Source organism: Ciconia boyciana, chromosome 11 (assembly GCF_034638445.1).
Source record: "Ciconia boyciana chromosome 11, ASM3463844v1, whole genome shotgun sequence".
In the NCBI taxonomy this organism is placed as follows: domain Eukaryota; kingdom Metazoa; phylum Chordata; class Aves; order Ciconiiformes; family Ciconiidae; genus Ciconia; species Ciconia boyciana.
The window spans coordinates 22340552-22398596 of record NC_132944.1 but is presented as its reverse complement, the minus strand read 5'-3'; the positions used below and the strand labels follow the sequence as shown (position 1 = coordinate 22398596).

Below are 58045 nucleotides of genomic sequence, written 5' to 3'. Positions count from 1 at the left end.
CTCACACGGGGACAGGGATGACCTCACATGAGGGGACGCAGCCCTCACACGAGGGGACGCACCCCTCACACGGGGATGGGGTGACCTCACACAAGGGGACGCACCCCTCACATGGGGACGGGGTGTCCCTCACACGAGGGGACGCAGCCCTCACACGGGGGACCCCTCACACGAGGGACGCAGCCTGTCCTCACATGGGGACGCACGGGGAGAGGCGAGCCCCTCACACGGGGACAGGGGTGTCACATGAGGGACGCAGCCCTCACGGGGCCCTCAGCCTCACACGAGGGGACGCACCCCTCACACGGGGACAGGGGTGACCTCACACGAGGGGACGAGCCCTCACACGGGGATGGGGTGACCTCACATGAGGGGACGCACCCCTCACATGGGGATGGGGTGTCCCTCACACAAGGGGACGCAGCCCTCACACGGGGACGGGGTGTCCCTCACACGAGGGGACGCAGCCCTCACACGGGGACAGGGATGACCTCACATGAGGGGACGCAGCCCTCACACGAGGGGACGCACCCCTCACACGGGGATGGGGTGTCCCTCACACGAGGGGACGCAGCCCTCACACGAGGGGACGCAGCCCTCACACGGGGACAGGGGTGTCCCTCACACGAGGGGACGCACCCCTCACACGGGGATGGGGTGTCCCTCACACGAGGGGACGCAGCCCTCACACGAGGGGACGCACCCCTCACACGGGGACAGGGGTGACCTCACACAAGGGGACGCACCCCTCACATGGGGACAGGGGTGACCTCACATGAGGGGACGCAGCCCTCACATGGGGACGGGGTGTCCCTCACACAAGGGGACGCAGCCCTTACACGAGGGGACGCACCCCTCACACGGGGACAGGGGTGACCTCACACGAGGGGACGCACCCCTCACATGGGGACGGGGTGTCCCTCACACGAGGGGACGCAGCCCTCACACGAGGGGACGCAGCCCTCACACGGGGACGGGGTGTCCCTCACACGAGGGGACGCAGCCCTCACACGGGGACAGGGATGACCTCACATGAGGGGACGCAGCCCTCACACGAGGGGACGCACCCCTCACACGGGGATGGGGTGACCTCACACAAGGGGACGCACCCCTCACACGGGGATGGGGTGTCCCTCACACGAGGGGACGCAGCCCTCACACGGGGACGGGGTGTCCCTCACACGAGGGGACGCAGCCCTCACACGGGGACAGGGGTGTCCCTCACACGAGGGGACGCAGCCCTCACACGGGGACAGGGGTGACCTCACATGAGGGGACGCAGCCCTCACATGGGGATGGGGTGTCCCTCACACAAGGGGACGCAGCCCTTACACGAGGGGACGCACCCCTCACACGGGGACAGGGGTGTCCCTCACACGAGGGGACGCAGCCCTCACACGGGGACAGGGATGACCTCACATGAGGGGACGCAGCCCTCACACGAGGGGACGCACCCCTCACACGGGGATGGGGTGTCCCTCACACGAGGGGACACAGCCCTCACACGGGGACAGGGGTGACCTCACATGAGGGGACGCACCCCTCACATGGGGACGGGGTGTCCCTCACACAAGGGGATGCAGCCCTCACACAAGGGGACGCACCCCTCACACGGGGATGGGGTGTCCCTCACACGAGGGGACGCAGCCCTCACACGAGGGGACGCACCCCTCACACGGGGACAGGGGTGACCTCACACAAGGGGACGCACCCCTCACACGGGGATGGGGTGTCCCTCACACGAGGGGACGCAGCCCTCACACGAGGGGACGCACCCCTCACACGGGGACAGGGGTGACCTCACACAAGGGGACGCACCCCTCACACGGGGATGGGGTGTCCCTCACACGAGGGGACGCAGCCCTCACACGAGGGGACGCACCCCTCACACGGGGACAGGGGTGACCTCACACAAGGGGACGCACCCCTCACATGGGGACAGGGTGTCCCTCACACGAGGGGACGCAGCCCTCACACGGGGACAGGGGTGACCTCACATGAGGGGACGCAGCCCTCACATGGGGATGGGGTGTCCCTCACACAAGGGGACGCAGCCCTCACATGGGGACGGGGTGTCCCTCACACGAGGGGACGCAGCCCTCACACGAGGGGACGCACCCCTCACATGGGGACGGGGTGTCCCTCACACGAGGGGACGCAGCCCTCACACGGGGACAGGGGTGACCTCACATGAGGGGACGCAGCCCTCACACGAGGGGACGCACCCCTCACACGGGGATGGGGTGTCCCTCACACGAGGGGACACAGCCCTCACACGGGGACAGGGGTGTCCCTCACACGAGGGGACGCACCCTCACACGGGGACGGCCAAGCTGCTCGCACCAGCGGAGCCGTCCCTCGCGCGGGGCCATGTCCCCCACATGCCGCCCGTTACCCCTCTCACGGCGGCCGCCCCTCCGCGCTGCCCGCAGAGCCCGCCGGCGGCCCCCAGCGCCCGGGGAGGCGGCCCGACCGCGGCAGGGCGGAAGAGCGAGGCGGCCGGCGGCTGCCCGCCCTCCCTCAAGATGGCGGCGGCGGCGGCGGCGGCGGCGGAGGGGCGGGGCGGGGCGGGGCGGCGGGAGCCATGTTGGGGCTGCGGGAGGAGCCGCCGCCGCCGCCGCCACTCCCGGCCGCAGCAGCGGCGGCAGCGGCGCGGCGCGGGGGGCGGCCATCGCCGCCGCTAGGCGGGGGCGGCGCCGAGCCCAGCCGCCGTGCGCCCGGGCCGGGCGGCGGCCGCCGAGGCACCATGGCGGCGGAGGAGCCGGTGGCCGCCCCGAGCGCCCGCCCCCGCCGCTGCTGCTGCTGCCACCGCCGGGGGCCGCCTCCGCTGCTGCTGCTGCCGCTGCTGCTGCTGCTCCCTTTGTTCCCCCCGGGGCTGGGGGTCGCCGCGCCGCCGCCGCCGCCGCCGGGCTGGGGGCCGCCGGCCCGCGGGGGCTGCCCCGCCGCCGCGCCGTGCTGGGCGGCGGCGGCGTCCCCGGGGCCGCCCGCGCCGCCGCGCCGCCGGTCCCCGTCGCGCTGCCCGCCCCGCGCCGCTCCGCCGCGCCCGCTCCCCGTCCCGGCTCCGTCCCCGGGGCGGCGGGGTCGGCGCGCGGCCCCCAACCGGCACCCGCTGTTCCCCCAGTACAACTACCAGGCGGAGGTGGCGGAGAACCAGCCGGCGGGGACGGCGGTGGTGGCGGTGGCGGCCCAGGACCCCGACGGGGGCGAGGCGGGGCGGCTGGTGTACTCCATGGACGCCCTGATGAACAGCCGCTCGCGGGAGCTCTTCAGCATCGACCCGCGGGCCGGGCTCATCACCACCACGCAGGCCCTCGACCGCGAGAGCATGGAGCTCCACTACTTCCGCGTGACGGCCGCCGACCACGGGGCGCCCCGGCTCTCCGCCACCACCATGGTGGCCATCGCCGTGGCCGACCGCAACGACCACGACCCCGTCTTCGAGCAGGGCGAGTACCGGGAGACCATCCGGGAGAACGTGGAGGAGGGATACCCCATCCTGCAGCTGCGGGCCACCGACGTTGACTCCCCGCCCAACGCCAACATCCGCTACCGCTTCGTCAACGAGCGGGCCGCCCATGCCGTCTTTGAGATCGACCCCCGCTCTGGCCTTATCACCACCAGCGGGCCGGTGGACAGGGAGAAGATGGAGAGGTACTCCTTGGTAGTGGAGGCCAACGACCAGGGGAGGGAGCCGGGGCCCCGCTCCGCCACGGTCAAGGTCTACATCACGGTCCTTGACGAGAACGACAACACCCCTCAGTTCAGCGAGAAGCGCTACATCGTCCAGGTGAGGGAGGACATACGGCCCCACACTGAGATCCTGCGCGTCACCGCCACGGACCTTGACAAGGACAACAATGCGCTGGTCCACTACAACATCATCAGTGGGAACAGCCGGGGCCAGTTCTCCATCGACAGCGTCACTGGGGAGATACAGGTGGTGGCCCCGCTGGATTTTGAGGTGGAGCGGGAGTATGCCCTGAGGATCCGGGCTCAGGACGCGGGGCGCCCTCCCCTCTCTAACAACACCGGCATGGCCAGCATCCAGGTGGTGGACATCAACGACCACGCCCCCATCTTTGTCAGCACCCCTTTCCAAATCTCCGTCCTGGAGAACGCTCCCCTCGGCCACTCTGTCATCCACATCCAGGCCGTGGATGCGGACTACGGCGAGAACTCGCGCCTGGAGTATAAACTGACGGGGGTCTCGGCCGACACACCCTTCGTGGTGAACAGTGCCACGGGGTGGATCACGGTCAGTGGGCCCTTGGACCGGGAGTCAGTCGAGCACTATTTTTTTGGGGTAGAGGCTCGGGACCATGGCTCTCCGTCTTTATCCGCCTCCGCCAGCGTCACCATTACTGTCATGGACGTCAACGACAACCGTCCCGAGTTCACCCAGAAGGAGTACTTCATCCGCCTGAATGAGGATGCGGCCGTGGGGACCAGTGTCCTCAGCGTCACGGCAATTGACCGGGATGTGAACAGTGCCATCACCTACCAGATCACGGGAGGCAACACGCGGAACCGCTTTTCCATCAGCACGCAAGGTGGGATGGGGCTCATCACTCTGTCTCTGCCGCTGGACTACAAGCAGGAGAGGCGCTACGTGCTCACCGTGACGGCCTCCGACCGCACCCTGCGTGACAACTGCCATGTTCACATCAACATCACCGATGCCAACACCCACCGGCCCGTGTTCCAGAGTGCCCACTACTCTGTGAGTATCAATGAGGACCGGCCCGTGGGCAGCACCGTGGTGGTGATCAGCGCCACAGACGATGACGTGGGGGAAAATGCCCGCATCACATACTACCTAGAAGACAACGTCCCTCAGTTTCGCATTGATCCAGACTCCGGGGCCATCACTCTCCAGGCAGAACTGGACTATGAGGACCAGGTCACCTACACGTTGGCTATCACTGCCAAGGACAACGGGATCCCCCAGAAAGCGGACACCACCTACGTTGAAATCATGGTGAATGACGTTAATGACAACGCCCCGCAGTTCGTCAGCCCTCATTACCAGGGCATGATCTCTGAGGACGCACCTCCCTTCACCAGCGTGCTCCAGATCTCTGCCACTGACCGGGATGCCCACACCAACGGGCGGGTGCAGTACACCTTCCAGAACGGGGAGGATGGGGATGGAGACTTCACTATAGAGCCCACCTCGGGGATCATTCGCACTGTCCGCAGGCTGGACCGTGAGAATGTTCCCATCTATGAGCTGACTGCCTATGCTGTGGACAGGGGCATCCCTCCTCAGCGAACTCCTGTCCACATCCAGGTTACCATTCAGGATGTGAACGACAACGCCCCTGTCTTTCCCGCTGAAGAGTTTGAGGTCTTGGTGAAGGAGAACAGCATCGTAGGCTCTGTCGTGGCCCAAATCACAGCCGTCGACCCGGATGAGGGACCCAATGCCCAGATCATGTACCAAATTGTGGAAGGCAACATCCCCGAGATATTCCAGATGGACATCTTTTCCGGGGAGCTCACAGCCTTGATAGACCTGGATTATGAGACAAAACCCGAGTACGTGATAGTAGTGCAGGCCACCTCTGCTCCTCTGGTCAGCAGAGCCACGGTCCACATCAAACTCATTGACCAGAATGACAACAGCCCTGTTCTCAAGAACTTCCAGATCCTGTTCAATAACTACGTGTCCAATAAGTCCAACACCTTCCCCTCGGGGGTCATAGGGAAGGTCCCAGCTTATGACCCAGATGTGTCTGACCGCCTCTTCTACACCTTTGAGCGGGGAAATGAACTGCACTTGTTGATTGTAAATCAATCAAGCGGGGAGCTGAGGCTGAGCCGTAAGCTGGACAACAACCGTCCGCTCGTGGCCTCCATGCTGGTGACCGTCACAGGTAGGGTGTGAAAATCATTAAATCATTAAACCTTTAGTGCAGTACCTTCAGGGAGCTCTGTGTGGTTCCCCTCGGGGAGCCCATTCTGCATTGGGGGGTGCAGGTTGGGGACTGGCAACAAGACTTGGGTTGGGAGCCCCTTCCAGTCAGGGAGTGCTGGAGGGGCTGGGAAGGGTGGCAGGGGGCATGCTGGGGGCGTTCTGTAAGGGGGCTGAGGCCAGAGGTGGTCTGCAAGAACAAAGCATCATTACTCGGCTCTGAGGATCGCTTGTAGCTGCTAGCGAGATACCTTTGGAGGTGCTGTCACCAGCGAGGCTGTGGTGTGCACCATGGGGTGCTGGCCAGGCAAGCAGCTGGTTCCTGGGGTGGCCAAGCTGCTGGCCCAGGGGCTAGACGCCGCTTCGCTCGCAAGCCCGGGTGGCTCCTCTCCCTGCTGGGACCGAGCGCTTCCCTGGCTGTGCTCGGGAGGGAGGGATTGAACTCGGCACGGAGGGAGCCCTCTTGAAAATACCCATCTGCTGGTAGCACGCGGTTCAGTCCAGATTCTGGCTGTGGCACCTACTGACACCTGCGCTTTCTGGTGCGGCTTCTGAAACCCGGTACCACCTTTCTGCAGCCAACTTAGTGTTGCAGGGGACAGCTGTGACAAATCTCAGAGCGCGGTGCTTAAAACTCTCACATCGTGTGTGTTGCCCGAGTATCCAAATGCAGATGCTAGCGGTAGCTGCCGGGGTGGCTTTGGGGAGTCTTGGGTTTCCCTCTGGCCCAGCTGAGGGCCCTAGATGGACCTAGGGGCTTGTCGGTGAGCAAGCGGGGTTTGGACCTGGAGCTCCCCACTGCCTGAGCTTTGCCTTCACCATCAGCCTTTCTTTGCTCGTGGATGCGTGATCTGAAATGGAGGCATCCGTCCATCGCTGAACCAAGGAGCGGCTCTGGGGGAGGGAGGGCAAGAGCCCTCTTTGGAGGGGCCAAGTGTTGAATTATGGAGCGTGCCTGGGGAGCCGTACGTTAAATCGTGATGCTCCCCTGACCCTCGGGCTACCGGCTGCCCTCCCTTTTCGCCCTCTCTCTATCCGGCTTATTCAGCGAGGGGAGGATTTCTTTCAAAAGATGGAGCGAGGGCTTTAAGAGGAGACCTGTTCAAGGCAATCCTGCATGGCCAGCACCAGCCCATCGGTGGATTGGGGCTCTTTGGGGGTTAATTGTAACTGCAGGGCTGGCTGAGAGCGGGTGCAGGTGCACACATGCCCATTGCTGGAGATGGGGGGTGGTTTTGACCTTTCCAGCTTCTGCCTGAGTGTGTTTATGCGAGCCCTGCCTCCTCGCACACTTAACCCTGCACAAAGGCAGGAGACAATCACGTCCCGAAGTCCTGCGTCGTCGAGCCGCCTCGCGGCAAGGGGGCCCTTGCAATTAGAGTGTCGTCATCTTCCAGCGGGAAGGGAGACTGGGAGAGGTGCGCTCGTGAAGGAGGGGAGAGGATGGAAGGGGAAGAGCTGTACCGGGGAGGGAAACAAGACATTGGAAAACGGGCCTTTTGTTGGCTTCGGTATTAGCTATGGAGGTGGAGGTCTGGTTTGTTTTTTCCTTCTTTATTGTTCGAAGCCCCCCGCCCAGCTGGCAGCCCCGGCAGCCCCATGCTGTCGCTGTGTGCAGGGGGAGGGTGGGCGGGTGGGTTTGCAGAGCTGGTGGCCAGGACATTCAGACCCGGCTGCATTGTTTGCCCGGGCACAGTGCATTGCCAGAGCACCTTCCCCCTGCAGGAAGGCAACAATAGCACCTAGGTGGGTGCCCCGAGGGTCAGCATCCAAGGAGGGAGCGGCTTCCCTGCCTGCCCGTGAGCTTTATGGTCCCTTTGAGGGAGGCTGGGGGTCCAGCCTCCCTAATCACAGGGCAAGGGATCCTTCTGCCTGCCTGTGAGCTGTGTGTGTTCTCAGCTCAGCCCCTCGTAGGAGGCAGGGAAGACTTGAGCCATCACAAACCAATGCCTTTCCAGGGGGACTGACAGCCTCAAAACCGACGCCAGCTCTTCGCAGATGTCTGGGCACCTATGGCTGCTAAAAGCGGCTCTTGGCCGCCGAGGGTGCGAGACAGTGGGGTGGTGGGGCTGTGTCCGTGGCCAGCAGCACAGCGTGAGACTGGGGCATTGTAGGAGACTGACGTCGTGTTGACTTTAAACCATTCCAGACGGGTTTCACTGGGCAAGGCCGCTGGGCTGGTGGCAAGAGTGGGGGCTCAGCCGTACTCAGCTGTGGCTGCTGCGTTGCCCCTCTTCCCCTTGAGCTCTTTGTACACATCTCCCCTCGGCCTGCAGCCCAGGAGCTTGCCCTGGTGAGGGGACCCGTTTGTCCAAGATGTCTCACCTAAAAGCCCAGCCTGGCAGGGAAGCCCCCGCTAGAGCACATTTGTCCTGTCTCCTATGTCTGAACACATCAGAGCCGTCTTTTCAAGCTGGGTAAGGGTCCCAGGGCTGCCCTGGCCTTTCACCACTTGCATGTCTCTCCTCTTTTGAGGAGCCCACTCTCAGGAGCTTCCTCCCCTGTTAGGTCCATCACAGCTGGAGGTCCTGACCACAAAGTTAGGGTGGGAGACTTAGGGATTTCCATTCCTAGTTAGGGAATGGTTTTGGAGTCTTTATATTTGTGGTTTATTTATGGTTTTGGAGTTATTATATTTTATTCCCTGCCTTTAGAGCTACTGGGAGAGTGACGTTCGTACTCTGTACTGGGTGAGGGGAGTCTGATTTACTTCGGAGATCTCTTAACCTGTCGAGTATCATCAAAATCTTGAGAGGTCTGCCAAAGCCCTTCAGAAGTGGTGAGGAATGTTCACCTTACCCATACCTGTCTCCTCCTTTCCTGGCTTCTCTGTCTGGAGGTGTTTTGCTGCTCCTCAGCTGCAAATGTAAAAGCTACCCCTCTGTCCCGAGACCACCCTTGCCGTCTCTGGGGTGGCTGCTCAGGGTGTTGCAGTCAGACCGGTGGCTTTTGCTCTCTCGGTCGCTGGCTCTGCCGCTCAGAAGAGGGCAGGTGGTGATGCACCGGAGCCTATTTCTGAGCTTCTGGTCCCTGCAAGTGAGGGACAGGGGTGCGTCCCCTCCTAGGTCAGGGAGGCCGTTTGAGCTGAGCTGCCTTCTTCCTGATCCCTGGAGCTCCCTGAGAGGTTGAAGGCCAAAATGTTTGCTGTAAGGGAAGAGGAACCCCTGCTAGTGACTCCGAGGCTCTTGGGGGAGGAGCATTGGCTGGAGCCCGTGCCTCGTGCCGCACAGCAGGCTGGGGTGCTGCCCGGGGATCCGCAGAGCCTCTGGCAGCACGGGGCGGCAGGAGAGATGGGCTCTCACCCTGGCAGACCCAGGAGACCGTTGGGCAGCGGTCGGCAGCCCTGCTCCCCCCAAGAGGTTTCCAGTGCAGGCCTGGAGCTCCATTCCCAGGTTGACAGCGCAGCCTCCCCAGAGGAGTCTGCTGCCCATCCCAGCTCTTCTTGCTGTAGCTTTGCTGCTTTTGAAGCTGGTAATTGTCTTGGAAGCGCAAACACGATGACCTGGTGGTGCCCAGCACGGGGGTTAGAACCCCTCGCGTCCCTTCTCCCTGTTCCTTTCCCTGTAGGCATGTTTCCAGGGCTCCTCGGTCTGCTGCATGAATATTCACCAGGCACCAGCTCTCCAGCCACAGGATTTAATCAGAAAGGCTGAGCATTCGTGATTAAAATGCCTCCCAGGGGGGTCAGTGCCTCCAGCCAGCTTTGGGCTTTCTTTTGGTAGCTTCCCCCCCCCCATTTGCAGCGGGTCATTCTCTTAACCATCTGCTTCCCCTTGCACGGAGCCGAGGGGGGAGGCAGCCCTGGGCGTGATGCTGAGGTGGGACAGTGTGTTATGGCGGAGCTGACCAGGGAGGGCTGTGGGGCCGGGGCTGGCTCCGCATTGCTGCGGGGAACTGCGAAAGGGGTGCTTGGGCTTTCCTGCTGTGAGCTGGGCGATGCCAAAGGTGTCGGGCACCCTGCAGCCCGCCTTCTTCCCTGGCCACAGCCTCCTTGCTCCTGGGAGGCATTGCTGGCCTCCGGCCTGCCCCAGGACTCAGCATCGCGTCAGCCAAGGCCTAATAACAGCCATAAATCATGCGGGCATCTGCCTTCCTATTGCTGGGCGCTGAGCAGCCCTTGGGGAGAGCGAGAGCTGTCCCCCGGGCCTCGCAGCTGCTTCTGGGTGAGCAGTGAGCTGGAGAGAGGAGAGCAGGGGGCAGCTGGGCTTGGACCGAGCTCACGCTCGCCTCGGCCAGAGAGACGAACCGCGAGGAGGGGACAAAGGGAGAGGAGCAGGAGCGGGGACACGGTGTGGCGATGGGCTGGGGCCACCCTGCCTTCTTCCCGCTGAAAAGGGAGCTGGCGTCAAAGCAGTGGCTTCCGAGGGTGCTGCCTCACCAGGTGGTCCCTCGGGGGGAATGCCGGGCTGCTGGTGGTTTGGGGAGCATCTTACACCAAGCATGGCTGAGCCACGCTTGTGGCTTTCCCCTCACTCCTGCCTCCCCAGGGCTGGGTGCTCTCGGCAGCCCATGAGCCTCTTGCAGAGAGAAGGTGCCTCGGGGGACGCAGGTGACAATGCCAGTTCCTTGTGCTGAGCCCAGGCAGGTCTAAATCCCCTGGCATGTCCAGCCAGGTGCTGGACGGAGCTGTTTGGTAACCGCTGCTCATGCTGCCCTCCGTGTCGGAGCTGGCAGGGTGTCACACGGAGGTGGTTTCTCACCTTGCTTCCATACGGGGCGGGAGCAGTTTGATTTCAGAGCAAAGCAACCCCCCTTCCTCCAGGAGATTAGCTCCTGGATGACTGTACTGGCACCGCTGCTCTCCCAGCCCGGTGCGAGCCTTATCTCCAGAGCACCAGCCCCAGCGCGCAGGCTGGCGTTTGCACAGGAATTTGCAGGGTCGCCAGAAAGCTTTCACCTTCTGAAGAGCAGAAGAGAGAGAGAGGGAAAGAAGGGGGAGACATTTCAATCTTTAAATCCTCCTGCACTGCAAACTTCAAACGGGGCCGAGGGAAATCAAAAGGCTTCGCAGCACGGCAGCCACAGGGAGAGAGGAACAGTAAAGGCAGCTTTGCATGTGAGGCTTGGAGCTGGGGCATGGGCAGGGGATGAGGGGCTGGCATTTACACCCCTGGCCCTCGACGGGGCTGGGGGGTGCCAGGAAGCCTCCTGCCCCATTGCACTGGGTTGCAGGAGATGGAGCAGTGCTGAGCAGGGTCTGGCTGAGTTTGGCAGGCTCGTTTCACATGTGGCCTTGGCATGGTCTGGCCAGGGCTGCCTGGTCTGTTAGTCTGTCCTACCCGCCCTGGTAGGGACGCTTATTTGAGCCTGGGTTACATCTGTGCACAGAAGATGTTGCCACAGGACGCAGTTATGTCCCACTTGGAAGGGTGGGCAGGGGAGACGTGGTGGCACAGGCCTGTGCTGCACCTTCACGCGGCTGAGGATGGGATCACCCTGAAGATCATGGGTCCGCTCCCTGCTCGGTGCAACACAAGGGGGTGTCACAGCCTGGCTGAGAGGGGGACAGAGATTACAGCGTGTGAGCAAACGAGCGGCTCCCCTGTGTTCACGCCGGTAATGCACCATGGTCCCTCCAGGGCCACTGCAGGTGAGACTGTGGCACCTTTGGTGCAGGGCCCTGCTAATGGGGTGGTCGTGCCCGTGTGCTTGGTTATAACCCACATGGCTGCCCCTTGGGCTGTGAACACCGGAGCCGCTGAGGGCTCGTCCTTCGCTATCTGGCTGCGAGGTGAAGGGGCAGAGCGTGAGCAGCCCAGCGCTGGGCGCCTGGTTTGCCCACGCCGGTGTGTGCTGCGGCGAGGCAGAGCAGGGGCTGCCCTCGGCGGTGCTGGGGGATCTTTGCTTTAGCTGCTCTTCCCGTGAAGTGAGCTCAGCCCTCCGGGCTACCTTTTCACAAGCCCATCTCCCATGACAGCGTTTAAACTGGAGGCCAGAGTGCTGAACCTGAGGCGGATGCCCAGGAGAGGATGCACGAGGCTGGCTGTCTCTGTGGAGCTGATTTACCTGCCAGGGGTCAGTGTGGCAGACGGGGAAAGGGGAACGTCCCAGAGAACCCCTCGCTCATCGTTCAGATGGCCTTGCCTCTGGGGGTGCACGGGCAGCCGAACCTACCGTCCCCAGGGGAAGGGGGCGGCTTGCGTTTGCCGCTCATTGGTCACGTGTGGGGGATGTTACAGCACGGCTTGGTGCCCAGGGATGGTCCTGGGAGTCACCACTGAGATGTGCTGATGTAAAAGCTGTCTCAGGATGATGATGGAGAGCCAGGTTTCCAAGGAAATGCGGGGGTTTGGGGCTCTCTGGTGGATGTGGGGTGGGAGATGGGAACAGCAGGCGACAGCCAGATGCTGCTGATGCCCATGGGGCATTAGCATTGGGGTGCTGGCAGTGGGCTGGAAGATGGATCGCCCCATTTCACCAGGAGCAGTGAGGCTCTTCATGAGCTTCGTCAAGCATTTCTGGGGCCACAGATGTAGGCGCAGTCCTTGCCTCTTGATGCTGAAGGCTGGCTCTGCCTGCCTGGGGCGGAGGGCCCAGAAGAAGGGGGACTGGGGGAAGAGGAGGTGTCCTGGGGCAGCAGGCAGGCTTCTCTGCTTCTCCCCTTCCTGGGTGCCCTGGCCAAAGCTGCTAGCAAAGGTGCCCAGGGTGGCCTGAGCGAGGGAGACTTTGGCCGGCTGCTTTGTGGGATACCTCCTGGCAAAGCCACTGACTGGGGTCACATGGAAAGGAGAGTTAATAACTGATAAATAAAACCACTGCCCAAACTTCTGCCTGGGCAGAGAGGGGGAAGAGCGAGAGGCCCAGCAAAGGGCCAGGCAGCACGCATTTGGGCAGCGTAAAGTGGTGAGGCTGGGGAACGGGCTGGGGCACTTGTGCTCTGGAAGGGACCGGTGGGAGTTTTATCTGAGCAAGGTATGGAGCTTTCTGCCTGACAGGTCCCCAGCTGGGGTAGTTACAGTCTGCATCCCACTGGGAGGGGTGCTGCGTGCCTGCCTGGGCTCGTAGCAGGGTTTCCTGGAGGAATGAGGAACGCGGTCACATCTGTCTGTCTGTCCAGCTCCCATCTTGGCCAGTATTTCCTAATTTGCAGCAGGGTATGACCTTCCAAGGCGGCAGGGTTCATTGGGCTTCTGGGAGCTGGGTAGGTGGGATGAGGCAGGGGGTCCCAAATCGCATAGCTGCTGGGGTGGGTGCTGTGGTGGGAGCTGCGCCATTGCCTGGCCGGGCTGGTGCTGTGCTGCCTGCACCCCTGCAGCCCGAGCCGCTGGCACGTGAGTGTGCCTAACGCGGGGTGAGGTGCTGCTAACGGCCAGGGTCCTGGGAGAGAGCAGGTGGGCACGCTGGCACGCTCCGAGCGCGGCGCGTGCATGCTCTCGTGTTTGCGTCTGGGAGATTGCTCGCGTGGTGCAGGGTCCCAAGGGGAGGGAGTTTGTTTCCAAGGAAAATAAAGATTAAAGAGAATTAAACAAACCGGAGATGGGCTGAGGGAGGAGGAGATGCGGAGCAGATGGTGAGAAGGGGGGAAGCAGGGAGGCCAGCACAAAAGCCTTGGAGACCCTGGAGGAGAGAGGAAGGAAACGTCAGGAGGAGAGCGCAGGGAAAGGCAGCGTGTGGGAGGCAGACAGGGCGCAGCGGGGAAGCAAAACACCCCAGGCCCTGGCATCGGCTCCCGTGTTTGCCCAGCCTCCTGCTGGGACTTCCTTCTGCCCCAGTCTCACCAGCATCTTTGTTCCTGAGAGCTCAGTTTGCTGCCGAGATCCAGGACAGGGAGGAAACCTGGGAGTTATCTCAGTGGAGAGCCTGAGGGGAGGGAGAAGGTGCAGCCACACCAACCGCTCCCCCTGTAGCCCAGGTGGCACCCTGCTAGCCCCCGGGGCTGTGGCTCCAAGCTTTCTTAGCCAAGGACTCCGGCCTTTTGGGAGCCGCACTGAGGTGCAGGGCTCTGCCCTGGGGTGGGAGGGAGGAGACCCTCCAAGCAGCAGGCAAAGACCTGCAGCGTGTCCCTGTTCCCTCCCACAGACGGGATCCACAGCGTGACGGCCCAGTGCGTCCTGCGGGTGATCATCATCACGGAGGACATGTTGGCTAACAGCATCACGGTGCGGCTGGAGAACATGTGGCAGGAGCGCTTCCTCTCCCCGCTGCTGTCCACCTTCCTGGAAGGAGTGGCCACCGTCCTCGCGACGCCCAAGGAGGACATCTTCATCTTCAACATCCAGAACGACACGGACGTGGGTGGCACGGTGCTCAATGTCAGCTTCTCGGCCCTGGCGCCACGGGGCGGGCGCTACTTCAGTTCGGAGGAGCTGCAGGAGCAGCTGTACATGAAGCGCATGGCACTGACGGGTGCCTCCATGCTGGAGGTGCTGCCCTTCGATGACAACGTCTGCCTGCGGGAGCCCTGCCAGAACTACATGAAGTGCATCTCCGTCCTCAAGTTTGACAGCTCAGCCCCCTTCATCGCCTCCCCCTCCACCCTCTTTCGGCCCATCCACCCCATCACCGGCCTGCGGTGCCGCTGCCCCCAGGGCTTCACCGGGGACTACTGTGAAACGGAGATCAACCTCTGCTACTCCAACCCCTGCCTGAACGGCGGCATCTGCACCCGCAAGGAGGGGGGATACACGTGCGTTTGCCGCCAGCACTTCAGCGGTGAGTGCCCGGAGCTGGGGGCCGCGGGGGGACGGGTGAGCGGGTCCCTTGGCGTTGCTGTCACCATGGTGGGGTGACCTTCCCAGCAGGGCGGTGGGTGGCAGGGCCCCTTTTTGCCGCGGAGGTCCAGCTCTGCTCCCGGCTCTCTGTGTTTCCATGGCACTGGATGTGCAGGGCTGAGGTTGCCATAGAAATCTGTCTTCTAGGGAGGTGGCATGAAGGGCTCTTGGGGACCCTGGCCACCACCTCCCAGCCTTTTTCACAGAGCAGGAAGACCAGGTTGGACCGTACCAGGCTGCAGCACAGGAGGCTTCTCGGCCCTGCCCCATGCCAGTGGGGCAGTGGGCTCTGGGACCATTGGAGGTGCTGGTTTCAGCCCATGCCAGTCTTCAGCTGGTCTGTCAGAGGCGTGGAGCCCACGTGTGGTGGGTGGGCTGCTGCCCACTGAAAATGGAAAAGGAGGCTGGGCCTAGCTGCCCCACTGGGCAGGATCCGGTCCAGGCAGATCTGGTCCTAGCCATGGGGGGAATCCCTGGGCCGGCCAGTGTCTTGTTGCCCCAAGTCCTCGACAGGCTGTGGAGACCTGTGCCCAGACACGGGCAACCTGAGTGTGAGGGAAGGTGGCCTGTGGCTACTGGGGAGGGAGCCCCTGCTTTGCCCTCCCCACCGGGAGGGAGTGCGGCGCAGATGGCTGCCTTGGAGCCACTCTCCTGTCGGTGGCTCCTGGTGAGATAAGCAGAGTCAGTGGTAATTAACCCCCAGCATTTGAAGCGTGAACAGCCATTAGCAGAAGGGTTAATGAGCTCGTTTCCCTGTCACTTCGTGCTGTCTCCTCATCCTCCTTGTGTGCCACAGAGCAAGTAATGGGAGCAGGGCCCGGGGTGTAGGACTGCAGCTGAGCAGTTCCCTGCGTGCTGCGGGGACTGCACGGGAAAAGGGGCTGGCCAGACCCCCCGCACTGCGCTGCTGAGCTGGCTTGGGGCATCCCCGTTAGCAGTGCCAGCAAGGTGCAAGCGTGTTTGGTGTCCCTCATCTGGCTGGTTTCCACTTGGCTTTTGCTCATATGTCAGAGCCTGCCCGCAGGGTTAGGAGGCTCCTGGTGCTGTGGGTGAGACTTTCACAGCTATTGGCAGGGCAGCTCAGTGGTGCTGGGCTGTGCCCACAGCCCGCAGCCAGGACTGCGATGCCTGTCCCAGGCTTGTGCAGTGGCTTGGCCCAAGGAGGCACTCTCAGCATCCTGGCTTGTCCTTGCCTCTCCATCCTTAGGACTGTGCAGCCCAGCTGTGGCCAGTCCCCTCCTGTCCCATTCCCACGCCATCCTGGGTCCAAACTTGCCCCTTCAGCCAGAGCTGGCATCCTGTCCAGCCCAGGGCCTCGGGCTGCAGGGCTGGCAGTGGTAGCTAGCTTGCTGGCTACTGTGGGGAACACCTGGGTGACACGTAGGTTGTCACATCCTTTGCCTGCCCCCAGCTGCTCCACAAACTCTTGCCCCTTGGCTGCCCTGCCCCAAACCTGGGCTGAGGTCTGCACCCCTGGGGCAAGGAGTGGATGGGCGGCTGCTGCGTGCGTGTCCCCCAGCCAGGACATGTCCCAAGCCTCCCGTTTCGCTCCCCCCAGGCGAGAACTGCGAAGTGGACAGCCGCTCGGGACGCTGCGTGCCCGGCGTGTGCCGCAATGGCGGCACTTGCACCAACGGCGCCGACGGGGGCTTTCGCTGCCAGTGCCCTGTGGGTGGCTTTGAGACGCCCTTCTGCGAGGTGTCCACGCGCTCCTTTCCACCACGATCCTTCATCATGTTCCGGGGCCTGCGCCAGCGCTTCCACCTCACCCTCGCCCTCTCGTGAGTCCTCTCCCTCCTCCGCTGGACGCCAGCACCCAGGCCCTGCTCTGGGGGCTCTTGTGCACCCTGGGCCTGTCCAGGCACTCGCTGGTGCTCTCCGGGCCCCTGCGTTACTGGCTTTGCCTCACCACAGGGCTACCCTGGCACCTTTAGCCAAAGGGCTCTGCATCTGCACTGGCATGTCTCCCCTAGTATCAGCTCATCCCTTCCTTCAGTGCCTCTGCCCTTCCCTGCTGCCAGCTCTCTGCCTCCATGCCAGGCCCTCCCATGCTCCCAAAGCATCTGCTGGGTCAAGCTCCCAGCCCCTTCCCAGCTGGGTTTGCACCCGGGGCCAGGGCGAGGTCTCACCTTGTCCCTGTGCTGGGATGCTGGTGCGTGCCACGGGAGAGCGGGGATCTCCACGTGCTTCTTAGGCACACCCTGCCCTTCCGCTTCCTCCCTTGCCCCAGGTTCAGCACCGTGGAGCCCAGCGGCCTCCTGCTCTACAATGGGCGCCTGAACGAGAGGCACGATTTCCTGGCGGTGGAGATCATCCAGGGGCAGGTCCAGCTGAAATACTCCACAGGTAGGCTCGTCCTTGTCTGTCGCGGGATTTGTGCCGTGGGAGCTGCGAGAAGGCCTGCGCTGAGCAGGGAGAGCGGGGTGCTGCCCTGGATGGAGCCCACGCTAAGGGAGATGGGGTTGAGAGAGGTGTTGGTGAGCGTCGGTGGATGCACCGAGGACGAGTGTGCGTCTCAGGACCCTCCCGAGACTTAGGAGTGCAAGTGCAGCAGGGGGGTTGTGAGCACGAACCAGGACAAACCCTTCTGAGGTCTGCCCTGCCATTCTGCCGTGTTATGTCATCAGGAGCTTCATCTCCTGCCCTGCCGTGAGCCAGTCTGGAGAGGAGGAGCCTCTTGGGCGGGTGTTTGCTATCCTGTCCGTCTCATCCCTGCCGCCTCGTGCCATTGCTGTGCCCATCCTGCGCCCATCCTGCCCGCCCCGAGGGCTGTCAGGGTTAGCTGCCAGGAGCACTGTGTTAACAACTGGGGCTTCCCTCCTGTCCCGTGTCGAGGGCTCCTCCTCTCTCCCCTGCACGCAGCGCCTGGTGGCCATCCTGCTGCTGCTCTGGCTGCGCTGGTCTCCTCAGGGCAAGGCCCAGCAGTGAGTGGCTGGCAAGGGGCCGGCCGCATGGTGCCAGGGCACCCCGGCAGTCAGCCCAGACAGCGGAGCCATCCCAGGGTGCTGGCTGCCGGTCCCAGGGCTGTGATTCCCCTGCCCCGCTCCTGCCACGAGGCCGAAGCAGGCAGGGGCCGGCATGCCGAGCTTGTCTCTCTGAAGCCTTTCTCCATCCCTGCGTGAGGCTGTTGGCAGCGCGGGAGGGCTTGGTGCCTGCAGGAGGGGTGGGCGCGTCCGAGGGCTGTTTGGCTTCCCTCAGTGTGCCATCATCCCTGTCCCCGCAGGAGAGTCCAGCACGGTGGTGAGCCCCTACCTGCCGGGGGGCGTGAGCGATGGGCAGTGGCACACGCTGCAGCTCCGCTACTACAATAAGGTACGTGTGCCCCAGCTGTCCCCCCACACGTGTAGGTCTCTCTCCCCACAAGGCGTGAGTGAGCGGTTCTGGTTTTCCTGTTCTCCGGCTCTGCCCCATGAGGGAGGCTGTGGAGAGGAGGTAGAGGTGGTTTTCAGCCCTTGGGGATGGGTGCAGCGGAGCAGACAGCCGAGTGCAGGGGGAGATTGACCCTCAGGACCACGCTTGGAGGTGGCAGAAATGTGCTCCGTGCAGCGTCCTCGGCCCCTATCCATCTCTGGCACTGCTTGCTGCGCTCAGCCGGAGATGTCCCTCCTGCTTCGCTGACGCTCCAGCAGTGCAGTGGTGCCTGGGCCACGCTCAGGCCCTTTCCTTGCTGTCGTGCGAGCCCTCGGGTGCCTGGCTCTGGGGGCACGTGTGCTGCTAACGCCCTGCCTTTGGTTTCAGCCCAAGGTCAGCGCCCTGGGGGTGGTGCAGGGCCCCTCCAAGGACAAGGTGGCCATCCTGACAGTGGACGAATGTGACGCCTCAGTGGCCCTGCAGTTTGGCAGCAAAATCGGGAACTACTCCTGCGCTGCAGAGGGTGTGCAGACCAGCTCAAAGAAGTGAGTTCCTTGGGGACTGTGTGGGGAGAGGAGCAGGGCATCTGGGTGCCCTGCAGAGTCAGCCCTTCACATCTGGGACAGCTGTAGTTCCAGGGGCCTTGGCTGTGTGCCCCTGTCCCTGGGGATTTCTGCTTCCCAGCCTTTGCGCTGGGGAGCCAGCTGTCTGGCCTGAAATCGCTGTGGCTCCTAAAGCCCTGGACTTCTGTCATTGCAGGTCCCTGGACCTCACAGGTCCCTTGCTCCTCGGTGGGGTCCCCAACCTGCCGGAAAACTTCCCCGTCACTCACCGGGACTTTGTGGGATGCATGAGAGATCTGTACATTGACAGCAAACGCATCGACCTGGCCTCCTACATTGCCAACAACGGAACTGCTGCAGGTACCGGTGCCCCTGCTCCTGCCAGCCCCTGCCCTGGGAATTGTCCCTCCTGCTCACGCCGCAGCGCTGCCGGGCTGTAACAGCGGTGTGGCAGCACAGCTGCAGCTGAACAGCTTCCCATCGGGGAAGGGGCCCCCAGATCCCCCTAAATGAGCCAGTCCCCATCCCACCTAATGTTTTGGGAATGTCCCCTCATCCCAAGCGCAGAGCTGGGCTGTCTGGGAGGTGCTAGGTAGTCAGTCCAGTTCTGCAATGTCTTTCTTCTGGCATAAGGAGCAGCGACAGCCTTGATCCTCATCCCTGAGCAGGCAGGGTCTGCGCTGAGAGGCTGAGCGGCTGGGCTTGCCCCTCTGGCAGCCAGGGAAAGGCCCGGGGGGCAGCGGTGTCTCTCCATGTGGGCTGGAGGGAGGTGGTGAGCAGGTCAAGGCTGATGTGGGTGACTTTGATACCTCCAGGCTGCCATGCCAAGCACACGTTCTGTGACTCCAGCCCCTGCAAGAACGGCGGCACCTGCTCTGTCAGCTGGGGGACCTACTCCTGCCTCTGTCCTGTTGGCTTCGGGGGCAAAGACTGCCGCCACCGTGAGTGAGCAGGCGCTGCTGGGTGCGGGCAGGGTGGGTACGGGCAAGACTGTGCTGGGTTTGCTGCGGAAGCAGGGTAAGGGGTCCGTGTGAGATGAATTAGCTCTGTTGTCCCTGCATCTAGTGCTCCCTGTGTAACGCACGTCCCTTCTCACCTCCGCTTTCCTTTCCAGCCATGCACCATGCCCACTATTTCCAGGGCAACAGTGTCCTGACCTGGGACTTCAAGACAGACGTGAAGATCTCGGTGCCGTGGTACCTGGGGCTGGCATTTCGGACGCGCCAGCCAGATGGGGTGCTTCTGCAGGCCCACGCTGGCCAGTATACCACCCTGCTCTGCCAGGTAGGGCCACAGCCTCTGCCGCAGCACTGTGCCCCAGCCTCTGCTGACGTCCGTCCCAGGAGAGCAGGAGAACCCTGCCCTCCACGTTGACTCCAGCCCAAGCAGAGGGTGGTTGTGGGGAGAGGTGTTTAGCAGGGCTGGGTTTCCCTCCCCATGCTCAGAGCTCAGAGGGAGGGTAGGCCGGAGGCAGCCAGAGTTGGCGAGGCCTTCGCTCACTGCCGCTGTTGCTTGCTCCCTCTCTCTGCAGCTGGCTGGGGGCCTGCTCTCCTTCATGGTGAGCAGGGGGTCCGGCCGCAGCACCAGTCTCCTCCTGGACCAGCTGCGGGTCAGCGATGGGAGATGGCACGACCTCCAGCTGGAGCTGCGGGATGTCCGCAGTGGGCGAGACTCGCGCTACGTCATCACCCTCACCCTGGACTTCGGGCTCTACCAGGTAAGCGCTGCTTGAGACCCCGGCACCAGGGCAGGAACCGTGGGGGATTCTCGGCATACATGGGCCAGGCTGGGCCTCTGCACCCTCAGAGAGGGCTGGGGCAGGACGGGGGCAGGGCTGATGCCAGTTGCCCCACGTTACTCCCTGTCCTTCTACAGGACACGGTGGTTGTTGGAAATGAACTCCATGGTCTGAAGGTGAAACACCTGCACGTGGGGGGAGTCCTGGGATCCGGCGAGGTGCAGAATGGGCTGAGGGGCTGCATACAGGTGAGTCCATTGCTATGAGCCTTCCCTTTCCAGCGGGTCTGTTACATGGAGGGGTGGAAACACAGGCCTGGCAGCTGCTGCCAGCATCCATCCTGCCGGTGACACTCTACCTCTGGCATTCACGGCTCTGAGGTGCCGTGGGGCAGCCGTAAATCAATGCAGCAGGGGTGAAGAGGGGTGGCTGCCCTGGGGGTTTGTGGAGGGCAGGAGGACTGGAGCCTTGCATGTGTGTCCTGGCTTCACCGTGAATTTGTCACCTGCGTTGCAGGGTGTGCGACTGGGTGACAGCGTCACCGGGACCGCGCTGCCCAAGCCCAGCCATGCCCTGCGGGTGGAGGCTGGCTGCAGCGTGCCAAGCCCCTGCAACTCCAGCCCCTGCCCGGCCAACAGTGTCTGCAAGGACGAGTGGCAGAGCTACTCCTGCGTCTGCCAGCCAGGTAGGGCCTGCAGCGCCCTGCCACCCCTTTGCTCTCCACGCCTGTCTGTCTTCTCCGCTCCCCCTGTGGCTCCCTCCTGGCCTGTGACTGCTCTCCTGCCCGTCCCTTGCGCGAGTCCTGGGCCCAGAAATCCCCACCAGACACTCGTTAGTTTTTGTGGGGAACAGAATCCTTCCGGAGCCCCCTGAATCCACTCCTTGTGCTCTGGCCCCTCTCAGGGGGAAGGTGCTTGCTTTACACGCTGCTGTCTGTCCACCCCTCAGGGTACTACGGAGGGGACTGCGTGGATGTGTGTCACCTCAACCCCTGCAAGAACAAGTCAGTGTGTCGCCGCAAGCCAGGCTCACCCCTGAGCTATGTGTGCGAGTGTGGAGGGAACTTTTTCGGGCAGTACTGTGAGCACAGGTGAGATGCGGAGCACAGGGCAGGGCCACGGCCTCTGTGCCTGGCTCTGTGCTGCCTTTTCATCCCGGCTACGTGACCAGGGGCCTCTCAGTGCCACCCGGCTCCTTGGAACTGCTGAGCAGCGGGGCTGGTGGGAGGAGAAGGCCTGGGGGACTTGGTGGTTGTAATAGCGGAGGTATTTCTCTCCCTAGGATGGACCAGCAGTGTCCGAAGGGCTGGTGGGGGAATGCCACCTGCGGGCCCTGTAACTGTCATGTGAACAAGGGCTTTGACCCCGACTGCAATAAAACCAACGGGCAGTGCCACTGCAAGGTGAGGGGCAGCTGTGCCCATGGGGACGTGGCCCATGGCTTGCCTGGATCCCTGCTTGTCCTTGATGCTGTTCCTTGTCCCCTCCAAAGGCCTGACAGCTGCCCAGGCCCTGCTTTGTGTGCCCGCCTCTGGGCTGGATCCCTGCTCAGCTCTTCTGTGCGGCCCTCCTGCCCCGGCACGGTGATGATGGGGGCAGGGGGGGTGCTTGCAAACTGGGAGAGCCTGGCCCTTCTCTGCCCCGGCTCCAGCGGTTCCCCAGGCACCGGCCTCGGCTGCTGTCCCGGTGGGCTGTCTGATGGCTGTCCCCGTCTCCCCCCAGGACTTCCACTACCGCCCCAAAGGCAGCGACACCTGCCTGCCTTGCGACTGCTACCCCGTGGGCTCCACCTCGCGCTCCTGCGACAAGGAGTCGGGCCGGTGCCACTGCCGGCCCGGGGTCATCGGGCGCCAGTGCAATAGCTGCGACAGCCCTTTTGCCGAGGTGACGCCCAGCGGCTGCGAGGGTGAGTGTGGGCACGGCGGGGAGCTGGTGCCACGGGGCTTGGCGTCAGTGGCCTCCCCCTGTGACCGGCCCCTCGGGGTGCATGTTTCCACAGTGCTCTACGACGGCTGCCCCAAAAGCCTGAAGGCGGGTGTGTGGTGGCCTCAGACCAAGTTTGGCTTCTCGGCTGCGGTGCTGTGTCCCAAAGGCTCCTTGGGTGAGTGGGGGATGCGATGGGGAGGGGAGGGGGCAGCCTGGCCGTCCTGCCAGGGGCTGTAGCAGCCCCAGCAATATCACTCTGTTCTCGTGCTGTCCCATCCCGTTTAGCTGGGCCTGAGGGCTGGGAGAAGGAAGTTGGAGGAGAAAATGCCACAGCCTGGGGGAGAGCAGAGGGGGCCGGCCATGGGGCTGGGAACAGGCTGTAGGGTCTAGGCCCATCATGCAGCCCCGGGGCTGTGCTCTTCCCTCAGCCTCAGTGCCCTCCTTCTCCCTGCCGCTTTTTGGTTTCAGCGGGCTTGAGGCTGGGGTCAGGCCTGGCACGGCAGCTCAGCACCCGCAGCACCTTGCTGCGGCTCCGCTGGCCCCATCCTCGGTGTGTGCCGTGAGGGGAGCGGGGCACGGCGTGCTGTTAGGTGAGCATCTCGGGTAGGAGTCATGTCCCGAGCTGGAGGAGGCTGTCCTCAGTGACAGCAAAGGTCCGAGCAGCGTGCTTGGGACTGCAGGGCAGCGTGAGCCCCAGGGGACAATACAAACCCTGTCCTTCTCCAGCCGTTCGCGCCGGGAGGAGGCACGTTTGGCTCCTAACTGTTGTCGCTTCTCTCCCTGGTTCTCTCGCCCTCCGTGCTCAGGCTTGAGGGGTTCAGGTAAGGTTGCTCCCACCTCCTTCCCCCTGTGCTGTGAGGGCTGCGCCACGCGGCTTTTTCTCCCTGCTCCCTGCCTGGCACCCTGCACACCTCTGCACTTCCCCACCGCTTCCGGAGCTGCCCAGTGTCTTCCCAACGCTTTGCCTGGCCTCGCCACTCCTACACGCCGCTTCCCTGCTCCCAGCACACTAACCAGCACAAACCCGGCTGCAGCTGCACGCAGCCCCTGCCACCCGCTGTCCTGAGCCTGCAGCTTTGGCTCTGGGCCGGTCCGTGCTGTGCTCCCTGGCTGGGATGGATGCTGGCTCTTCCGGGCTGGTACCTGCTTGCTTAGGCTGGGGAAGGAGCTGGTGATGAGCGATGGGTGGTGAGGTCAGGGAGGAATGGCTGTGGGGTGGAGGAAGGAGGAGCTGTTTGAGAAGGGGGCAGGAACTGATGGGCATGTGTGAACTGATCAGCACAAGGTCCTGTTCCCTCTGCCCAGTTGGCAGGGAGAGGCAGAGGGATCGGATCCTGCCCAGATCTGCAGCTGAGCTGGTCTCTGTTCTCTGCCGATCTCTGTTCTCTGCCAGGGTGTGGAGGTTTCTTTGTTCTCCCTGCTCCCAGCTGCAATGGCACTGGTCCCTGTGCTTGCGCAGCTGGGGGAAAGGTGGTTGGGGAGGACAGCTGGGAGCTGGAGATGGTGGAAGGGGGCACACGAGTCACTGGGGCTTTTCTGAGCAGCAACTGGAGTCTGTTCCAGGCTCCTTCTCCCCGCCCTGGCCACACTGCTGCCCTCTCCCAGCCTGGATGGGCTCCTGTGCCCTGGTGCCTTCCCCAGGAGGGCCTGGCCCACAGTCCTGCCGGGTACACTGGGGTCACAGAATCAGAGAATCACAGAATCGTAGAGGTTGGAAAAGACCTTTAAGATCATTGAGTCCAACCACAAACCTAACACTGCCAAGCCCACCACTACACCATGTCCCTAAGCACCTCATCCAAACGGCTTTTAAATCCCTCCAGGGATGGGGAGTCCACCACTGCCCTGGGCAGCCTGTTCCAGTGCTTGAGAACCCTTTCAGTGAAGTAAAATTTCCTAATATCCAGTCTAAACCTCCCCTGGCACAACTTGAGGCCATTTCCTCTTGTCCTATCACTTGTTACCTGGGAGAAGAGACCGACCCCACCTCTCTACACCCTCCTTTCAGGCAGCTGTAGAGAGCGATGAGGTCTCCCCTCAGCCTCCTTCTCTCCAGGCTGAACAACCCCAGGTCCCCCAGCCGCTCCCCATCAGCCTTGTGCTCCAGACCCTTCCCCAGCTCCGTTGCCCTTCTCTGGACACGCTCCAGCCTCTCCATGTCTCTCTTGGAGTGAGGGGCCCAACACTGAACACAGCATTCGAGGGGTTCCTTTTGCTCAAATTGCACGTGGTGACACTCCCGGCCTGGGACACTGCTCTCGGTGTCGGCTTTAGTGGCGCCTTTGGTGGTGGTTAACAGCTGATCCCATTCATTGCTGGTGTCTCCATCGCTGTGCAGTAGTGCTTGGGCCCCAGCCAGGGGTTGGGGTCTTGCGCCGTGTACTAAACCCACGCTGCTGGATGGGTCCTCCTCCATCCCGCTCGGCTGCAGGGGCTCGTCTCTGGGGTGGGTTCGCCAGCCCCACAGCAGGGGTGTTTCCTCCTGGGGTGACTTTGCCCCGTAAAGAGAGGCAGGACCTCGGCAGGCGTTGCAGGCTGTCAGCTGGGGGATGCCTAGAGCTGCATGGCTTCAGTAGTTTGGGGTCAAATATGCCCTGAGGACACGGACACGTCCCCACCAGGGACCAGGGGCTTCTCCAGCCTGAGCCCTGCCAAGTCACTGATTCCTCTTTGCAATTCTGTGTGATGGCACCTGGTGCGATGCAGCCCAGAAGCGCGCGTAGGAACCCCGCTCCTGGAGGGAGGGGACGGCAGCAGCTTGCCGAGGTGATGCAGACCAAGGGTGGAATGGGTTGCGCTGGTGCAAAGCAGGAGGACGGTCCTGGGGTGTTACAGGCCCTCCCCATCGCTTGCCGGTGCTGCTCTTTGGGGTTGGCTGGTGCAGAGGGTCCCTGCTGAGGGGATGCAGCAGGGGAACCACGTATCCTGTGCTGAACTGCAGACATGCTCTTCCTCCCGGTTTTAGGTGCAGCCATCAGACACTGTGATGAGGAGAAGGGCTGGCTGGAGCCAGATCTCTTCAACTGCACTTCACCTGCCTTCAAGGAGCTCTCCATGCTGGTAATCCCCTCTCAGCTCTGCAGCCCCGACAGGGCAGGAGCCATACGAGCAAGGGCTTGCAGCCAGGTTTCAAAGAGCTCAGCTCTCCATGGGCACCTAGAGCAGGAGCGGGCCTTGCCACAGTGCTCGGCACCTTTCTCTTCCCATCTCCTGCCCCCAAACCCATCCCGTGGGAGCATTGGTCTGAGCTGACATTCACTTTGGTTTTGTCTCATCTCTTGAGTGTCCCCATCAGAAATGACCTGTGTCCTGCCCCAGGATTTGCGAGGAAAACAAATAACCATGAGCAGGGCTGAACTGTTTGAAGCTGGCAGGATGTCTGTCCCTGTGAGACATTTGTCACTGAAGGGTGACAAATCCCTTTGAAGTATCCAGGCAAGTTTATTAAACACTTGCATCCCACTGAGGCTGAACTGTAACTGAAGCCAGGAGAGTTTCCAGGGACGTATCGCTAGATGCTTGCCCTGTCCTTTCATCTCCTTGGCCTCTGTCATGTATGGTACTGGATTAGCTGGGCCTGGCCCAGTGCAACCCCTGATGTGTTGCTGGAGGCTGTTTGTCTGCCAGAGATGCTCCCTGTTCTAGTGACCACCGCTGAGCGTCCCTGGTTTGTGCCGTGGTTTCAAAAATCATCTCTGGGCCAAGCAGGGCCTGCAGCATCCCAGTTTCCCAGGGAGGAACCATTTAATTGTTTAATCCCCTCCTTTCTCCCCACTGGCAGCTGGAGGGCTTGGAGAGGAACGAGACTGAGCTCAACACAATTGAAGCCAAGAAGCTGGCCCACCAGCTCCGGGCCGTGACAGACCACATGGACCACTACTTTGGCAACGACGTGCACATCACTTTCCGCCTGCTATCCCGCCTCATGGCCTTTGAGAGCCAGCAGCGTGGCTTTGGCCTGACAGCCACGCAGGATGCCCACTTCAATGAAGTGAGTCCTTTCCCCAGGTCAAGGTGGCTTCTGATGCTGCTTCTCTTTATCAGCCACCCTGAGCCTGGGTCTCTGAGGAGATCGAGAATGTTGTGAGACCACGTCAGGAGCGCTGGGCTCCCCAGTGCCACACAGACATTGACCCACAGGAGCAAGACCCATGAAGGCCACCTGCGCGGTCAGGGCTGGAGCTCAGGGCGGATGAGGAGAGGCAGAGAGCTGGGTTTGCTCAGCCTGGGGAAGGGAAAGCAAAGGGAGGTCTTACTGCTGCCTGCAAGTCCCTCATGGCAGGGGTGACGGGCATCGAGGGTGGGGGCCTCTCGTAGCAGAAAGTAGCCCTCTTCCCCGAGCCCTTGTGCAGCAACCGGGCAGAGAGCACAGGGCTGCAGCCTGGGGGTGGTCAGGACGGGGCCCAAAGGCAGTGCTTCCCTCACCCCGTGCCCCCGTGTCTCTCCCGTGCAGAACCTGCTGCGCGCAGGCAGCTCCGTGCTGGCGCCCGAGAACCGGGAGCACTGGGCCATGCTGCCGCACAGTGAGCACGGCAGCGCCAGCCTCATGGAGCAGCTGCAGGACTACTCGGGCACGCTGGCCAGCAACATGAAACTCACCTACCTCAACCCCGTCGGCGTCGTCACCCCCAACATCAGTGAGTAGGAGCTGGCTGGTGGGGTGGCCTGGCTGCGGTGGCGCAGAGCCACTCCTCCGTCACACCCTGTCCCTTTCTCCTCATCTCACTTCACCTCAGCGAGGGTGCTGATAACCTCCTTGGTGGCTTTCTCAAACACGGGGAGGTGTTTGTGAGAGACGTCCTGGTCCCATCCCTGCCTGGAGTAGATGACACACTGCCGAGAGCCAGCAGAGCCAGGAGTGGGCTGCCTGCTCCCAGTTACCTCCCAGTCTCTGGCGAAAAAGCTGTTGACCTCCGTGGCAGCAGCCTGCCCTACGGCAGAGCAAGGATCCGGGCTGGGAAGGAGCACTGTGGGTGTGGGGATCTCGCATCACGCCCAAACATGGGACATATCCGCAACCCAGCCTGTGGCTCGTATGGTCCCTTTGCCAGTGACTTCAAACCTGGGGTGCCCTGGAGCATGGTTGCTCTCCATACTAGAGCTGACTTTGACTCCCTTGCTCCTCCGCAGTGCTGAGCATTGATCGCATGGAGGACCACTCCCATATCCGCCGGCGCTACCCTCGCTACCACAGCAGCCTCTTCCGGGGCCAGCCCGCCTGGGACCCCCACACCCATGTTGTGCTGCCGCTGTCGGTGCTGAGCCCCCCGAAAGCTGAAGGTGAGCATGTGAGCATCACTCGGGGCAGAGCCTGGGTGGGCGTGGAAGGGAAGATGCGTCCCTGCCGAGACCTGGCTCTGTCAGAGCTCCGCATGTCACCCTTGAGAGCTCAGAGCTTCGGACTTCACCGCATCCCAAAGGCTCCTGGTGGGCTCACAAGCTGCCTTCAGAGCAGCGTGTGCATGTTCTCACCATCCCCCTGTGTGTCTCAGCTGCCCCCACGGCGCTGCCCACGCTGGCTGGGGGCGAAGGAAACTACTCTGTGGAGAACTCCTCCCCGAGGCAGGCGCTGCCAGAGCCCGAGCCCGCTCTCACTGTGATCATCCTCATCATGTACCGCACCCTGGGGGGGCTGCTGCCTGCACGCTACCAGGTGGATCGCCGCAGCGTCAGGTACGTCCTCCTCCCCTTTCCCCTCCACAAGCACCAGTGGAGAGAGGCTGGCGGGACTCTGCTCTGCCCGCTCCAGCAGTTGCTGGGTCTGTCTGAGTTTGGTTCCCAGCCAGACAGTCCTGTGGTGCTCTGCCTGTTCCCCCACCTTGGCGTTGCTCTGCCCCGTGTTTCCTGACCCCACGGTGCGGGCCGGGCAGAGCTGTTCCTTCTGAGACGTCAGTGCAGGACATCCAGGAAGTCCCCGGGGAGCTGCAGCTGCCAGGCACAGTGATGGTAGAGCTCTGCTGCTCCTTGCAGGCTCCCCAAGAATCCCGTGATGAACTCCCCCATCGTGAGCGTGTCTGTGTTCAGCAATCACACCTTCCTGCGGGGGCCCCTGGAGACCCCTCTCGTGCTGGAATTTCGCCTGCTAGAGACGGCCAACAGGAGCAAACCTCTCTGCGTCCAGTGGAACCACTCCAACCCGTGAGTCAAGCACAGCTGGGCCACTCGCTTTGAGCTGCTTTCCCCAGGCACCTCCTCATTCCCCGAGTCTCCCTGGCCGTAGCAGGCTGCGTGCCTGGGCAGCACTGGGACGTGGGGCTTTCCACCCTCTCCCAGGGGGTTTGTTCCTGCTGGGAGGGCACAGCAGGGTCCCTGCAGGGCTCTGGCTCCAGTACTTCAGCTGTAGGAGTGCAGTTGTATCTGCTGGTAGAAAAGCCTTGCCAATCACCCCTCTTCTCTGAGGTTCCTTCCCCACACACCACACTCATCTGTCTTCTCTCCTAAGTGCGCTCTGCTTTTTGGTGGCTGCAGGACCAACCCCTCCGGCTTCTGGACAGCCAGGGACTGCGAGCTCGTGTACCGAAACACCACACATGTCCACTGCCAGTGCTCCCAGTTTGGCACCTTTGGGGTTCTGATGGACAGCTCGCACCGAGAGGTAACGTCAGCCAGCGGGGCTGTGGGGGGTGGTGGGGGCTGGTAGCCACTGGGTCCCAGAATGAGCAGGCACAGGCAGAAAATTCCCTGGGGGACACAAGTAGAGTTTGAGAGCTCAGCAGGCTTCCCGTGTCTCCCCCTAACACTGCCGTTTGCCTTTGGTTCTCTGCTGCTGCAGCAACTGGAAGGTGACCTGGAGACATTGGCAATTGTCACCTACTCCTTGGTGTCTCTCTCCTTGGTGGCTCTGCTGCTGACCTTCTCCTTCCTGACCTGCCTCAAAGGCCTCAAGTCCAACACATGTAGCATCCACTCCAACATATCAGTCACCCTCTTCTTCTCTGAGCTGCTCTTTCTCCTGGGCATCAACCGCACCGAGAACCAGGTCTGTGGGCTTGAAGAAGCATGCCCGTGGGGGCGGATGTGGATGATGCAGTTGGCGTTGGCATAGTGGGACCTTCTCTGAGTGGCTTTTATCTCCCCAGTTTCTTTGCACTGTGATTGCCATCCTCCTCCACTGCTTCTTCCTCTCCACCTTTGCCTGGCTCTTCGTCCAGGGCCTCCACATCTACCGCATGCAGACCGAAGCCCGCAATGTCAACTTCGGGGCCATGCGTTTCTACTATGCCATCGGCTGGGGAGTGCCTGCCATCATCACTGGTGAGAGCTGCTTGTTCTACGGCCATGCCAAAAGTGCCGGTTCTCAGCAGCCTCCTGATCCCCTGGTGTTGCCTGGCTCACTTAGCCGGTGGGGGGAGCCGAGGGTGGGCTTGCCACGGCCAGCAGTGCCGGCAGCGAGCAGCGCTGTGGTGGTCAGCTGGGGACCACGTATCAAGGGCTGTCATCTTGCCTCCTGGGGAGAAGTAATTCCTCAGCACATCTCCCCATGGCTTCTTTGATGGGCACGGGGCTCCTGCTGTCCCAGGGCTTGTGGTTAAGGTCTCCTGGTTTCCCAAGCCTGCATGCTTGGGTGATCTGTTGCTGGCAGTGAATGCCTGCTGGGCTGGGCTGTGTCAGGGATGCCTGGAGAAAAGGAAATAAAGGCCCTGATGCTGGGGCTCGCGGTCCTGGCTCTTTCCCCTGTGGCAGGGAAGCCTGTGCACAGGGCAAGGAGCAGTGAGAGAGCCTGTTCACGGCCTTCAGTGCCGGGATAGGATCGACGTGGCTTGGGCAAGTCCAAGGCTGCTGGGTCTGGACCTGACCTCTCCCTTCCTCCCGCAGGGCTGGCCGTTGGCCTGGATCCTGAGGGCTACGGAAACCCCGACTTCTGCTGGATTTCCATTCATGATAAGCTGGTCTGGAGCTTTGCAGGCCCCATTACTGTCGTCATTGTGGTAAAACCCTGTCCTGTTTCACCCACAGCCCTCTCCTGCCTCCCTTCTCCGCACCATGGGCGCTCGCCCCTTCCTCAGCTGCCCACTGCCTGCCCCCTTCTCTGTATTCTCCTTCCTCAGTTAGAAGCCCTCTCTCTGTCCCTCCTCGCTCCAGCCAAACCTGGGGGAGGCCATGGCTCGGGCACGAAGGGGACAGAAGGGGCGTGATGGGCCTGGCGGACCTGGAGTCTGCCCACGCTCTGCGCTGGGGATGTCAGGTCAGAGCCGGCCCTTGGCACAGCTTCTAATCAGTGCCAACGCTTTCAGATGAATGGGGTCATGTTCCTGCTTGTGGCCAAGATGTCCTGTTCCCCAGGCCAAAAGGAGACCAAGAAGAAATCGGTTCTGTGAGTATTAGTGGCCAAACTCTCAGCAGAGCTCCTGTGGCTCGTGGTTTTTAGTATTTTCAGTGATCATCCTCCCTCTTCCGCCATCGCAGAGTGTCCCTCTGTGCATCAGTGTCAGCCTTGCAGCCGCTCTCCTCTCCCACACCTGCTGGCCACATTAACCCTTCCTAAACTTTGTCCTTTCCTCTTGTTCCTACGTCCCCATCTCCACGCTGTCCCGCCAGCCTGTCCCTCCTCACCGCCTGCCCTCACAGCCACCCCTTGTGTCTGCTTGGATTCAACGCTCTGCCCTTGGCAACACTCAGCACTTGCTTTTTCTTCTGCTACGTGCTCGTTCTGAGACCTTTCCCCGCTCCCTCCTGGGCCAGCCCTAGAGCTTGGCTCAGCTCTCTGCGGCTCCAAATGACCTGTGTCGTTTGGGCCCCTGTGTTTGCCATGTGTGATCCAGAAGGGAAGGCCTGGGAGTCGGGAGGAGCTGATCCGCTGCGCAGAGCCGAGCCCACGGTGCTGGGCGCAGCAGGGAGGGCCGGGCAGGAGCACGCTTTCCCGTCTGGATCTCTGTCTGTGAGCACTAGCCTGTAGATTAACAACACGCACTAACCTCTCGGCGTGTGTCTGTGTGCCTGTCTGTCTGTCTGTCTCTCTCTCTCCAGCATGACGTTACGGAGCTCCTTTGTTCTGCTTCTAGTTATTAGCACTACCTGGCTCTTTGGCCTCTTGGCTGTCAACAACAGTGTCCTGGCTTTCCACTACCTCTACACTGTCCTCTGCAGCCTCCAGGTAACTGCCCGGCCTCTGCCAGGGGAGGGCACGGGTCAGCCCAGGAGAGCGTCCCTGTGGTCCCCGTGGCTGTCTGTGGAGAGCGGGCACCCCACGCTGAGCCCCCAGCATCGCGCTGGGCTGCTTGTCCCTTCCATTGTCACCGCTGCAGCAGCGAGTGGCTCCTGCCAGGCCTCGCCGCTGTGCCCGCGGTGAGTGGCGGCACGGAGCAGGAGGTGGCTGCAGGGTGCTTGGTTCAGAGGTGACATCCAAGGGACAGCGAGGACCATCTTTGGAGGGAAGGGGTCTCCCTGCTCTCAAAGAGCAGAGCGGCCTGCAACAGAGGTGTTGGACACCCCAAATGTGACCCACAGCAGCACCCTGCAGACCTCCTGCCACCACCACGGCTGGCGTTGCTGCAGGGGACCCTGCCAGCCACTCGTTGGCTGCTGCCAGGCAGGGGACACCCCACCCTTTCCTCCCTCACCCATGGCCACCATGGGGGTTAGCACTGATGAGTGTCAGGGGGCTCTTTGGTGCGTCTCTGTCCTGGTGGCCACCAGGGCCGGCGCGCCGGGCTCTGGAGGAGCCAGGGAGCGGCCAGGATCTGGTGATGCGGGCGAGCAGGTCGGCCAGCAGCGAGGGACTGTCTCTCACGGCGTCTCTCCCCGCAGGGCCTGGCTGTGCTGGTCCTTTTCTGCGTGCTGAACGAGGAGGTGCGGGAGGCTTGGAAGCTGGCCTGCCTCGGCAAGAAGGGGCAGAGCGAGGAGGCCACGAGGAGCACGCAGGTGGGCGAGAGCAGGAGCGGCCCAGGGGTCTGGGGGTAGGCTGCCTTCCTGGGACAGGAGCCGACGGGGACGTCCCCGCTTCCCCAGGGGGGTGGCAGGTGGGGGGGGAAGGCCGTGCCCCGGGCTGCCGCAGTGCCTCCTTGACGGGGCACGTGCCCTCTCCCCGCCTCGCCAGGGCCCCAACGCCTACAACAACACAGCGCTGTTTGAGGAGAGCGGGCTCATCCGCATCACCCTGGGGGCCTCCACCATCTCGTCGGTGAGCAGCGTGCGCTCTGCCCGCACCCACTCCAGCCAGCGGGCTTACCTCAGGTAGGGAGCGGCGCGGGGTGCTGGGGGCATCCGGGCAGAGCCGAGGGCTCCTGCCGCTGTGACCGTTCGGGCCTCCTGTCTTTCAGAGACAACGTGACGGCGCGTCAGGGCTCGGCCCTGGATCACAGCCTGCTGGCTCACGCCGGCCCCACGGACATCGATGTGGCCATGTTCCACCGTGATGCCGGGGGAGGTAAGGCTCAGCCCAGCGCCTGGGTTTGGGGCCGACCCAGCGTATCCTGAATTAACTCCTGGCTTAAGGAAATCCTTCCTGGCGCAGGCTCTGGCTGTACGGTTACATCCTCCGCCCCGTGTTCGGCCGTGACTCCCAAACACGCTGTGGATATGAAGGAGAGGCAGCAGCTGTGTCGCGTAGCACAGCCTCCTCCTGGGCAGACAACAAAGGGCACAGCCGGCCTCCGAGGAGCTAGAAATGGAGGAGGCAAGGGGGGGCATAGGCTGTCACAGGGTCTGTGGGGACATCGGGCTCCCCAGTACAGCACAGGCGCTGACCCGCTGGAGTGAGACCGGTGGGGGCCGGGGCACGGGACAGGCGAGCAGAGGCTGAGGGAGGTGGGTTTGCCCAGCCTGGAGGAAGAGGAGGCAAAGGGAGGGGATCTTACAGCTATTTGCAACTGCCTGACAGGGAGGTGCAGCGAGACGGAGCCAGGCTCCTCTCATGGGCGCCTGATGAAAGGGCAGGGGGAGCAGGCGCAGGCTGCTGCCGAGGGAGGGGCAGTGGGGGGTAAGGCAGGCTGTTGCCCTCACGGGGGGGGTCAGCCCTGGGGTGCTTCTGCCTTCCCGGAGGCAGTCGGAGCCCGGCCGGCCCTGCCCTGTGCAGGGGTCAGAGCAGAGACCTCTGGGTCCCTCCCTGCCGCCGTTATTTGGTGATTCGGTCGTTTAACTGGCAGATGCTCGCAGGCACGAGGCTGTCCTTCCCCATTTGGGCTGAAAAGCCTCCCCCACCTTCGTTCCAAATGTCTCCCCAACACACGCTGTGTCCCTAACAGACCAGGACTCGGACTCGGACAGCGACCTGTCTCTGGACGAAGAGCGCAGCCTCTCCATCCCATCCTCGGAGAGCGAGGAGAACGTGCGCCTGCGGGGCCGCTTCCAGCGGCAGTTCAAGCGGGCGGCACACAGCGAACGCCTCCTCACTAACCCCGCCAACACCACTCCCAAAGGCAAGTCCCGGGGCTCTGGCAGGGGAAAGGGTGAGCTGGGGTCCCTGGGGGCCAGGCCGTGTCTTGTGATGGCTTCGATTGCTGCTCACAGAAATACTCTCTCCCTCTTCCCCGGGGCCTGTTTTGCTGTGTCCTTCGCCAGACGTGGATGGCAACGACCTCATGTCGTACTGGCCGGCTCTGGGCGAGTGTGAGGTTCACCCCTGCTCTCTGCAGAAGTGGGGCTCCGAGCGGAAGCTGGGGTTCGACATCAACAAGGATGCGGCCAACAATAATCAGCCGGACCTGGCCTTGACCAGTGGGGACGAGAACTCCCTCACCCAGACCCAACGGCAAAGAAAAGGTAACGGCCTGGAGCAAGCAGGCAAGGGTGGCCTGGCCTGTCTCAGGTTGACGTGGCCCTGAAGGCTCAGCGTCAGATCCATCTTGTCGTGTCCTTGGGGAGATATGGCTTTTCTCCCCCAGCTTTCGCGCTCTTTTCACTGTTGTGCAAAGATTTGACTTCTCTTTCTGTCCGGTGCAGGGATTTTGAAGAACCGCCTCCAGTACCCTCCGACTCTCCAAGGCTTGCCATCCGTCGGCAGGATGACCAACGAGCTGACGTGGTACAAGACCTCCACGTTGGGTCACAGGGCTGTCCCTGCTGCCTCCTACGGCAGGATCTACTCTGGGGCGGGCAGTCTGTCACAGCCAGCCAGCCGGTACTCGTCACGGGAGCAGCTTGACATGCTGATGAGGAGACAGATGTCCCGCGAGCAGCTGAGCAGACACAACTCAGGAGAGTGCTTGGAAGCCGTGCCCAGCCGGCACGGGTCCAGGGAGGAGCTGGACACTATCCCCAGCAGGCATGGGTCTACGGAACACCTGGAAAGTATCCCAAGCAGACACGGGTCTAGGGAGAACTTGGATCTACTGGCTCCTAGGCCCAGTCACAGAGATCCTGGGAACACGCTGCCCCGGAGGCAGGGCTCCAGAGACCACCTTGACACTTTACCCTGCAGATTTGGGTCAAGAGAGCAGCTAGACTGTGGGCCAGTAAGAGAGGTCTCTAGAGAGTGGCTAAATACGTTGCCAAGTAGGCAAGTGTCCAGAGACCGAATAGACACGTTGCCAAGTCGAGATACTTCTCGAGAACAATTGGATTTGCTTTCTAGAAGACAGCCTTCAAGGGACCAGCTAGCATCGGCTAGACAAACTTCAAGGGAGCAGCTGGACTTTCTCTCCAGAAGATCTAATTCCAGAGAGCCTCTGGACACAGTGCCTAGCAAGCATCCCTCGCAGGACAACCTGGGGAGTCTCTCTAGGAGGCAGCTGTCTAGGGAAAGCCTAGAGCCGCTGTCAAGGAGACAGCCTTCTAGAGAGAACCTGGAGGCCGTTCCCAGCCGACATCCTTCCACTGAACAGTTAGATATCCTTTCTTCCATCCTTGCTTCTTTTAACTCCTCCGTCCTGTCCTCGGTGCAATCTTCCAGCACGCCTTCAGGCCCCCAGACCACCGCCACCCCTTCTGCCGTGCAGACCTCGACGCCCTCCGCGATGTGCCCCTCGACGCCTCGCTCCGCCACCTCCCACAGCATTTCGGAGCTGTCGCCAGACTCAGAGTAAGTGTGTCCCTTCCTCAGCCAGGCCTCGTTCAGCTGGTCTTGTGCATCGTCCACCTGCCTGGCTTCTTCCCGAAGGGGTTTGGTTTGGTGTGGGGGGAGAGGGCTGCGTAAGGGTGAGCCCCCAGGGTGAGTGGCAGATGTCTCCTGGTCCTGAATAGTGACCGGGCAGGGGCAACCCTCAGGTGCAACAGCTCCGGGTGCTTGCAGTGCAGCACGACCAGGAGCTCGGTGTATCTGAGTCTGCTCGCTCTGCCAGAAGCCATGGCCCTCGCTTGTGGCCTGTGGGGGCTCAGGGAGGATGCTGTGTGCAGCCAGGCTGGCCTCATGGCTGCTCCCCTTGCTCAGTGCCGGCTCTAAGTCCCAACGAGCGGACGTGTGCAAGGGCCAGGCCAGCTGGAGAGGAGGAGGGGGCCCAAGTCCTTCAGGAGCCCTGCCTGCCCCAGCCATGTTTCTCCTGAGGGACCCTGTCCCAGTCTGTCATTTCTTTCCCTCCAGCTCTGCTCCCTGCTGGTACTGCTCCCATCCCATCCCATCCCATCCCATCCCATCCCATCCCATCCCATCCCATCCCTCCTTTCCTCTTCCCTGAACTCAGGGACTTGGAGACAGTTGTTCCTGCCCTGACAGCGGAGTGGGTTTCTGCCCTGTCCCCATCTGGCATAGCTGGGGGAGGCAGCTGGAGCTCAGGGGAGATGCCACCGGCTTAACGCTGTTTTTCTTTCCTCCGAGAAGAATAACGAGAAACGAGGGCCATTCCTGAGGGGCCGAAGCTGTCCACAAGAGAGACAGAAGAAGCAGGGCCCTTCGCCTAGCCAGGCACTGCCAGCTGAGGTTTGGTGTCCCCAGGGGGCAGGGGCCAGAACTGATGGTGGTCAGAGGCCCAAAACCGCCCCTGCCTTCCCCTGCCCTCCGGGCTGAGGGGCCGGCAGCCCGCACCACCCACCGCCGGGAGCCTCTGGGCTCTCAGCCCCCGCCGTGCTCCCCGCCGCCTGCCCGGCACGACGGGTACGGCAGGAGCCTGCTCGGGCGAGGGTGGCTTCTCCGACCCCCCGGGGCCGAGCTCTTCCTCTGCGACCCGTTTGTACGCAGGGGGGGTGTGCGTGTGCGCGGAGGGTGGGCAGGGGCAGGGGGATGGAAATGGAGCCCGAGACGTGGGGGCGGGGGAGGGTTTTCTACCTTTTTGTATCTTTGTAATCAGAGAGAAGAGAAATTTCTATGGTTATTTTTGCGGATGGTCTGTTCCCAGGACCTGGAGCATTTGTCTCACCAACAGCCCTTTGCCGGCTTCCCTGGGGGTACCAGGGACCGTGATCCCGGTGGGCTGCAGGGACAGCGCCAGGCAGCCCTCGTGGCTTTGCCAGCGCCGCTCCGTCCCATCCCCGTTGCAGGGCAGCTGGCCCCGCTGCCCCTCTCGCCCTCCCACCGTGCAGCTCCCTGCGTGTCTCGGCACCGTCCTCCTGCCTGGCGTCCCTCGGCCCCCTGCAGCCGTGCTGGCCCCGCGGCCAGGCCCCCCTCTGCCCTCCCATGGGACCCCCCCTCGGGGCTGCCCCCTCTCCGTGAGCCGGGGCTGCGTGCCAGCGAGAAGACAAGCGAATGGGGCAGCAAATTTGGCGCTAGGGACGCACGGGGGGAGGAAACAAGCTTTGCTGTTCAGTCCCGTCCTGTACCAGGATGGTCCCACTCCTGTAAGCGCTGGTTTCCTCTGCTCAGCACACGAGCGCTCTGCTTTTACCCCCCGTGTTGTGCTCTTTAACTGTGTTACAGAGCAAGCCTCTGTTGGGTTGTGGGTCCGGGCAAGGAGCTGGATGAGCCCAGCCCTGCTCAGCAGCAGGCTAGGCTCTCCCAGAGCCGGTGCTCACCCCGGGGAGGATTAGCATCCGCAGGAACACGATGTGGCTCCAGTCTCGGGGTCCAGCATTGCCCACAAAAGTTGTATCTAGCTGGTTCCCTGCGGGCTCTGCGTACGCACGCACACGTCCCTGCGCGCTCTGGCTGGCAGAGGACCCCAGCTCAGCGTGGCCTGGATTTTGGGAGACGGAGATAAACAGCACTTTGCCCTCTCTGGAAATACAGGCCGCCCTGATGGTTTCTCTGCTTGGCCGGGGGCCTGGCCCCGGGGCTCCCACTGGCCCTGCCGCGAGGCGACGCTCCTCTGTGCCTACCCCAGCCTTGGGCCAGGGGCAGCCGGCTCGGGGGGCCGGCACGGTCCTTGTCACCTGCCAAGCCTGGTGCCTCTGCCCGGCTGTCCCCGCGGTGCTCTCGGGGCTGTGTGACAGCACACTCCTTACTGCCTTACTACCACGCTGCTGCAGCTTCTTACTGCAGCCCAGCCTGACGTGTTTACAGGAGAGGGCTTGTGCCGCTGTCCCTCTGCCTCTGTCCCCGAGTCAGCAGGGAGGAGGTGGAGGGGACAGAGGGGCTGGGTGACGGGGGAGCCGTGGGCCTGGCGGGGGCTGCCTGCCCCCAGCACTGCCCCAACAGGCAGGCTCGCTGCTGCCCTTCTCCCAGGGATGGGGAGGGAAGGGCCTGCTGCCATGTTTACATGCCATTTGGGACCGGTGCGCGGAGGGAAAGCCTGCCAGCCCCGTGCGCTGGGAACAGCCGGGCCCCTCCGCGCCGCCCGTCTTCGCCTTCGCCGACAAATTCGTTTACATGTTTCTCTCTGGCTGCGCAGCACCGGAGCCCTGGGCTGTGCCTCGGCCAGCGCCGTGTGACCCCCCTCGGCACCCCGGTGGGTACCCGTGTCCTGTCCCTGCCGTGCCGTAGGGTCCGCTTTTCCGCCAGGTTGGGCGTGAGGGTGCTTTGCGTTGGTGCGAAGCGGAGAGCAAGTGACAAGTGCCAAAAAAGAAGAGAGCAGCAGAGCTGGTGGCAGTCCCTGCAGAGCCGGTGGCTGTCCCCGCAGAGCTGGGCCGGTCAAGAAGCAGGAGTCAGTCTGTGGCTCGGTCCCTGATTGTAGTGCTGTGGACTGGGCTCTGGGGAGCATCCTCCTTGGATTTGGGTTTGGGTTTGTTCCTTTGGGGGGTTTGGTTGGTTTGGTTTGGTTTTTTTTCCTCTCTCCGTCTCCCAATTCTGTGGGCAGGGAGCAGGGAGATGCCCACGCCGCCCCCGGCTATGTGAAAGTGTATCATGGAAGCGCCAGATTTGGAAATAAAAGTCTATAAAATGGTGCTGGCCTCTCTGCTGTCTCTCCCCGCGCTCGGGATCCGGGGCTGGGGCTGCGGGCGCAGCGCCTCGGCTCGAGGCGATGCTGGGAGGGGGCTTGGGCAGGAGCTCGCAGCTGGGCTGAGGGGAGTCGCTGCGGCCCGGGGCGAGGTGACCGGGTGACAGAGACTTCGGGTGCTGCCGGCTGCTTGAACTTGGCTGCGTCCAGGCCCGTTCACCCAGAGATGGGGTCGGCCGCGGCAGTGCCCAGCGGCCCCGGCCCTGGCCCTGGCTGTGGTTAGCTGTGGTTACCCTGGCGGCAGCTGGCACCCCGGCCAGCAGCCTGGGCGAGGCCAAGGGGAGGACGTCCACCGTCCAAAGGCAGCGTCACCTCAGCGGGGCCGATCCGGGCTGCGGGGAAGGAGAGGGAAGTGGGAGGAGGAGGAGAGGCCGAGCGCAATCCCAGTGCCCTCCGTCCTTCCCTTTCTTGCTGTGGAGGAGAAAGAGCAGGTGAGCAAAGGGCAGTATCGATCCCCGGCACCCCGAGCAAGCGTCATCATCACCGAGCGCGGACCCTCGCTCCCTCACGGGCTCCCTCCTTAGCGCTGGCCCGCGCCTGACCCAGCCCGGGGCCGTCCCTGGGCACCGGGGTCAGGGCTCACAGCGGCCCCCGGGGAGTCCCACGTTGGCGGTGCCGGGAGCTGCGGTCCTGCCCCGCAGCCCTTCCCGAGGCTGGCCTGGGAGCGGGGGGCCGGGGAGGGCTGGCGGGGGGCTGGGGTGGCTGAGGGGGAGCCATGGGCAGAGCAGCCGGGGCACGGGTGGGGGGCTGGAGGCTGGGGCGCAGGAAGCGGTGGCACAGGGTGGGGGCCGGGAGCAGCGATAAGGAGGCAGTAAATGGCACCCGGCGCTATCAGTTGCTACCAGGTAGGAGCCCTGTGCCAGGTGAGCAGATAAACGACGGGGTTGCAGCGGCTGCGGGCGGGTGCCTGTGCCGGCATCGGCGTGCCGCTAGCTGGCCGTGGTGGGACTGATGGGCATGGGGGTGGGACGGCGTGGGGCTGGGATGCGGCGGAGGCTGAGGGGAGCAGGCTCAGCCCCAAAGGCAGCCGAGCGAGTCCACGTGTGGCTGCTGCGGGACCCGGGACCCACCGCAGGGAGAGCCGGGGTGGCCACAGGCTGTCCCCACTCAGCCAGCCGGGATGGGAACGAGTCTCTCCGACGCCGGAGGGCACAGTCCTGGGTGTCGCCGCTCATGCCACGTGCCATCCCCTTCCCACCACCCAGGGCACCCGGGACTCCCCGGTGCCTGCCCTGCCCTGCCCAGCCATGTCACCCTGCACCCTGGCACCAGTCACCCAGCCCATGGGTGCCTGCGTTTCCACTGCTGTGTCCTTGTGGGCCTGGGCCAAGCGTGAATCAGAAATGCTCCAAAACCAGTGGCGGTACCAGATTGTTGTGGAGCCCAGGAAGGTGTGATGGGTTCAGCAGGGCTCCCATGCCTGCTGGGGACCTTTGGAACAAGATAACGGCTGGGTCTGCACACTGGGGTAGAGTGGGGCAGTCCACAGGGCACAGCTCACCCGGTTCCAGCAGGTAAGCAGGGCCCGGAGCCCCACGGAAAACGCCCCGGATAGCACGGCTGGAGGCTGCGGGTAACCCTCCTTGCCCCGGGCACAGCTCCTTCTCCGGGACGGGGGGCAGCGGGGGGGACACCTGTGGGAGCACAGGAGGGTGATGGCGAGACCCCGAGCAGTGCCCCGGGGAGGTGAGCGCTGGCAGCTCTCGGCAGGAGGTTGGCACCAGGATGTGCCCAGCGGCAAGAAGACGCCAGCACCTGGCACGGGCGCTGGGGCACGGCGGCACCCCGAGCACAGCTGTGGGCCAGTGGCTGAGACTGGCCAAGACAGTCCCCAGGATGGGATGGCTCTGGGGACAGCAGTGACAGCCCTGGGCCTGCCACAGCCGCAGCACCCAGCACCACAGGGCACCGCGGTGCCGCGCAGCAGGCAGCTCCCCGGCAGGGCAGGAGGGGAGGGCAGGAGGCAGGGAGCGGTGTCTCAAAGATCATGGGCAGGTATTAATAAGAGGGAGCAGAGCGTGCGCCCGGCTGGCACCACCCGACCGGCTTGGGCACAGCAGGTAGGAGGGCTGGGGGCAAAGCGGGGTCTCGGGCTGGCACAGCCCCAGGCACCCCATGAGTGGCAAGCGGGTGAGCATCTCGGGACCGGCTGGGGCCACCAGCCGGGTGAGCCTGGTGGGACAGTGGCACCTTTCAGCTTGAGCCCTGAGCAAGGCCAGGCTGCCGATCCGTACGGAGACGCCTCGGTCCCACCATCCCGGCCCCGCAAAGGGAGAGACCCCCATCCCAGCCCCGCTCCTCCCTGCCCATGGGCTCAGCCTGCTCTGCGGCACAGGGGGCTGGGGAGGGCGCTGGCAGAGAGGTGACGAGCCCGTGACACTCGCCAGGGTTGACATTCCTGCTCCCCTCATGTGTAAAGGGACAAAGTCTGCGGACGGGGCTGTGGGGTGGCTGGGGCTTTGCTCGGTGGCTGTGGTAGCCCGCTGCCGTGGCTGCGCAGCGGTACGTGGAGGAGAGGGGTGGTTGGCACCGAGGGGGGGTTCTGCGTGGGCAGACGGAGGGGAACCCCCCCCGGCGCAGCTCTGCTGGCAGCCCCCACCCGCGCACCCCGGTGGGGCAGACGGGACTGGCATGGGGCAGGAGCAGGCAGTGCCGATTGCCGAGGCCTCGGCTCCCTCCCTGCCCACACCCCGGCCACCTGCCCGCTCTGGTGCGAGCTGCCGCCGCTGCTTCAGGACTCCCAAAACTCAGCTCACCCCTGGCCTCGGGGCCGATCCGGCACGCCTGGCCAGGATGGGATGGCTCTGCGGGGCGAGCGGGGCTGCGGGAGGGGCTGCAGGGTGGGTGGGGTGCCGGGTGCTCCCGGCCGTGGGGACGCGGCTGAGCTGTCCCTCGTCTCCCCGCAGCGGGCTGGCACGTGGGAGGCCCGGGTGGCCATGGCAGCAGAGATGGCACTGAGCCACCGGGCGCCCCACAAGGTGCTGAGCGAGGCTGACCTGGAGGAGGTGGCACAGCGGAAACCTCCCGCCGAGCCCTCGCTGCGCAGCTGCCTCCGCAAGACCAGGTAGGACCATGCCGGCCGGAGGGGTGTGCCGGGAGCCCGCCGGGCACCGTGCGCCCCAGCCCCACGGCCACAGGGAGCCTGGCTCTGGCTGCCCCAGTCCCTGCGGTAGACACGGCACAGACCCGGGCGCTGGTTCCCCCAAGCCCAAACACCCGTGTCCCCACTCTGCCCTCCTCCCCGGACAGACACATGGCTCCAGTGGATGGAGCTGGGGGTCCCACGGGACACATCGCTTCCCATGGGGCCCCGTCCACCCCCGCTGATGTCCCCAGGCCCCCACGCTTGTGCTCAGCCCCGGCTCTTGCCCCTTCCCCGCCAGATGCTCGGCCTCCACTGCCAAGTCCCTGCTCTTCCGATTCCTGCCCTTCCTGCGCTGGCTGCCCCGCTACCCGGTCAAGGAGTGGCTCCTGGGGGACATCGCCTCAGGCTTCAGCGTGGGCATCATGCACCTGCCCCAGGGTGAGCAATGCCCTGCCCAGGCTGCTGGGGGCTCCCCGCAGGCGGGGGGGCCGGGGCTCGGCCATCTGTGACGGTTCTCCCTGCTCCCCCGTGTCCAGGCCTCGCCTACGCGCTGCTGGCCGGGCTGCCGCCCGTCACCGGTCTCTATTCCTCCTTTTACCCCGTCTTCCTCTACTTCTTCTTCGGGACGTCCAGGCACAACTCCGTGGGTGAGCTGAGGGACCACGTGCTCCCACAGGGATGGCGGGGAGGGAGCGAGGATGAGGGGGGCAAGCCTTCATCCACGGCACAGCATTGCCACATCAACGGTTGGGGCAGGGAGGGACCTTTCTTGCCTTTAATTTGCCCCACCGAGAAGGTGGTTGGCCGTACCAGAGCCAAAGCACGGCGGGTGCACTTTGAGCCCAGCCCAAGGGGACGGGTGCCTGTGGACCTCGGGGAGGTCCTGGTGCTGACTTTGGCCTCCCCGCCCGCACCCTGCCTGTCCCCAGGCCCCTTTGCTGTCATCTCTGTCATGATCGGGAGCGTGACGGACTCCCTGGTGCCCAGCGAGAACTTCCTGGAGTCCGTCAACGGCTCCAACATCACGATAGTCAATGAAGAACGGCGCGATGCTGCCAGGGTGGAGCTGGTGGCCACCATCACTGTTCTGACGGGCATCTTCCAGGTAAGGGGGCCCCAGCCCAGCCTGGCAGGGAACGGGGAGCCACGGTGCCCCGTGGCCGCGAGCTGCGGGGCACTCCTCCTGCCACCTCTCCTTCCAGGTGGCCCTGGGCCTCCTGCAGTTTGGCTTCGTGGTGACCTACCTCTCGGACCCGCTGGTGCGCGGCTACACCACCGCTGCCTCCGTGCATGTCCTCGTCTCCCAGCTCAAGAACGTCTTCGGGGTCTCCCTGGGCGAGTACTCGGGGCCGCTCTCGCTGTTCAAGGTGAGTGGGAGTTTGCTGCTGCCCTGGGACCCCCGGGTGCTCAGCTGTGGGGCACACAGAGGCCCCCAAAAACCTGCCAGGGACGCATCTGCTTTCCTGAACCCCTTCCCTCCTCCTGTGTCCTCTAGACCTTCATCGAGATCTGCCGGAAGCTGCCAGAGACCAACGTGGGCACCCTGGTGACGGCCATCATTGCCATGGTGGCCATCTTCATCGTGAAAGAGCTCAACCACAAGTTCGCTGCCAAGCTGCCCATGCCCATCCCCATCGAGCTTATCACGGTACCCAGAGCTGCCCCAGCTCCCTGTGGGGACGCAGCCATGGGTAGCCCTATCCCCTTCGGGGTGGGATGGGGTGCCTTGGCGAGTGCAGCTCCAGGGCGTGCGTCCCCTCCTCCTCCACCATGGTCCCTGTGCAGGAAGGCCCTGCCTCACTCCAGCCATCCTCCCCCAGATCATCATCTCCACCGGCATCTCCTACGGCGTCAACCTGAATGCCAAGTTTGGCATCTCCGTGGTGGGCAACATCCCCAGCGGGTGAGCAGGGCCGGGCGGTGAGGGTGGCTGCGCCAGGGCACCGTGCCGCCCACGGGACCCCCCTTTTGAGCCCCGTCTCCCTGTCTTGGCTGTAGGTTGAAGCCGCCCGTGGTCCCTAACGTCAGCTACTTTGGGCAGGTGGTGGGCAACGCCTTCGCCATTGCCGTGGTGGGCTACGCCATCTGCATCTCCCTGGGCAAGATCTTTGCCCTGAAGCACGGCTACAAAGTGGACAGCAACCAGGTGATGCTCCGATGCGCAGGGCCCCTTCCCCGGGTGAAAACCAAGCTCGTGCTTCTTGCAGCTGGGGGAAGGCATGGTGCTCCCCCACCGCTGCTCTCTCCCCACAGGAGCTGATCGCGCTGGGCTTCTGCAACTTCCTGGGGGGCTTCTTCCAGTGTTTCGCCATCAGCTGCTCCATGTCGCGGAGCCTGGTGCAGGAGAGCACAGGGGGCAACAGCCAGGTGGGTCTGGGCAGCGCTGCCTCGCTCCGTGGGGCTGGACCGGGGGCAAGGAGCCCAGCGAGCGGCGGGGGGCTCACCTCTCGCCTCCCGCTCGCCTTACCCTCAGGTAGCCGGTGTCATCGCATCCCTGGTCATCCTGGTGACCATCCTGAAGATTGGCGAGCTCTTCCGGGACCTGCCCAAGGTACGTCTGGTCCCACAGCCTCCGCGCCGCATCCCACCCCTGTGCCTACCCCATGGCAAGGCGGTGTGGCAGGGGAACAGCCAAGACCCGCCCTCAGCATCCTCATAGCTGCAGGGACTTCTCTCCTAGGCCATCTTGGCTGCCATCATCATCATCAACCTCAAGGGCATGTTCAAGCAGTTCAATGACCTCCGTACGCTCTGGAAGTCCAACCGGGTGGACCTGGTAAGGCGGTGACTGGCCCCAGGGCTTTGCTCTTGTCGCTGGAGAGGGATTCTCCACCATCCCTGAGGCTTGCAGGAGGCCGTGCCGCAGCTGACCGTGTCCCCCTCCAGATGGTCTGGATTGTGACATTCGTGGCCACCCTCCTGCTGAACTTGGACATCGGCCTGGGGGCCGCAGTGGCCTTCGGGCTGCTCACCGTCATCTTCCGCACCCAGCTGTGAGTACCCCGGGGCCGGGGCCGGGGCCGCGTCCCAAGGGCAGGGGAAGCCTGTGGTGACCTCAGCCCCTTGCTCTGCTCCCTGCAGCCCCCACTACTCCATCCTGGGGCGCATCGCCGACACCGATGTCTACAGGGACGTGGCCGAATACCAGATGGTAAGAGCAGCAGGGGGTGGGAGAAAAGCCGCCTGCGAGGGAAGGGGCAGCTCGAAGCACCCCCAGGGGCTGCTCGCAGGGGAAAGGAGCGGGGGGGCATTCTGGGGAGGGGAGGAAGGGGAGCAGGGGGCTCCATCCGTGGGGTAGCACCCTCCCCATCTGCCCCCAGGCACAGGAGGTCCCCGGTGTGAAGATCTTCCGCTCCTCCTCCACCCTCTATTTCGCCAACGTGGAGCTGTACGCTGAGACCCTGAAGAAGAAGGTAGGAGAGCCGCCAGCCCCCCCGGTGCTCCCCGTGCCCCCCACCCGCCGGCACCAGGGTGGCGGTGGGGCTCCCGGGGACACGGGACTGCATTGTTTTGCAGAGCGGCATCAATGTGGACCGCCTGATCGAGAAGAAGAAGAAGGCCCTCAAGAAGCTGAAGAAACAGCAGAAGAAAGCGGAGAAGGAGAAGGCCAAGAGGAAAAAGGTGCTTCCCCGCCGTGGGGGACCCCTCCGGTGCCACCCTGCACCGTCTCCCTGCCTGGCCCGGCCCTCCTGCCCCGCATTTGCCGGGCTCCGTGGCCCATGGCCCCCCGTTCAGTCTGGGGCCACCGGGTGAGAAGAGGGACCGGGGCAGAGCCGGGCCGCAGTGTCACACCCAAGGTCAGCAGGCGAAGCCAGGCCGTTAATGATTAGGTGGTGGAGCCAGTGAGTCATTAGCCATTTGTCAAGTTAATCAGAATTAAGAGCGAGAGCAAAGGCTGACCTGGCGCCAGCGACCGAGCCCGGCTCTGGAGAGCGTCACTGGGGAGAGGGGTGGGTCCCGACACATCCGGACAGAGCCCAAAACGGGGTGAAGGTGTGAGCGAGGCGCCCGCTCCCGGGGCCGCCCGCTGCCCGTGCCCCAGCGCAGCCAAAGAGCCTCGCCAGGCCCCGCTGCGCTATGGGGCAGGGCACGGCCGGAGGGAGGTACGCTGCCTGCCCGGCGGGGCTGCCGGCCCCGGGCAGTGAGGCCGGGTCTCCTTCCCTCCCGCAGGACGCGGAGGACAGGCTTAACGGTCCGGGCGTGGCGGTGATCGAACTGAGCGGGGCGGAGGGCAGCGTGCCCCCCGAGCCCACCCTGCGCACCCTGGGGCTGCCCCAGCCCGGCTTCCACGCCATCGTCTTGGACTTCAGCCCCGTCAGCTTCATGGACACCGTCTCCATCAAGATCCTGAAGAATGTAAGGGGCCGGGGGAGCAGGCGGGCCGGCAGCCTCACCGAGGGTGTCCCCAGGGCCCTGCGGGGTGGCCTGATGGCCGCTGCCTGTCCCTCTTCCCGGGCGAAATGTGTTTTCTGCCATTTGCAGATCTTCAGGGATTTCCATGAGATAGAAGTGGACGTCTTCGTTGCTGGCTGCCCGGGTGAGGAGGCTCTGCAGAGCCATCCGCCCCTGCCGGGCATGCCCACCCCTGCAGGACACAGCTGCTGGCCTGGGGCTCCCTCCGTGGTGTCCCCATCCCCGGGGTTTCCGCAGGGGACGGGTGCTGCAGGTTGTCCCAGGGATCCAGTCCGAGCCCCGCAGCCCCCGGCGAGGCAGCCCCAGCGATGGCCCCAGCGCCCCTGAGGCCGCTGCGGTGGGGGGCGGTGGGCTCAGCCGGGTGCCATAGCTTCACACGCGTCTCCCTCCACACAGTGCTCGTCCTCGCCCAGCTGGAGCGGGGCAACTTCTTCAGCTCGGCCATCACCAAGCACAGCTTCTTCCCCTCGGTGCACGATGCCGTGGTCCACATCAGCGGGGAGCGGCGCCAGGCCGCGGTAAGCGCCAGCCTCGCCGTCTCCACTGCTGCCATGGAGGAGGGGGCAGCCAAGCCGACCCCTCCCCGTCTGTCTCCCTTAGGCGGACCTCAGCACCAGGATGTAGCCCCGCGAGAGGAAGACGTCTCCCCGAGGAGCTGGGCAGGGGACGGGGGCTTCGCCGGCCCAACGGCACCAACGCCCCCGCCAGCCCCTCCGGACTCTGAGAGCTGGGGCCCTGCGCCGGCCATGAGCTCCCCCTGCGCCGGAGCAGGCCGAGGGCCCCGCGCCCGCTCCAGCACAGGGACGCCACGCCGGGGTGCCCACCGGGACCCCCCGCTCAGCCCCTGCACGGGCCCGGCCTGGTTTGGAGGGTGCCTGCGGAGGAGCCCCCAGACCCGGCCGAAGCGGGGGGGGGGGGGGGGGAGCCTGCTCCCGGCAGCGGGTTGGCGTCGCAGATAAAACCGTGTAGAATTTCTCGGGCTTCGTTTTAATGCACTTTCCTCAATAAAGGGGACCTCAGGCTGCACCCTGCCACGGGTGGGCACTGCCCGGCGGGGCCCGGGCCCCAGCCTGGCCCTTCCTGCAGGCGGGCTGCCCCCGCCACCCCGCTCCCTCTGGCCCCTTTCTGCCGCTTTCCCCCCTGACCCGCTCCGGGCCCGTCGGGCTGCGGTCGAGGGAGCGGTACGGGCGGGGACCCCCGTCCCCCGGGACCCCCCGGGACGCCCCGGGACCCCCTGGGACCCCCCGGGACCCCCCGACCCCCGGGAGCTTCGCCCGCCCCCGCCGCCGCCCCCTCTCGCCACCAGGGGGCGCCGCCGCGCACCCGCACCCGCTTGCGCATGCGCCCCCTCTGCCTGCGCGGACCTCCCCCTCGTGCGCATGCACATCGATGACAGGAGCTGAGGGCCGCTCGGCCTCGTGCGCATGCGCTCCCGCCCTGCCCACAAGCCCCGCCTTCCTGCGCAGGCGCGCTGCAGCCCGGTCGGTCGGCGGCGGCAGGGACAAGATGGCGGCTTCCTCTGTGTGCCGGGCGGGGTGCGCGGCCGGGCGGGCCCTGCTGCGGGGCCCTCGCCCCTCCGTGAGTCACCGCGGCCGGCGGCGGGGGGAAGCGGCGAGGTGGGCCGGGGGGAGGCCGGCAAGGGGAGCGGGAGGCCCTGCGGTGCGGTGGGGCTGCCGGGCCCAGACTACCGGTCGGCCGGGAAGGTCACGGGGACGCGGCGGCCGGTGCGGGGCAGGGGGCGACGGTCGCCGTGGAGTCCCCCTGCCTCTGGAGCGGGGCCGGGCCGGGTGGGGGGCAGCGGTGGCGGCGGCCTTCAGCCTTTGCGGGGCTTGCCGGGGGCCTGCTGTCTGCTCCCCTCTCCGCCTCGGTACCGCGTTTTGACCGGTTCGTGGGACTCTGTGCTGAGGTCTTCGAGCTGCTTGAAACCTCTGGCGCTGCGGAGGGTTTCCAGCTCTTCTGTTAACTCCTGTGTAGCAGGCGCTCCTCGATATAAACGGGAAACAGCTTGTCTGGCCTAGCTTTACTCAGCTGTGTGCCCAGCAGTCTGCGTTCTGGAGGTCTGCCCTGCAGAGGGGAGCTGCTGGGTAGGGGTGATGACAGCCTGGGGGTTTTTTTTTAGGCAGCTTTATTGACTTTGACAAGGAACCGAGGTGCTGCCACCTATGCCCAGACACTCCATAATATCCCTGAGACCCAAGTCACCACTCTGGACAATGGTCTCCGTGTAGCTTCAGAGGAGTCCAATCAGCCAACGTGTACGGTAAGTTTAACATAGGTTAAGGACATACTTGAAACAGTCAGCCTTGCCTAGGCTGTAGCTGGTCTTCCAAAAGTGACAAACCCCTATTTGAACCAGATCTTTTGACAGAGTCCCTACCACTCCTCTTTGTTAACTGGTGGGATTAACGTAGCAGTAGAAGGCCTAGCCTGGCTTTGTGTAAGTCTGTAGTAAAGCTTTTGTGCTCTATGAGTTTTCTCAGCCTTACAGTTTTTGTGTAAGCAGTAAGTGGCCAGTAGCAGTTATATCTCTGACAAAACCAGCAAAGGCTTTTGCGAAGCTGCTAGATAAAAACCCAAAATGTGTATGGGAAACAGTCGCTGGTGCTTGTTCTTATTTTGGTGCTACTAGTGCAACGTCTGTGGAGGAGACTTCTTGTCCCTCCTGTTATATTTGCAGCATGAAGCTTGAGCATGCGGTTTGTTTTCTTTTCTAATACGTGTACTTGATGCTTTTGCCATTAGGTGGGTGTGTGGATTGGGGTGGGGAGCCGCTACGAACACAAGAACAACAACGGGGCCGGTTACTTCCTGGAACATCTGGCCTTTAAGGTAAGGAGGTATGCTAGGTCTGGCACAGGACTGCGCGGAGAGCTGTTCTAGGTATTCACTTACATATTGCGCTTTTGCTTCGGAGGCTGTAGCTGTTAAAGGAGAGTGCCAGTCAGGTTAACTGAGTCCCAGAGACTTTGCGTATAGTATAAAAATAAACTTCAAAAGGCACCTAGCCTATATGGTGCTCTTTGTTTGAATATGTGGCAACTTGCAAGCATGCATGAATTAAGGCAACTCTTATTTACTAGTTGGTATTTCCCCTCTTAAAGGAAAAGAAGTTGTAAGTAACAAGTGAGACTGAGTCTCTGACGCTGTGGTTCCAATCCCTGACTATCCCAGCCACTGCACGTATAGGACTACGTTATGAAGCGTGTTTCTTCAGGTTAGCAGGCAGAGCTCAAAGCAGCGTTTCCTGTAGCCATTTATTTTTCTTTGGTTTTCTTAGTGGACCAGCAAAGTTTAGAGGCCACAGCTCTTACTTTGCTAATAATGTAACTGTCTGCTGAACGGCCCTAGGGCAGAAGGCATCTAAGCCTGGCGCTTGCTGACTTGAGCCCAGCCTGTGCCATCAGAGGCAACTGCAGCATCTGGTTTGCTCCTTAAGAGATGAGCTCTGTATTAGAAGTAGTTTTCTGCTCCTTTTCTGGCTTCTTCTGAATGTTGCTGCTTGGATAGCTAGAAACCTGCTTATTTTTGGTTTAGACTTGTTCTTGGTTTACTTCCACTGATGCGATCTTCAGCTGCTGTTGTCTCTTAGTGTAGGTCTTCTCCTTCCCTGCTGGGTTTTTATTGGTCTTTCAAAATACGCCTCAACCATCCTTTAGCTAGAGTAAATAAGTTTTAATTCTCTTGCTTTCTGCACTTGCTCTTGGCTTTTATGAATCGCGTGACAGGTTTTATTGTTTTAGGTCTTTATTGCTCTTTTCCTTGCTTTTAGTTCTGCCCGAGAGGGAAACCTGTTACTTTCATAATTGTGTCTATCCATTTTCTTTAGGGCACCAAGAAACGTCCTTGCGCTGCCTTTGAGAAGGAGGTGGAGAGTATGGGTGCTCACCTGAATGGGTACACCTCACGGGAGCAGACTGCCTATTACATAAAAGCCTTGTCCAAGGACATGCCCAAAGGTAGGATGGCCAGTGGCAAAGTCTGATTCGGAGGTTAAGGATGAAGCAAGCGCGCGTGCTTGTGTTTCTCTTCCACCAGCATCCTTTCTGACAACAGAGCAGGGAATGAAGTTATAGCTGAGCAGGAAATCGGAGGTTCTAGTTGGTAGTTGAAGGGAGCGCTGCCATGACATGGTGCTTCAAGGCTGCAAGTTCATGTGTTCCTAAAACCACTTTTGCAAAACTCTTGTTATGTCAGGCTGTGCTATATTGCCAGGAGGGAGAGGGGGGGTTTCAGTAGTCTGTCATTGTCTTATGGAGCTGAAAAACTCAGGTCAGCGACAGCTACTGTGTCAGGAGTGCTCAGCGTAGCTCCTGCGGGTGTTGCTTGTGCTCTGTACTACCGTGCGCAGACTCCTCTTCGGGTCTGTTTTGTCCAGAGGTGGTGATTTGAGTCAGAGCTATGGGCCCTGCTGTAGATGTGGGCTACGCTGTAGATGTCACGAGCTCTCTGTAAGGATTCCGCGTGTTTCTGCAACAGTACCCTGCTTCTGACGTGCTTCACCTTCTGCAGTTGTTGCCTGCTTTCCACTGGCAGTGATGCCCAGCAAGCTGACTTGGAGACTTCACGCTAAAACAGTGTTGTTTGTCTCTCTCTGATGCTGTGGGAATGGGCAGTACTCATCTCGGTTATGTTGCATCCCCTCCCCAGTGTTGTCTGTTGCTCACTCTTGCGGTGCCCGTGCTGCCTGTGTGTCTTTTCTCCTTTCAGTAGCACTGGGTAGCAGCCAGGCAGTGGGATTGCTAACGCAGGACATGTGTTGCAGTTGTAGAGCTGCTGGCTGACATCGTGCAGAACTGTGCACTGGAGGAGTCTCAGATTGAGAAGGAACGTGGCGTCATCCTTCAAGAGTTGAAAGAAATCGACAGCAACTTGACGGATGTTACCTTTGATTACCTTCATGCCACTGCTTTCCAGGGGACTGCACTGGCCCACACTGTCGAGGGGACCACGGAGAACATCAAGTAAGCAACAGGCTGGATGCGGTACATAGCCCGTGGGTTCGGTCCTTGGGGTGCATGACTGCTGCTTCTCAGTAATGGTGACTGCAGAAGGAAACAGCCTGTATACAGACATGATCTGTGCCTGTGCCTTCTCATTGTGTCTTGACTGTGTTTTCCCTGTTGGCACTAGTGAAAGCGTAATGCCGCACGCATTCTTCTCTACAATCCCCCTCGCGCAAGATGTGACGTTGGTAGGGCCAGGTTGAACCTTCTCCCATACTTGTCGGTTTGACACTCTTAGAGAAATTAAGAGCTAGGGGTGCTCCTTAAAGCAGCAGCCTTGAGGTAGCTCAGTGACCAGGGTCAGTACTCTCTAGTCTGTACTGAAGGTCTATCCCTAACTCTCCATCTTGGCCACCAGTTTCCATTCTCTGTGTTCCGGAATTAGAGCACAGGGAAAGCACAGATGGTGCAGTCTTGCTTCTAAAAAGTATTGTTACCCTACAACTAAGAGAATCAACAACATCACTGCTGTCTCTGCACTGTCAACTTGCTTCTCCTAAGCCTCTCATCCCTCCAACTCAGAGATGCTGATATACTGAGTCTCTCTGTGTTCTTTCTAGGCATCTGACTCGAGCAGATCTAGCTTCATATATTGATACTCACTTCAAGGCACCTCGTATGGTCCTGGCAGCTGCTGGAGGTAAGTTCTAGATCCTTGAGACTCTGGGAAGCCTGGCTGTCTTCAAGCTGGTGATCAAACCCCTGTCACACATCTCTAATGTAAAATCAGATGATTTTGTTAAATGAAGTTGTTTGAGACTGCAAATCTCTCTCTTTCCCATTGCCAGGTATTTCCCACAAAGAGCTGGTAGATGTAGCTAGGCAACACTTCAGTGGAGTGCCTTTTACATACAAAGAGGATGCTGTGCCTGTCCTCCCGCACTGTCGCTTCACAGGGAGTGAGGTAAAATTGTTTTGGTCCCAAACAAAACAAGCACCTGTTGCCAAACTGTTGAATGAATGTGAAACCAGTTATAGCTGCTTCTGAGAGAAAAAAATCTGTTCGTATATCTCAGAGAAATTGATGATGCAGCGCCTTGGTAGTGCCCCCATGTTCTGTTCTTGGGGCTTATTGCCATAACGTGTTGGGTTTTAGATAGGACACAAATCTGTTAGGAAGGTGAGGCTGTTGCTCACATCGTCTGCTGGAAAACTTGTATCGGGGCAGCTGGTTTCTGCTCAGTAGTGCCTGAGACTATTTCATTTCACTGGGATAATATCAAGTCCTCCAGTTTGTCAGCCTGGCATTGCAGCAGGCTGCAGACAAAGCCACCGTGCTCATGCAGTTCTCCCCTGCTCCTTGATGATTTTCTAGATCCGTGCAAGAGATGATGCTCTGCCCGTTGCCCATATTGCTCTTGCTGTGGAGGGGCCAGGATGGGCTGATCCCGATAACGTTGTCCTCAACGTGGCTAATGCTATCATTGGACGCTACGACCGCACGTTTGGAGGTGGTAAGGTAAGAAGCTTGTGAGTGTGGTAGGGAGAGCCTGGAGCCTTTTAATGTGAAGTACTGTGGATGAACATGGTTCGCCCAGGGTGAACGTGCTTCATGGGAGGCTGTTGTGGTTAGCTTCCAACTGGGAAGTGGTCAAGAGTCTGGAAAATAGGATGGAAGCGTAATCGAGGCTAATCCAGGCCAGTTCTTGAGAGGTGATGCTGGGAGATGAACTGAGCCTTCTCTGCTAAGTTTGGAAGAGGTTTAGCTGATGAATTCTCAGCAGCTTATTCCCACCCTCCCAAACTAACCGCTCAGTGGGGGCAGTGATGGAAGCAGGACAGAGCAGTCTATAGTCTGATGATGCAAGCTTGTCTTAGAACAACTTCAAAGCAGGTGGAACTTGTTTAAAACCCCAGTGTTGCAGCCATTCTTGTCTGAAATCTGTCTGGCCTGCATAACTGTGCTAACCACTGTTACTGGGAGACCTTGCGCTTCCCATTTTCTCCCACTCCTACAGTGGTATGCATACCAGCTCCTCATCTGCGGCTGAGAAAGGAAATGGTTTTGCTGGATGGGCTCTTAGGCCATTGTCTGTGGCTTTTCCACCAGTGAATCTCATCTGTTGACCACATGAAGGGCCTAAATTAAGCTCTCCTTCAGCAAAGTGTTGCACTCTGTCTTGTCTGTGGTCTTTGTGAAAACAGCTCAGTTGGAAAGAATTTGAGCTGTGAGGAAGCTGTAAGACTGAAATGGCTGATGGTATCTCCTTATTTACAGAATCAGTCCAGCAGGCTGGCTACGCTTGCTGTGGAGCATAATCTCTGCCACAGTTTCCAGACGTTCAACACCTCTTACTCTGATACCGGCCTCTTTGGTTTCCATTTTGTTTCCGATCCTCTGTCCATAGATGATATGCTGTATTGTGCTCAGAGGGAGTGGTAAGTGCAACTTCGGCAAAAGTTCCTGTTTAAGATCTGACCCTCTTGTGGGAGACTGAGCTGGTGGGCAGTGTGTTAGGACTTCAGAGAGCTGTGTCTCTGTCCGAATTCTTGGTAACTCGCATTCTGGTTAAGAGATCCTGTAAGTGGTTTCTGTAAGTGTCTTAGGATGTGGCTTTTGAGGAGCTATTTTAATCCCTTAGGGCTCTTTGGGTCTTTCGTTTGTGCTTCCAAGTAGTAGCACTGAGGCTTTGGGTTTTTTATATACAAGTGAGACCATTCCTTAGAGACAAGGCTTTCCCAGGCGCCCAAGAGACAGGTCTCCGTTGCCTTGTTAAACTTGAGCAAAGCAGGCAGAGTTCCTGCCTGTTGCCTTGTGGCTGATAAATGCCCTGCTGCTGGAGTCATGCCAGTGTTTGGAGGCCTTCTGTCTGTCCGTCTTGTTGTATACACATATATCCCAGTAATGGTTCGAGGCTACATCTGAGATTCAGAGCCGAGCCGTGCTGTGTGTGGAGCAGATGGAGTTAGCCCTCGCCCTAGAGACGTTGCAGTTGGCAGGGGAGGAAGGGATTTAGCAGCTGGAGTCCGAACGGACTCTGTAGAGCTGTCTTGTTCTTTCAGCATCAGTTTCCATAGCAGCTTGCCATGCGTGGGAACAGCTGACACGCCTTCCTTCTCTTGTGATAGCGTACCGCAGACTGCTTGCCGCTGTGCCTGATGGGCAAGCTAGAGCCGGCACCAGGGCTGCTTAGACCTTTGGGAGGGTAACTCGGCGTGTAAGCTGCTGGCTGATGTCCCCTGCCTGTAAGCTTGAGCTCCTTCTCTCGCTTCCTGCAGTTCAGTGCTCCCAGTTCTTAGCTGCTCTGCAGTGATCAAGAATGAATCTCAAACCTGCAAGACAAGTGATGCTGATAATAGCTTATTTCTGCAGAGGCTTGGGAAAGGGAGGAAATCACTTTCTGTCTGAGCAGACAAACATCTTTAAGAGCTTTAGTGGTCTTTTCATCTCCTCTCCAGGATGCGTCTGTGCACTAGTACTACAGAGTCAGAGGTGAAGAGAGCCAAGAACTATCTCCGAAATGCCATGGTGGCTCAACTGGATGGTATGTTCTGGTTTATGGATCGACCACTGCGCAGCTTTCAGAGGGTTACTGCTTATGTCTCTCCTGGGGAGCAAGAGCTCCGTTAGACATTGCAGTACTGCTGGCAAGCACTGAGCAAAACTTCCTTTCCCCTGCTCTGCATTCCTTCTGCCATGTTGTCGAAGCAGCTGATCCCAGCCTGCTGTGCTCCGGGCTAGCTCTGACTCCGTAAACTTCTAGTCGTTCTGTAGCTGAGAGTGAATAACATGCTGCCTGGTGAAGTTAGAATTGAGACCCTCAAACTGGTCTGCTTTGGCTGTAGCACTTTGGAGACCAGTGAAGCAGTCTTTGTATTGCTTAAGTCCTGCCGGAGCTGCTTAGAGTGGTAACTGCGACTGGTGCTTCATTAGAAGCCGGTTTAACGGTAGAGTTGCTTCTGTCTGCTTTGGCTGATGATCAGGCTGTGCAATCGTGGAAGGCTTTCTGCTGTGCTGACCATGTGGTATCTTCAACATCTAGGTACTACACCAGTGTGTGACAATATTGGAAGCCATCTCTTAAACTACGGACGCCGTATCCCTCTGGAGGAATGGGATGCCAGGATTGCTGTAGGTATCTGTTTGTTTTGCTTGGGGTACCTGGGCATGGTTGGTGTCCGCATTTTCTGGCCTTAGTTTGCTGCAGTAACATGAGACTTACTTATCCCTTAGTCAAGCTGCCTGGAGTCCAGGCGCTCAGCTCGCTGACGCTGATATACATACGTCAATCTCTGGCATAGATTCAGTGTATCCCATGTCCCTGTGGCTGTATTCAGCCCATCCCAGAAAGGGGGCATGTGCCTGTGTTAAGCAGCACAACTTGAAATTCCTTTAACAGTTTCCCTAGAGGTGGCGAGCATCTATTTGTGTAATTCTGCAGCCACTGTATCCCTTGGAAGGCTTCAGATTTTGGACTGCCATGTCTTCTGTACTCTTAGAAAGATGTGCTGGGTAGAACATTAGCCATCCTTGCGCAAGAGCTGTGCAGTTGGTGCAGATGGCCCCCAAGGGTCTGACAGTATCTTTTTAATCATCTTGATACGTAATGGCAATGGTAACTTCCAACTTTGAGAAACGCAGGTCTACTAGAAGGGTCATTAATTGCTTGTTTGATATTTATTAGGCCGTTGATGCAAGAATGGTGAGAGAGGTCTGCAGTAAATACATCTATGACAAATGTCCGGCAATCGCAGCGGTTGGTAAGTAGTACGCAGCAATTAGTACGTAGTAGCTCAAAAAACGGGAAGGGGTCGAGAGCTGAGTGGAATTGAGCTGCAGGCACTTGTCACGTGTCTGCTCTGGCCTCCTAACCACTCTGGTTCTTTGCTGGTATCCTTCTACCTCTGCACGTTAGATGTGCCAACGCACTTTTGCCAGGAGATCAAACCTGCAGGTGATGGTGATGCAGTGGCAGCGAGCTGCTGGCTGTCCTCCCAGCTCTCTGCTTGCTGTGGAGCCGTGACTAAGATTGGGAGTCCCATAGCTGGGTGCAGGCCCAGCGGCGTCTGCCAGGTGCCCTTACCCTGGGGTCATGGTGGTTTATGTAAGGGAAGTGAAGGGACCTGATTCTCTTGTGCTGCTCTGGCATGTCTGTCTGGCCAAGGACAAATTCCTCGCAGAAAACCTGCCTGAGCAGCTCAGCTCCGCTCTGCTGCCTGCTTCCTGTGTGTTGTGGATTTCCCTCCTCCATGCAGCTGTTTCCTCTGGCCTTCAAAGCAGAGCAGCTTGGAAAAGGGAGACGGTTTTTGAACAGCAAGTTGGAATGAACTAGCCAAAATCTCCGTGACTTGGTGGCTCCCTGTATTTCATACCTGTATGTGGAGCTGTACTGAGCATTGTGGAGCAGTGCGAGAAAACAGCTTATGCTGAGGAAACAAGTAACGGTTTCTCTGTCAGGAGATGGTATCTGCTGGTTTTCCTGATGCAGGTTTGAGCTGTAGTTGCCCGGTTTTGTGCATAGCTGCTCTGCCACCATCTGCTTTAAGACCATGGGAAACTGCGCAGGGATTTTAACTACATCTCCAGTGACTAACTCTTGTTCTGTTCACTCAGGTCCCATTGAACAGCTCTTGGATTACAACCGTATCCGCAGTGCCATGTACTGGATCCGTTTCTAGGACGTGTCCCTGCAGGTTGGAAATAATGAAGCTGTGGACTGTGACAGGTTCCCTCTGGCTCTGAATGTCTTGTGCACCAGGGGCAAGATGAGTCCCATCAAAATGGCTGTCTTCTCGGTGTTAAATGTATAAAAATAAATATATCCTATATGGAGCTGGTTCTGCTGGGAGTCGACCATGTCTTGCTGGGTCGCATATGTAGACGTTGTTAATCTTGCTAAATTGGTGAGATATTGGACCAATCGGTCTTGATTTGTCAGGGCTCATGCTAGAATCCTGTCTGTGTGTCTGTCTGCAGCCCTGCCTCCTCTGTCCTGAGCTGGCAGTGTCCTGGTTCAGAGGTCTTGTCTTCAGGCTGGTTGAAGGAAGTCTTTCCACTGGTACGAGGCTGCCAGGGTAGCTCTAGCTATTTCCACGGTGCCCTTCTGTGCAGGCAGCAGCGTGGTCAAACTCGGACTGTAGCATTGCTGCTTGTGCAGACCTAAGAACAAAGGGCCCTCTTCTGAGGGGACCTCTCCTGCTTGTCAAGGAGATCAGAATGTATCTGTGGAAAGCTGGTCCTCTTCCTGTCCCTGGGCTGTGGTGTTGGTGTTTCTGGCCTGGCTGTTTGCGACTCTCTTGTTGGGGTGGCCGCCTCTGCGGCAGGGCAGTTTGTGCAACCCCTCTCTCCCCAGTCAGTTACAGACAGAACTGGTCGGCTGAGTTCCCACCACTTGTTGAAGCTGGGGAAGGTGATCAGCCTGGCCTTGCCTGACGTACCACTGAGGCGGCTGTCTCTAGCAGAGTTGGGATGGTGTGAGGAGCTGGAGCTGTTGCCAGACAAACATCTTTACAGAGCCGATACGGGGATATGTTAGCTCTCATCTTAAGCTTCCTGCTTATCCATCAACCAACTCAAAATGAGCAGAGATTGTTGTGGAGTATGTTGGTGTTGGTCTACGCGGTCCTCTTGCAGATGAGCCTCCATCTATCAAGTCAGTCTCAGCTATGCAATAGCTGAGAAGCTGCTGACTGAAGTGTAGGCTGACCTGGCCTATACCTGGAAGATAATGTCTAGGTCTGAATAGTCGAAAGAGCTACCCAGCCCTTTCTGCTTTTTCTGGTGTTGATCTGGTGGTCGCTCCCTTGTCTTGCCTCCGGGAAGCTGGAACATGGAACAGAAAGGATGAAACTCAGCAAGGGGGATGGAGAAAAGCTTCCCACCAGGTGGCACTAGGCTGTCACAGCTACCTTTGGAAGCTGCGAGGTACTCCTGTTAGATTTTTGTCTTTGGGATAAATCTCCCTGGGATTCTCGTTTAATTTCCAGGTGCTGCCCTGACAAGTGGGATGTAAAAATAGTGTAAAAGTTTCTAGGAGTTAGTCATTACACTTGAGACTAATCCAGTGTACTAAATCATTTGTGCTGAATCTGGATTCTTAATGAGAGAGTCAGTGTGTCTGAACTCATTGCGTATACTAGGCAAGTTTGAAACTGTTAAATGTTCTTGATGCAATTTGGGTTTATCATCACAAGCTCTGGCTCGTTACAAGTGCACTGAGG

General features: G+C 61.2%; 3 protein-coding genes across 7 annotated transcripts; all 3 read left to right on the top strand.

Moving 5' to 3' along the window:
- Positions 1-2641: 2641 nt before the first annotated feature.
- CELSR3 (cadherin EGF LAG seven-pass G-type receptor 3) lies at positions 2642-38329 on the top strand. 5 transcript variants are annotated; one of them, XM_072875552.1, is made up of 36 exons: positions 2644-5876; positions 13934-14566; positions 16184-16406; positions 16856-16971; positions 17849-17937; positions 18364-18521; positions 18736-18899; positions 19355-19480; positions 19654-19823; positions 20071-20256; positions 20415-20525; positions 20794-20962; positions 21226-21367; positions 21559-21679; positions 21999-22182; positions 22276-22377; positions 23009-23023; positions 25168-25262; positions 25984-26193; positions 26656-26839; positions 27333-27482; positions 27695-27875; positions 28073-28340; positions 28645-28797; positions 28975-29181; positions 29282-29456; positions 30018-30130; positions 30437-30516; positions 31170-31296; positions 31950-32063; positions 32239-32375; positions 32462-32568; positions 33386-33559; positions 33702-33902; positions 34083-35160; positions 35896-38329. In XM_072875552.1, exons 1-36 carry the CDS (start codon positions 2747-2749, stop codon positions 35921-35923), a joined length of 9621 nt encoding a protein of 3206 aa, XP_072731653.1. In that variant the 5' UTR covers positions 2644-2746; the 3' UTR covers positions 35924-38329. The 5 variants fall into 5 exon arrangements, 4 of the variants coding, with proteins under 4 accessions (XP_072731653.1, XP_072731654.1, XP_072731655.1 ...); XM_072875554.1 differs by having other exon boundaries at positions 2645-5876; positions 28173-28340; positions 28671-28797; XM_072875553.1 differs by lacking the exon at positions 23009-23023.
- Positions 38330-41304: 2975 nt separating this feature from the next.
- SLC26A6 (solute carrier family 26 member 6) lies at positions 41305-46745 on the top strand. Its single transcript, XM_072875556.1, has 19 exons — positions 41305-41447; positions 41767-41906; positions 42005-42115; positions 42398-42573; positions 42671-42835; positions 42964-43116; positions 43289-43371; positions 43467-43614; positions 43722-43835; positions 43942-44019; positions 44149-44244; positions 44355-44461; positions 44550-44619; positions 44789-44881; positions 44985-45089; positions 45639-45824; positions 45951-46005; positions 46278-46399; positions 46482-46745. Exons 1-19 carry the CDS (start codon positions 41320-41322, stop codon positions 46503-46505), a joined length of 2154 nt encoding a protein of 717 aa, XP_072731657.1. The 5' UTR covers positions 41305-41319; the 3' UTR covers positions 46506-46745.
- A 589-nt stretch (positions 46746-47334) lies between these two features.
- On the top strand, positions 47335-56665 carry UQCRC1 (ubiquinol-cytochrome c reductase core protein 1). The gene is made up of 13 exons (XM_072876276.1): positions 47335-47459; positions 48001-48141; positions 48624-48710; positions 49708-49837; positions 50644-50842; positions 51445-51524; positions 51673-51788; positions 52200-52343; positions 53103-53263; positions 54284-54369; positions 54868-54956; positions 55510-55585; positions 56439-56665. The coding sequence occupies exons 1-13, from the start codon at positions 47388-47390 to the stop codon at positions 56501-56503; spliced, it is 1446 nt and encodes a 481-aa protein (XP_072732377.1). The 5' UTR covers positions 47335-47387; the 3' UTR covers positions 56504-56665.
- The last annotated feature ends 1380 nt before the right edge of the window (positions 56666-58045 follow it).

Coding starts and splice junctions, on each gene's coding strand:
- CELSR3 (XM_072875552.1), top strand. CDS start 2,747: ATGGCGGCGGAGGAGCCGGTGGCCGCCCCGAGCGCCCGCCCCCGCCGC. Junction 28,798..28,974: donor TGGACAGCTCGCACCGAGAG/GTAACGTCAGCC, acceptor CTGCTGCTGCAG/CAACTGGAAGGTGACCTGGA. Junction 33,903..34,082: donor GACCCAACGGCAAAGAAAAG/GTAACGGCCTGG, acceptor TGTCCGGTGCAG/GGATTTTGAAGAACCGCCTC.
- SLC26A6 (XM_072875556.1), top strand. CDS start 41,320: ATGGCAGCAGAGATGGCACTGAGCCACCGGGCGCCCCACAAGGTGCTG. Junction 43,372..43,466: donor GTGGGCAACATCCCCAGCGG/GTGAGCAGGGCC, acceptor TCTTGGCTGTAG/GTTGAAGCCGCCCGTGGTCC. Junction 44,462..44,549: donor GTCATCTTCCGCACCCAGCT/GTGAGTACCCCG, acceptor TGCTCCCTGCAG/CCCCCACTACTCCATCCTGG.
- UQCRC1 (XM_072876276.1), top strand. CDS start 47,388: ATGGCGGCTTCCTCTGTGTGCCGGGCGGGGTGCGCGGCCGGGCGGGCC. Junction 51,789..52,199: donor GTCGCTTCACAGGGAGTGAG/GTAAAATTGTTT, acceptor ATGATTTTCTAG/ATCCGTGCAAGAGATGATGC. Junction 52,344..53,102: donor GCACGTTTGGAGGTGGTAAG/GTAAGAAGCTTG, acceptor CCTTATTTACAG/AATCAGTCCAGCAGGCTGGC.